The sequence below is a fragment of the Manihot esculenta genome, chromosome 2 (genome assembly GCF_001659605.2).
Source record: "Manihot esculenta cultivar AM560-2 chromosome 2, M.esculenta_v8, whole genome shotgun sequence".
Classification (NCBI taxonomy): Eukaryota; Viridiplantae; Streptophyta; class Magnoliopsida; order Malpighiales; family Euphorbiaceae; genus Manihot; species Manihot esculenta.
Window position 1 is genome coordinate 5,344,911 of NC_035162.2, and position 71,834 is coordinate 5,416,744.

Sequence of the window (71,834 nt, forward strand, 5' to 3'; positions counted from 1 at the left end):
GAATTATATGAGATGATATAGTTGGATAAAATTAATATTTGCATTCAACTATAATATAAAACTAAATATCTTGTTGTTTAAATTAACAACGAGTATTCTTATTACATATACTCTGTCCAAACTTTTATTTTGCACATAAATTTTAAAAGTAAGAACAAGGCTAATAAGCTTGGAAGCCCCGACCATAAAATCGGTTGAGAAGATGAAATCCTCAATGAGATAGGTGATCGGTCTCGAAAATAAGACCGCTGGCACCACAAAATCAGTTGAGGAGATAAAACCCCAAAGAGGTGGGTGACCGATCTCAAAGTAAGACCATCGGCACCATAAAACCAGTTAGAAAGATGAAGTTCTTAATAAGGTAGGTGACCAGTTTCGGAAATAAGATTGCCGACACTATAAAACCGGTTGAGGAGAGGAAGTCCTCAATGAGGTAGGTGACAGATCTCGAAAATAAGACCACTAGCACCACAAAACCGGTTGAGGAGATGAAGACCCCAAAAAGGGGGGTGACTAATCTCAGAATAAGACCGCCAGCACCACAAAACTGGTTGGGAAGATGAAACTCTTAATGAGGTAGATGACCAGTCTCGAAAATAAGATCGCCGACACCACAAAACCGATTAAGGAGATTAAGACTCCAGTGAGATAGGTGACCAGTCTCGGCAATAAGATTGCCAGCACCACAAAACTGGTTAGAAAAATGAATTCCTCAATGAGGTAAGTGACCAGTCTCGGAAATAAGACCGTCTATACCACAAAACCGGTTGAGGAGATAAAGATCCTAATAAGCTGGGTGACTGATCTCGGAATAAGACTGCCGATACCACAAAACCGGTTAGGAAGATGAAGCTCTCAATGAGGTAGATAGCCAGTCTCGAAAATAAGACTGCCGGCACTACAAAACTGGTTGAGGAGATGAAGCCCTCAATGAGGTAGGTGACTGATTTTCAAAAAAAAAGACCGCCAACACCACAAAACTAATTGAGGAGATGAAGACCCCAATGAGGTGGGTGACTGATCTCGGAATAAGACTGTCGGCACCACAAAGCCGGTTAGGAAGATGAAGCCCTCTATGAGATAGGTGACCGGTCTCAGAAATAATATTGCCGGCACCACAAAACCGATTAAGGAGATGAAGGTCTCAATGAGGTAGGTGACCGGTCTTGAAAATAAGACCACTGGCACCACAAAACCGATTGAGGAGATGAAGACCTCAATGAGGTGGGTGACCGGTCTCGGAATAAGACTGTCGACACGAAAAAATCGGTTGAAAAGATGAAGCCCTCAATGAGGTAGGTGACTGGTATCGGAAATAAGACTGTCGACACCATAAAACCGGTCGATGAGATGAAGACCCCAATGAGGTAGGTGACTGGTCTTGAAATTGGACCGCCAACACCATAAAATCAATTGGAAAAACAAAGACCTCAATAAGGTGGGTGACCAGTCTCGAAAATAAGACCAACGACATCACAAAACCGGTTGAAAAGACAGAGATAATACTAAAAGCCCACCCTAGCAAGGCTATAGGCTAAAAGAAATGAAATAGAGGCACAATGCCAACCTCAAGAAAAGACCTTGGCGTTTACAAGGTCCAAATAAAAATAAAGCTAAGGCATGGTGCCTACCTCACAAAAAAGCTCAGCTCATAGGCAAACAAGGCTAAAAAAATTGGTTCGACCTCACAAAAGAGCTCGACACCCTTAAAGTCTAAAAATAAATAAAGAAAGTCCAATTCCGACCTCACAAAAGAGTGCGGTTCATAAGGAAACAAGGCTAAACCTTGATTCCAACCTCACAAAAGAGCTTGAATGAATAATCAAGGCTAAAGAGCTCGGCAAAGAGCCAAAACGGTCGAAAGATGCTTAAGGGCAAATGGCTTGAAAATTCTTCAGGGCAAATAGCCCAGAAGATGACAAAGTAAAAGCGCTCGGATTACGAGTCAGGCTAAATAATCTGGAAAGACAAAAAACTAAACAACTCGGATGAAGATTTAGACTGAAAGCCCATAAAAGAACATAAAGCAAAAGTGCTCGGACTATGGTTCAGGGCTAGAAGAGTCCGAAATGCGATAAAAGCAATAAGAGATCGAACAAAAAAATCAAGGGTAAAAAACATAAAAAAGAGCTAAAATGTTCGTAAAAATAGTCAGGATTAAAAAGTCTAGAATGATATAGAAAACCAAAGAGTTCAGACAAATGTTCAGGGCTAGAGAGCCTAGCAAAGAGCCAAACTATTTGTAAAATCAATAAGTTGAAATGCTTAATAAAAGATCCAGGGCTTAAAGTCCGGAAGACGCTTTAAAGTAAAATGTTCAAAAGAAGACCCAAAAGGGCAGACCATTAAGGTCAAGTCGGAAAGGCAAGGCTAAAAGAGTAGAGCACCCAAGTCGGACATTCCAAAAGAAAAAACTACTAAGGTCAGGCTTTTCATAAAAAAAGACCACTAAGATCAGATCTCCCAAAGGGATAATTATCAAGATATAAAATTTGCGCTCTCAGTTCGGTCTATGTTAAATTGTCCAATTTCATTTATTGCATTTCCCTTTGAAATTCATATGCATCAACCAAACGAACAGGTGGCATTGAATTAGCAGGACGGGTTGCCTTCTACGATGGTCATGAATAACCATCGGAGAAGCAAAAGGGCAACTAATAACGTATAAAAAATAGGACCCCATGATCATGACAAGTATACACGTGAATCGAAAGTCTTTCCATCTGATCGGACTGGACACTAAGAAGTTCGATCTATTGAGTAAAAAGAATCAGACCAGCAACACTCTGTGTTTATCTAAACTCGGAATGGACAGGCCGACCTCCTAAAAAACCGGAGGAGACAAACAAACCGACCTCCTCAAAAGCCCATACTATAATAAGGTTTTGAACGCCGATATGTCCGACCTCAGTAATCGAAAGAAGATCATTTTTATGTAGGTCGGATGAATCCAACGCGACCTGATGAAGGCAGGATAAAGATGTCAATCTCCTATGAGCTGGTCGCCTCCTTGGTTAAATACATGAATCATAAGCGCGCATGTAGAGGGTACAAACTGGCTAGCTTTGCATTTATTATCTTATAACCCATCATTAATGTACTGTTTGACGCACCTGCACAAAAACAATCCTACCCTATCAGAAGGGAACATGGCACTAGAGGCATCAATTTTATTCAAAAGTATTTATATACCGGACTAACCATAAAAAAGGGATATCTCATTCTCTAAAAAGGGACCTATCTCTCTCTTGCTGTCACACAGGGAGAACCCAAAATCATCATTCTCTTTTCTGTTTTACTTCTCTTAACTCCATGAAATGTCGGAGAATTTTCACTGGGAACTTACCCGATTGTGATATTCAGTTATTTTCGCATATCCGCATCCCACATTGGTAAAGTACGGAAAATCAAAATTCTCTTTTTTATCTTTTCATGGAGCAATTTATAATCATTTTTCACCTTTAGTAGTTTTATCTCCTGCAACAATTCTCTATTCAATCTGGGTTCCTTCAGCTGCTGCCATTATCTGACTTTGTCCTGTGAGCTTAGAGATGTCACCCGTATGGTCAACTTAACTATGAAATCCTTGCTCCATTTATTTTTGTTCATGCCTATAGTTAATATTCATCAACCTATAATCTCACTCGTCCGTTGTAACAGTAAAAAAAAATGACATTTTCACCTTTTGGAGAAGGTGAAGGTTTTTCAAGAATCTCAAATAAGCAAAAACGATGCTAGGGATTTGTTTAGAATGAGCGACTAATTTATATAACAAAAAATGAGGATATTTTTTTAGTTTCTCTTACATAGGACGACCTTGATTAACAAAAACTAATTAAATTTAATATTTGTCATTCTTATTATATTAAAATTAAATTTAAGATAATTTTTCTTTAATATCTGTTAATTTTCTTTATAATTTTTCATTGACAAAAAATAATTAGAAATCTCTCATGATAAAACAGAATATATAATTAAGTATTCAATTTTTTTTGAAATTATTAATATTTTTTAAATGACTTGGTCTTTTTTTTTTGGAAAAATATCTTATATATATTACTCTATAAATTAACCATCAAAGACAATTCTTTCACAACTAATTAAGCAACTTGATGATTTAAACAATAATTAAAAGAATAAAACTATTCAAAGTTTAAATTAAATTTTATAATTTTTTATGATTTCATAATAAAATTTTAAATAACAGTATTTAAATTTCAATTAACTCATGATTTCATGTATTTTTAAAGAAGAAAATGCCCATAAAAATTTTAAATTTTATACTTTAATTGTATTCTTAATATTTTTTTCGATAACATACTTTATACTAACGATTTTTTTATAATAGCATTCTTCATTTCTTTTAAAAATTAACGCTCAAAATCAATTAAAACTTTCAGATTAACAAAAAAAAAAAAATCTAAATAGAATTATTCCAATCATTTGTATTTCTGTTACTTGTCCTGAATTGAATGTTGTAAGTTTAATTACAAGATGAAAAAATATTTTTTTTGTCTTTATATATATTTTTAGATTTAAGTATTAAACTAATTATAAGGGGTTTTTATGCTTAAAATAAATTTTTTATTAATTTTTAACAAAAATATAAACGGAGAGTATAATTATAAAAATATTATTAATATAGAACATTTTTATTAAAAAAAATTAAAGATACAATTATAAAAAAGAGCGTATAAATTTAAATTGTTATGGACATTATCTTTTTTAAAATTATTATAAATTTTTATAATATTAATAATTTTTTATTAATTTTTTAATAAAAATACTATATATTATTACACTCACAAATTTAATCTGGTGATAAGTGTATTAAAATAAATCTGAGAGGTATCGTGTTCTACTCCTCCATCCTAATTTCCAATTCAAAAAAAAAAATACTATATATTATCAATTTTTTTATAATTATACTCTCTGTTTATATTTATCTTTAAAATTAACGTTAAAAATCAATATATCTGAAATTCTCATATTAACAAATAAAACCCTAAATAGAGTTGTTCCACCATATGTATTTCTATTATTTGTTTTGAACTAAATGTTTTAGGATTAATTACAAGATAAAATATATTTTTTTTTACTTTATATTTATTTTTAAATTTAAATGTTACTCTTTTTTCTTTTTTGAAATAGGGGTTGGGAGAGTCGAATCTTAGACCTTTCAAGACTACAAGATGCACTTTCCACCAGGCTAAGTCTTGGAGTGCTTAAATATTACTCTAATTAAAATTTTTTTTATTAATTAATAAATTTTTTATGCTGAAAATAAAAATTTCATTAAAAAATATAAACAGATGATATAATTATAAAAATATTATTAATATAAGATACTTTTATTAAAAAAAATTAAAGGTACAACAGTAAAATGTGGATAGTGTAAAATTTTTATGGACATTATCTTTTTTTAAATTATTATGAAGATAATGAGATAAAATTTAAAAAAAAATGCCAAAATGAGAATATTTTAAAATTAAAGGGTCTTAAAATCAATTATATTGTTTTATTTGACTTCAATTATATTTAAATTTGAGATATCATAACTTAAAGATAACTCAAATATTATAAGTACTCCGAGGCTTAGTCTGGTGAAAAGTGCATCCTGATAGATCTGAGAGGTCTAAGATTCGACTCCCCCAACCCCTATTTCAAAAAAAAAACTCAAATATTATAAATTAAGTTGATTAATATCATACATTTATTCATGATTTTATTAAACTCAAACGTATAATTTATGAAAATTTAATTTAATAACATAATGGACGCAAAAATCAATAATCTTCCTCAAATGAACTTGTATGAAATTTAGTTGGGACTAAAAAGTAATAAATTTTTTAAAAAAACGAAAAATAAAGCATTTAAATGTGAAGATGAAGAAAAGTTAAAATCACACCATAAATTTATAAAGTTGGTACTCAAAAAATGATTTATTTCCACTTATCATTTTTCTTGAATTTATTATTTAAATATTTTTTAAAAGCAAAGCAATAATGATAAAGAGAAATATATTTTTTTAGTATCACAACATGTATCTCAATTTATTACAGCCTACTATAAAATAAGATATTTTTATTAAATATTTATTTTATTAAAAAAAGGAAAATACTCAATCATTTATCTTAAACAAATCATTTTAATAAAAAGACAAATTTTTATTTAAAGTATATTGACCAAAAAAATTATAAATTTTCACATTTTATATTATAAATTTAAAATTTAAATAATAAAATTAATTTTTTCACATTTATCTCAATTTTAACTATTAGCCTCAATCAATTTTAATAAAAAATTTTTTTAATAAATCCATCATCGATTATTATTTTTAAGATCTATTAGATAAAAAAAATTTTATTTTTTATTTTAAATATATAAAATTTTAAATCTTAAATTCTAAATATCAAAAAATATAAAAAATATTTTTTAAAATATATTTTTTATGAAAGAAATGGAGTTTTAAATATTTTTAAAAATCTTATTTTCCTCCTAAACCAAACAGCATTCCTCCTCAAAAACAGTGTCCTCCCTCTCCCGGTAACAATTGCCGGTGGCAATACACCGGAGGATTTGACTGTGCGTTATCCATGGAAGACAAGTATCTGCACTTATTCTTGGAAGAGACCTCGCTTTATAACAACATCGTGTTGGGCCATCTGCTTCCATCCAGCTGGTGGGTCTCACTTCCCCGCTTCTGCCAGGCGTGGCTACGCAACTATATTGCTGGAAGCCTTCTGTACTTGACTACTGGGTTCCTCTGCTCCTTTTATGTTTATTACCTGAAACGCAACGTCAATCTCCCTAAAGGTATATATGAAATAAGTTATTCGGATTGTTTAGCAGTTCAGTTGTTGAAGTTTGAAACCTTTTTTCTTTCTAAAATTTATTACCATATGAAATTTTATTGCTCCCATTTCTGAATTTACTTTTGTTTTTCCGTTTCAGTTTTCTTATTTACATGTTTATTTTTGGACCTGTGTTGAGAATTTTTAAGCTGATTGATATGATATGATATCTGCCTCCGCATCTTCCTTTGCTGCTTCTTCTTCTTATTTGACGTTTTTTCATATGAGCATAATTTAAAAAATTATTATCAAATCACACGGAATCTTAAAATAATTTCGAAATTTTAATTTTGAATTCTGTGTGTCAAGAATGTTGTTATCGAACACACTTATTTGATAAAATTTAAAAATATTTTCAAATTCTATGTTTTAAAGAGTTGTGTTTAAATAAGTTATACTGTATGAAATTGTGATGTGAATTCGTTCGACACCAATGATGGCGAACAATGGAGTTAAATACTAATATGGACATGTTCGGCACTCAAAACATGTTCACCACTTCAAAAAACATGCATGGCCACATGCATAGTCATGCATGTATGAGACTCATGACTGCATGCATGTGGGCCGAAGACTTTTCTTTCGCATGCAGATTTACGGACCTGCATGCACAGAAAATTAAAAAACTTAAACAATAAATAATATTAATATTTATCTTTTTATATATTATTATAATAAAAAAATTATTAATAATTTTAAATTAATTAAAAAATTTTGTACGATGAATTAAATAATTTCAGATTTTAATTTATTATATTTAAAAAAAATAAATTTTATTAACTTTTTAATTATATTTATTTTAAAAATATTAAATTTTATTAAATATTAAAAAAATATTCAAAAAAACTTAAACATAAAATATTATTATTAATACTCATCATTTTATATTTTATTATAATATAAAAAATAAAATATTTAAAATTATAAAATAATTTAATAAAATTATAATATGGTTGATTTTAAATTATTATATTTTTTCAAAAATAAATATTTATTTATTTTTAAGATATAAGTTTATATAAAAATAAATTTAAATTTTTTTTAATTTAATTGTTTAATTGATGGGGATTTTAATTTTTAAAAAACTTTATTTTTTAATATCTTATATACAAATATTAATTTATTAATTTTTTTACAAATTTAAGAATTAATTAATACATTTTTTAAAATTATAAAAATTACATACATTATTATTTCAAATTTCTTATGAGGACCAGTGAGAATTCTTTGCAACTTCTAACTTCTAAAAGAATTACTTCACAAGGATTATAATTTTTTTTAATTATTTTATAATTTTAAATATTTTATTTTTTATATTATAATAAAATATAAAATGATTTATATTATATAAAATATAAAATGATGAGTAATAATAATAATATTTTATGTTTAAGTTTTTTAAAATATTTTTTAAATATTTAATAAAATTTAATATTTTTAAAATAAATATAATTAAAAAGTTAATAAAATTTAAATTTTTTTAAAATATAATAAATTAAAATTCGAAATTATTTAATCCATCTTATAAATTTTTTTAATTAATTTAAAATTATTAATAATTTTTTTATATTATAATAATATATAAAGCGCCGGAGTATTAATATTATTTATTGATTAAGTTTTTTACGTTTCCTGTGCATACAGGTCCGTAAACCTGCATGCGAAAGCCGAAGACTATTCTTTTAATGCATTTTCCCTGCATGACTACATGCATGTAGTCATGAGTCTCATGCATGCATGTACAGAGTGCCGAACATGTCCACATGAATTTCAGGCTCTGTTGTTCGGCAACAATGGTGACGATGTTGTTCAGCTATGATTGCATGCCGAACAAAGGATTGTTAGGCATTCACGGTGCCTAACACACTAACACAACTTTTACAGAATTCGAAAATATTTTCAAATTGATTTGATAATAATTTTTTAAATTATGCACTCTTTCAATTTCCTTAGCTAGCATACTGGCATGAGCTATTGAATGTTTTGCAGATGCCGTTCCTACAACAAAAGTCATGCTGTTGCAAATATATGTGTCTATGAAGGCCATGCCATGGTACTGTGCACTCCCATCAGTTTCAGAGTACATGGTTGAAAAAGGGTGGACGAAATGTTTTGCGAGAGTTTCTGATGTTGGCTGGCTTGCTTACATCGCGTCTTTAATTGCGTATCTTGTTGTTGTGGAGTTTTTGGTTTACTGGGCGCACAGAGAAATGCACGATATAAAGCCTCTCTACAAGTATCTTCATGTAACTCATCACAAGTATAACAAGCGCAATATTCTTTCTCCCTTTGCAGGTAATTTCTAATTCAATTCAATTCTACTACCATTTTCATTTGCAAAAGGAGATTAATTGGTTTGTTTTAGGTATGGCATTTCAACCGCTCGATGGAGTAGTGCAAGCAGTCCCCCATGTTATAGCTTTGTTCATCGTTCCCACACATTTTAGGTCACATATAGCTCTCTTTTTCGCAGAGGCCATATGGACAGCAAATATTCATGATTGTATCCATGGCAAGGTATGGCCTATTATGGGTGCCGGCTATCACACAATCCATCATACAACAAATCGGCACAATTATGGCCATTACACCATATGGATGGATTGGATGCTAGGTACCCTTCGTGATCCTAAGGAAGATGCATTTCAGAAGGCCAGGTGATACACAGTTTAGCCTTCAAATAATTGTTGAGTGCTTTAATTTGTTGGTAGTGTTGGAAGAATAATTTGAAATGTTGGTCTCTCAGTTATGTGTGTTTAGTAAATTAAGCATGTCGTCTCAAATCAATTAAATAACTAAAAAGGGGTGAATTGATCACTTTTATCAATTTTTCATCTTTTATTTTAAATTTTAATGAAAAATTGAGTTTCTTGATTTTTAGTATGAATAGATATTTGTTTAAAACAAATAATTAAAATACTTTTTTGAAATCAAGTTTACAAAATTATCAAATATTGTTAACATTGTGTATGATAATATGAAATAAAAATAAAATTAGCAAACTAATTTCAATACATTCTCATCAACATCATTTCAACGTTAAAACATATATCTTGCATAAATATTAAATATTGAATATAAATAAATTAAGAATAAGAAAAATCAAACACTACCGGTTTATAATGGTTCAATTAACAACGATCTACATCCACTCAATTAAGAATCTTTCTTTAGTTTTCGCTCTAGTAAATTTCTTTTACACAATCAAAATAATCTTTACTATAACAACAAGTTTACCAAGTGTTTGTAGACCTTTACACATTTAATCACCTCTCAAACTTTCACCTAAACTTTAATGGGTGCGCTAAAAACCTCTATCAAGTGAAAATACACGCTTGATCAATCTTATATAGATTTTAATTCAGAAAGAAATACTCTCGACAACTCAAAATAATTACAATAGAATGCTGCTAAAGAGAGAGAAGATTTGACAATAAAAACTAGATTTTTCAATGAAAAGATAGAAGACAAGTTTTCAATATTCTAAAAAAATCAGTACTTTCATTAAGAATTTATAATGAGAATAGATTTCTTAAATAGGTGTTTGAAAATTTTTTCTTTTCAACTGTAATAATAGTTTAACTGTAACAAAATTTTGAAAAACTACAGGACGTAGATGTGCATGCTGAAATAGTAAACTTATAAATTGAAAGTAGTTAGTCAAAATAAATGTAAACATAGATATCTAAATTTATACTGCATCTAAACTTAGATATCTAATTTTAGTTTTTGAAAAATTTAAATAAGTTAATTTTAGTAAACTTCAAAATATTATTCTTTCAATTTTAAAAATAAAAATTCATTTTTCAAAAAACATTTAAATTGAATGAGAGTAAAATTTTTAAGATTTAATATTGGTATATCAAATCACTCACTCTATTATATCTAATACTAAAAATATACTTAACTTTTATTATATCTAATACTAAAAATATACTTAACTTTTATTGCTTTGATTTATCTTGTATTATTTAAGAGACTTTTTTTTTATTGCGATACTTTTCTAAATTCATCAATATCTGGATATCACACTTTTAACTTTTACGCATTAAAAATTAGTTAAATATATATATTTATTAAATTTTGATATTATTAAAACCAAACTCTACATGTGTGTAATCATGTGAATATATATCATTATAATATAAGTCATGAATTATTTATAAATAGATACATTAACTGTAGAATTGAAAAGTTATATAATCTATTATGTATATATAAAGGTCAATTATTATTTAATATCTAAATATTAGTAAATTCATTAATTAGTTTTTATAATTCTTAAAACCAATTAAAATGTTTCTCGTGATCCTTAAATACTATAGTTAGATAATACCCTTAAATGTCTCCAGCTTATTACTCCCTTTAGTCCCTCCTAATTTTTCGATCATCTCGATTATCGGCAACTTTTTATGGCTCCGCAAATCCTTCACCGAACTTAAGCACATCATTTGTTCCCTCCACGCCAAGTTCGGCCTTATTAGAGCATTTTTTCAAATCATGCAAAAATGAAAAAATATTTTAAAAAACATGCAGGATCCGAAAATATTTTCGGATCCTGTATGTCAACGCAGCGTGTTCGCCGGTCATATTGGCGAACACGCTTGTTCGACACCCATGGTGTCGAATAAGGGAGAGTTCGACACCATGAGTGTCGAACGATGCTTTGCTGAGCTTGTTCGCCACTATGAGTGGCGAACAAGCTCGTCCGGGCCACGGGAGCAGTGCAATCTGCTCCCGTGGCACGCCAGCTTGGCGGAAAGAATTGTTCGCCACTTAAAGTGGCGAACAATTCTGCTGCGTGGCATGTTCGCCATCCAAGGTGGCGAACATGCACTAGCCTCGTCAGGAATCCCTGACAAGGGTTGACTGGCGAACACTTTTTTCACATGCATGCAGTTGCATGCATGTGATACCACACGCTGGCGAACAAATTCTTGTAAAAATAAAATTTTTAAAATAAATATATATTTAAAAAATTTAAAAAAATTAATAAAATTTTATACTAAATTAAAATATATTTATTGATATTAATTAAAATATATTAATATTAAATTTATTTTGTATACTTAAAATTATATATTTTTTAATTATCAATCAATTAATAACTTATTTTTAATTTTATTATAAAATTAATTTTTAATAATATTATTGTTATAATATTTAAATTTAAATTATCTAATCTATTATATATTTTAAAATTAAAATATTTTATAAATTTAAATAGTGTATGAAAAGTGTTCGCCACTTCTAGTGGCGAACACTTTTTTCACATGCATGCAATTGCATGCATGTGAATTGCATGCATGTGATACCACAGGAATTTGTTCACATGAATTTGTTCGCTGGCGATGATGGCGAATAAATTCTTGTAAAAATAAAATTTTTAAAATAAATATATATTTAAAAAATTTAGAAAAATTAATAAAATTTTATACTAAATTAAAATATATTTATTGATATTAATTAAAATATATTAATAATAAATTTATTTTGTATACTTAAAATTATATATTTTTTAATCATCAATCAATTAATAACTTATTTCTAATTTTATTATAAAATTAATTTTTAATAATATTATTATTATAATATTTAAATTTAAATTATCTAATCTATTATTTAGTAAATTTATAAATTTTAAAATTAAAATATTTTATAAATTTAAATAGTGTATGAAAAAATTATTTATTATTAAAATATTATATATATAAATTTTTATTTTTAAAAAATTAAAATTTATTATACTGTTAAAAATAAAATTTAATATTTTTAAAATAAATATAAATTAAGAGATAATAAAATTTATATTTTTTAAAAATATTTAATATATTAATAATTTTTATTTTAAAATTATTTTAATAAAATAATTTTATTTTTTTATTTTGAAATAGTGCCGAATAGCGGATGCAGGGCCGTACCCTGCATGCACGCAGGGGCATGCATGTGGCCCTACATGCATGCTGGCGAAGAGCTGATGCAGGGCCGTACCCTGCATGCATGCAGGGGCATGCATGTGGCCCTTTACAGCCCGTGAGTCTAGTTCGACAGTGGTGGTGTCGAACTAGAACCCATCTTCGCCTATAAATTCTCCCACCATTCACCCCCCAATCGCCAATCATCTCTATCTCTTTATACATCACTTTTATTTTCGGTCTCTCTATAAATTATTCTACCAATTAAACCCCAATCAACAATCACTCCTACTAATTACTCTATTACTCTATACATCACTTCCATTTCAAGTTTCTCTATAAATTATTCCACCAATCACCCCCCAATCACAAATCACGCATACTAATCACTCTATCCCTCTATACATCATTTTCATTTCCGGTTTCTCTATAAATTATAAATTAGTCAAAATTTACATTTTATCTCACAAAAATTTTATTTCTACTCTTATTGATTCGAATACAAAAGAAGATACGCAGGTAAGTTTTAAATATTTTATATTCTACTTTTTTTTTTATGTATATAGTAAATGGTGGTAAAATTATTTATTATTAATTTTTTTTGCAGAGAAATGGCACTTCCTGCATACGCTAATATTCATTGGGATGGTAATGTTATAAATAATTGTAATGGTTACGATTATGATGGAGGTTTTTCAAAGATTATTTCATTGGGTAAACGGATAAGTTTTAATCAATTGGTCGGTAAAATTGCTCGTGCAATTGAATTATCCGAGAATAATGAATTTATAGAGACGATTAGTTTTAGAAAGCCTACAATTGTGGATGGATCCTTACAATTTGAATGTATGGAGATATGGGGTGAAGATGATGTGTCTAGTATGTTTAATTACTTGTATCAAATTGGTGGTATACCCGGTATAGAAATATATATTAAGATACTTCGTTGTGTTGATACTACAAATGAGGATGCTGATATTGGTCCATCTGGAACTGCTGTTGTATCAAATGATGAACCATGTGAAGAGTAAAATGTAGTTGATGATTATGGTTTATGTGATAGTCTTGCAGGGCCGTCATTTAATTTATCCGATACAGTAGAGAATGAGGACGAGGACGAGTACGAGGATGAGGACGACGATGATTCATGGATGTCTACTGAGGATGATGATGATGATGATGATAATGGACAGGAGGATATTGGGAGTGAGTCTCGATATTACAACACACAATTTCCTAATCCTGTTGTGCCTGTTGTTCATCCTCCGCCATATGCAGAAATAGACTTCGATTTGCTGAGGGTGGATCCTTATGATAAGCCAGAAGGTCGTTACTTTTGGGATCCTTCTAAAGAGTTTTCAGTTGGGATGATATTTTCTTCGAGAGATGCAGTGGCTGCGGCTGCAAAAGAATATCATCTAAGACATCACCATCAATTCTGTTATCATGAAACAAGGGAGAAGACGTATTCTATAAAGTGTAAAGACAAAGACAGTGGATGTGCATGGAGACTTCGAGCATCCAAGAAAGAAGGGGAGGATGTATGGAAAATTACGAGATATAATGGACCGCACACGTGTACAAATCCTCAGGTAACAAAAAACCATAGCCAATTGGATGAGAATTTCATTTGTTCATTCATATTTGCATTAATTGAACAGCAGCCCGATATAAAAATTGCTGCCCTACAAACTGAAGTGCGGGATAAATTTGGGTACGAGCCGTCTTATCAGAAAACATGAAAAGCTAAGCAGAAGGCAATTGCACGGCTTTATGGGGGTTGGGATGAATCATACGGTCGTTTGCGTAGATTCATGACTGCTCTTCATCATTTTAACCCAGAAACAGTATACATGATCGAAGATAATCCACATTGGATAAATGAGCGATTCAATCCGATGTGTCGTGTATTTGACCGTGTGTTCTGGGCTTTTAAGCAATCGATTGAGGGATTTAAACATTGCAGACCTGTTATCTCAATCGATGGGACATTCTTGTACGGAAAATATACCGAATGTATACTGTGTGCAACCGCACTTGATGGAAATAATCAATTATTTCCATTGGCTTTTGCCATTGTTGATAAGGAGGACGGTGACAATTGGTCATGGTTTATGGATTGCTTAAGGATCTTCGTGACCAATCGAGAAGATTTGTGCGTAATTTCAGATCGCCATGCTGGAATTCTGAAGGCGATGCAGAAAGATTGGTGGCAACCTCCATCTGGTCATCATCGTTACTGCATCAGACATGTTCTGAGTAATTATAATAAGACATTCAAAAATGCAGCAATAAAGGAAGCGTTGCGCAAGGCAGGTATGTGTCATGTTTTAATACAAAGTTTACTTAATATTTTAAATTTAATTTCACTTATGACTCGTGGTAATTTAACTTTTATAAACTTGTTATTGATATCAGCAAATGAAAATCAGAAGAGAAAATTTTATGATGCAATGAAAAATATTCGGGAGGTGCACCCAGAATCATACGATTGGGCAATTAAGATAAATTTAGAGAAATGGACGAGATCGCACGATGGTGGACAGAGGTATGGCGTCATGACAACGAACATGGCAGAATCGCTAAACGGCATGATGAAAGGATTTCGGGCGTTGCCAATAACGGCAATGGTCGAAAAAATATTTTTCCAGTGTGTCCATTACTTTGATACGCGGAGGACAACATTTTTGGATCAACAAAGCAGATGCTATGTTTTCAGTCAGTATTGTAGTGACACACTGCGTGCTAATGCAGCTCAACGAGTACGTGGGTGATGACCTCCGTTATCTGCCTGGCATTACTCCACCTGCACAATATATTGTACTATCAAATATTTCTTCACATATTACAATAACAAAGAAATTTAAAAATATTAATGTAATAACACATACCTGCTGCCTAGTGGAGCATCATGATGTGGTACTCGTACGGACAGTGTCGGCGAAACTGCTGTGATACGGTCCCATGCCCATATCTGGAGAATGAACAATGGACCTGCCATTTGCATAACTTCAGGATTTGTCGCCTTACATAACTGTCTGTACAGCCATGCCAAACATGCACCACCCCAGCTATAATTGCCGGCTTCCTCCAAGTCGGCTAGCAGAGGTAAAAACATAAGGTTCACACGTGAAGCTGATGTATCACTAAAAATAGATCCAATAACCCTCATGATGTATGCGCGTGCGAACCTCTGCACAACCTCCTCATCGGGGTCATCTGGAAGCTGACTGAACTCCTCAGCTAGCCATACCATCTTCAAGTAACAACCTCTTAGGGCACTATTAGGTGGAACGACACCTAATAGTGCCTCACACAACGATGGCCAATGGTGGCGTGAACGCCCTGTAACAGCTGCACCATCGACCGGCAACCCGGTTATTAACCCTACATCCTGAAGGGTAATGGTCATTTCCCCTTCGGGAAACATAAACGTATGGGTCTCTGGTCGCCACCGCTCCACCAGGGCACTAATTAGATGCCAATCCAATGCAAAATATCCTAACCGTATTACCCCATAAAATCCAGTTCGTCGCAGGTAAGGTATTATTCGATCCGGAATGTCGTCCAAATGTAAAATTGTTCCCGTCCTTCTGCAAGCAATTGCCCCAACTTCCATACTTCCTTGCCATATAGCCTCAGACCGATGATCAGCTTGTGCATATAGCAAGGATGGATCGTTTGGACCCGGTAAAATATAATTACGGCGGTCACGGCGATTGCGTCTTTCCTCCATACCTAATTATGTAAAATTATATACAATATTCAAACACCAATTATTCACTAAATAACACTACTTCATTTAACAATACAATAATATACATATTTAAAAAATATTATATCAAAAAATCAAAAAATAATTACTACTAATTCAAAGGTATTCTATCCAAATATCACAATAACTACTATATCCAATAAATGTTTTATAAAATTACATTATTTTATTTTTACAAAATTATTATATTTTATTATCATTTTAATTATAATTACATTTACAATATCACACCACAATAAAATATTAAACAGATACACATTAACAAATTTCATTATATTCATAATCACTAACAATATTTAAATATCATTTATTCACTAAATAACGGAACATAATTTAACACTACAATAATATACATATTATATAAAAAAAATCACAATAAATACTACTAATTCAAAAATATTTCATCCAAAAATCACAACAAATATTATATCACATCAAATATTCCATCCTAAAATAACAACAAATATTTTACCCAAAACTCACAACAAATATTCTATCATAAACTCACAACAAATTTAACACTATTAATCAAAACAATTAAATAAATATTTAATTAATTAATTAATTTAATAATTTTATTAAACATTTTAATTCAATATTTCAAAAACTGTTAAATTTTATTACATTTTTTTATATTTAATTAAAAAATTAAATTTCATTACATATTACAAATTATTTAAAAAAAACTTAAACATAAAATAAATAATAATATCAAAAAAATTAAAAACGAAATACACGGATGATTTGAAAACTATTATATTAACAATACTATTTATTCTGAAATATCTTATATTTTTTAATTTTAAATTTAATATATCTTACTATTTTAATTTATTATTTCATTTTCATATATAAAGTAAAAAAATATATATATATATTTTAAAATTAAAAAAAAATTTAGAAAAACCTGATCAACGGTGTGTTGAAGAAGATGTGGTGATCTATGCCAATGCGAAGAGCCGGAGGAGGAGAAGTGAAGAGCCAGAGGAGGAGAAGTGAAGAGCCGGAGAGGAAAATCAGTGCTGAAGAGGAAGAATGAAAGCTCAAAAGAAAGAGAGGGTGGGAGAGGAAGAATAAATGCCAACGTCTCCCCTATGCATGCAGGCCCACGTGGCTCTGCATGCAGAAGAAAAGTGTTCGCCACCGTAGTGGCGAACACTTTTCTTCTGGTCAAAAGATAATCCCTGACGCCCTGACGAAGCTTTGATATTTGAGCATGTTCGCCACCCAAGGTGGCGAACATGCCACGCAGCAGAATTGTTTGCCACTTTAAGTGGCGAATAATTCTTTCTGCCAAGCTGGCGTGCCACGGGAGCAGATTGCACTGCTCCCGTGGCCCGGACGAGCTTGTTCGCCACTCATAGTGGCGAACAAGCTCAGCAAAGCAGAGTTCGACATCCATGGTGTCGAACTCTCCCTTCTTCGACACCATGGGTGTCGAACAAGCGTGTTCGCCAGTATGACCGGCGAACACGCTCCGTTGACACACAGGATCCAAAAATATTTTCGGATCCTGCATGTTTTTGAAAATATTTCTCTATTTTTGCATGATTTGAAAAAATGCTCCTTATTATCACCCTCCACATCAGCCCTCGTCCTTCCAATCTTCGTTGTCGATCGCAACCTTGCCCACCAAGCCTTGATTCAAAATGGTGCAATTTTTATTGACCGGCCTTCGGCTCTTGCTTTCAGCAAAGTCGCCAGTAGCAACCAATATAACATTAACACTGCCTTTTATGGCCTTACATGGCGCCTATTTTGTCGAAATCTCACTTCAGAACTTCTTCATCCTTCAAGAGTGAAGTCCTGTTCTCACGCTCGAAAGTGGATGTTGCAAATCCTCGTTAACTGCTTTGAATCGTAGTCGAAATCTGAAAATCATGTTTGTGTTTTGGTTGGTATTCAATACGCCATGTTTGCTTGGTAGTTCTCATGTGTTTTGGCAATAAGCTTGATAAAAAATAAATTGAAGAAATTGAGAGAGTTGAGCGAGCTATACTTTTGAATAGTGGCATATTCAATTTACTCAATTTCTGGCCAAGATAGTCTACAATTGTGTTTCGCAAACGCTGATAACAGTTCTTGCAGCTCCGGAAGGATAAAAAAGACGTATTAATTCCATTAATTAGAGAAAGAATGAAGGTGAATGAAGAGAAATTAAGCAAATCCAACAACGAAAGTGATGACTATATCTTATCATATGTTGATACACTTTTAAATCTTCAACTCCCCCATGAGAAAAGGAAGCTCAATGGAAATGAAAATGTTACTTTTTATGCAACGAATTTCTTAACGCTTGCACAGACACTACCTTCACGGCCTTGCAATAGATCATGGTGAATCTGGTCAAGTACCCACAAATTCAAGAGAAGCTTTTCGTGGAAATCAAAGGGGTTGTTGGAGACGCAGCGAAAGAGACAAAGGAAGAAGATTGTAATAGATGGGGGCCCGGGCTTTTCCTAGCTGTTCAAGTGTATTAATTAAGAGCGGAGTGTGTTATATTTACCACCGAAATGTCCGTATTATATATCGGTATAATATAATTTTTATTTATTTTAATTTTAATTTTAATAGAAAAAGATTTTGAGGTGAGAATTATTTAAAAATTATTTAATTAAATGTCACTCGATATTTATATTAAGTAATTACATCAGATACAAAATATATTAATTTTAAATATGACAAATGATTAAAGAAAATTAAAATATTAAATAATTGTTAAAAAGTAACCATACAAGATTATAAATTCAGGACAATTTACCATAAATCATTATTTTTATAATTTAACGAACTCTTTTTAATATTATAGAGAAACATGAATAGAAAGAATTATAAAAGAAATTGAATTTATCTAAAAATACTTTGCCATTTCAAATAAAATACCATTTGTGAGACTTGTTTTTCTTTTTTTATCCAAGTGAGACTTGGTTAATTATTATTATTATTACTACAACAATAATAATATATTAAATAATAAAATAAATTTTCTTCTGTATTAAATTAAAATAACTTAAATGAATACAAAAATTAAAATAATGAATAAAAATGTTCTGTCTTTTCTGTGACACTGATATGACAAATGCAATGTGTAAAATATTTTTAAATATGTTTTGCTTAGCCATTTAGTATATTGTAGACATTTTTCTTATGCATGACGCGTCGTATAAAACTCTATCATATAATTCCATACTCAATAATATTGAAAATTAGGCCCATAAATTTCAAGATTTATGATTGAATTTAATTATTAAAAGGGAGAAATAATATAATGAATAAAAGAATATATGATTGAATTTAATAATAATAATATAATTTTTCATAAATTTTTAATTATTTTGTTCCACAAACCTTTTAAAATTATTAAATAAAACTATTCCTATGTTTTTGTGAATAAAGCCTTTTTTATTGGATAATATGCAAGTTTCTTTTTATTTGACAATTGCCACGTGCTAGCCAATAATATATAAATTCATAATTTTAAACTAACAAAATTAAAATTTCATTCAATATTTAGTACAAAGAATAATACTGAAATTTATAATTTTTTTCATTAAAAAAATGTATTAGTTTCTCAAAAATTGATTAATTTTTAATGTATTCTATGGGCTTCAGCCCATGATCCGTCCAGATCCCCTTTGACTAGCATGATACATTACGTCCATTTTCGAAAGTGAAGAAGCTACAGCAGTGGCAACCGGTAGCCAGTGCTAGTGGGCACCAAAAAGAAAAAAGGTTCACAAGCAGATTGCTCGCTTAGCAATCGGTACTCTATTTCTCTCTTTCCTATTCTTATACATGTGCATGTCAAGATGAATTTGCAGTGATTTTTGGGCATGTTTCAGTTGCAGCTGAAGTAAGATTTTTTTTTTTTTTTTTACCCTATTGATGAAACTGTGTGCATTATTCAGGGATGTTAACTTAGGGATTTTGCTCTGTTCACTGTGTAGTGCTTGTTAGGTGAGTTTTGCTTTGAGGTTGATGTGGTATTTAGTAGTTTCTTCTGCCAGAATTTCCCAATTCCTAATTGCATTGTCCATATGATGCAATATAGCTTAGACGTTCTAAACATCATGTACTTAAGTTCTGTCTTGTAGTTTGTAAATCTTTAAGAAATGTGGAAGTGATTAGGGTTTAGAGAGAGTGAGAGAACAGAAATATGGGGACTAAAAAAGTCTAGGTGCTGATGTCCTCCAAACAAAGCTATCGAGATGTGCTTGTATTGTATTATTATGGGGGTTCCAATTCGATATATATTTTTATGGGTAAAATATTATATTTATACAAATATATGCTAAATTTGATATTTAGCCTCCTTATTTTCTGGGTTTAGCTCTCTGTCATTGCATATATGTAAATTTTAGAATTCCCGAAAAAAAGATTAAGAAAAGGCTACGTAGGGACACTGTAAGAACAAAATTTACAAATATGGCTAGCCTAGATAAGGATCAAGAATGGGTTTAAAAGCTAGCATGAGTTATCATACTTAAATTATTATAATCTGAAATAAGCTGGTATGGGTGCTTGGACTGTTTCCATCTCGCCAGGATGGGTGTTGATGGCTACGTGAAAGGCAGGCTCATTCCTTTGCTATACCAAAACCAAATATATGGGATTTCTAATTTTCTATATATCAAAATTGTATGTCAGATCTGATTGTCTGAGATGCAAAGGATCTTATGTAAGTTGGAAGATAACAGTTATCTTTAAGCTCTTACAAGCACCAGATAAATCCCTGTTTCTTATCTCTAATTCTGAAGTTGCAGATTAATTACCACTTACTGTTTTGAATTGGGTGCTAATTCAACTTCAGCTAATGACGAGACCACCTCTTGATTGCTTTGTGACCACAGATGCGTTGCTCTGGAGTGCTCCATGGGTGTAGCAGTAGAAAATAACAAAGGTTTTGGTGGAATTTGCAAGGGCTGAAGCCTACCTTCCAACATCTCTAAGACACGTGTCATTGATGGTCTATCTGAAGGACTGGTTTGGATGCACCACAATCCCACAATGATCATCCTTCTGATGACTGTCTGTTCTTCCTCAACTTGTATATTCTCATCAAGCACAAAATTCTGCCCCAATTCGAGACGCTTATAAAGACAATCCGGAAAATACATTTCACTGTCCTGAGATGCTCCAAAATCAATATTGTTTTTTCCTCCAAACATTTCAAGAATCATCATTCCATAGCTATACACATCCGACTTGTATGAAACCCTGCCAAAGCTTGTCATGAATACTTCTGGAGCTATATATCCGGGAGTCCCTCTTGCACCCAGCATTGAAAGTATACTTTCCTTTTTGTTGCATAGCTTTGCAAGACCAAAATCTGAGATTTTTGGACAAAAATCTTCATCTAGAAGAACATTTTGAGGTTTTATATCAAAATGCACAATCCTGGTATTACAACCACGATGTAAGTATTCTAGACCACTAGCAATGCCAATTGCAATGTCATATAATATTTTCCATCCTAGCTCAGAAGATTGACCGCATATGAACTTATCTAGTGATCCATTGGGCATGTATTCATAGATCAAAGCTCTTTTAGTCCTTTCATAGCAGAACCCCAAAAGAGAAACTATGTTTACATGGGAAGTTCTACTAATACTTGCTACTTCGTTGATAAATTCTTCTCCATCGCCTGTAGATTTATTTAGGACTTTTACTGCGACAGAATGACCATCTGGCAACTCTCCTTTGTAGACACCTCCAAATCCCCCTTCCCCTAGCTTTTGCGTGAATGAGTTTGTCATTTTCTCTATATCTGAATATGAATATTGCTTTGGCTTTTGACTATGATAGTTCATAAAGAATGTCTCCATCTTTTCTTCTCGTTTTGCATTCTTCCATTGCAATGTCATTGTTTTGCCGCTGCAAATTCCTTGCCTTTTGAAACAACAGTAGCATCCTAAAGAAAAGGTGATTACAGAGGCAGCTGCTATTGCAAGCCCTGGAATGGCACAAAATATTGCTCAGATTTTATTTTTCTCTCAAAATTCAAGAAATTGTAAAATGTATTTTTACAAGAGCATAATTTTACCTATTCCAAGCCAAACTTTACTAGATTTGCCCCCTGCAATTATCATGAGATCCAAAAACATTAATCATGCATGAATAACCATGTCAAAGTAAATTTGCAAACTTTTTATTTGGTACTTCCAAATGTATACTTTTAGAATTTTTTTTTTTCAAAATATAAAAATGATACTCTTGAAATCAAGAATATTACAAGAATTTAGTTAATTAATAATACTTTCAGATTCAATGACTGAGATTGCTTACGGAGTTTTCATCTGGCATCTTAAGAAAAGTGTGGCTTACTGTCATAACATGTGAATTTTTTTTTATGCTATTTTTAATTAATAATAGTTTCTTTTCATTTAATTAGTGGTAAATCAAATTATTAATACTAATATATATTTTAGATGATCAAGTGAGAGAAATAAATTTGTAAAATTGTTTTTGTTTTATAATTACTTTCAATAATGAAAAAAAGATGAGGAAAGCAATGTAAAAAAATTATAATTTTATCATTCTTTTTAATAGATAATTTTATAAAAAATGATATATCAAGATAATTTGCTTAGAAAGAGAAATTTATTTATAAAATTCCCTGATTTCTAATTTATATTTATGAACTATTAGATTTATTAATAATTTTAATCTTTTTTAGATGAGAAATATATACGTTTGAATAGTAATAGTAATTACAAAATCAATGTTAGTCGATCTACATCGATTAATTGAAATAATGGATTGAATTATCCACTCAAAATGGAATGAACAATTTATACAAACCGTACAACAGAATAGATATAGTAATAATAAAGTACATAAAACTTCCATTTGTAATGTAAAATCTCTTTAATTTCTAATTAAATAATATAAAAGGTCATTTCACCTGTAATAACATATTTTTATATTATTTTGGTGATTGTGATACTTATATATATATATATATATATATATATATATTTATCGCTAGAATTAAATGGGTCAAATATCAAACAGTTTTTCTTGTTTTAGACATAATGAGAAAGGTCAAAAATAATTGGTACACCTTTGAGTAATGCCTAATGTGTTTCCATTAATTAGTTAATCAAAGGAATGGTTCTCGCTAACTTCCATTTCAATTCTGGGTGGGTGGGTGAAAGAGCACCATACCCAGGTCAAGGATACCATACCCGGAAACAAGTTTTAAGGTTAGATCTCAGTTCTGTATCACCTTGTCTGGAAGAATGGTTCTAGATGGGTTCATGAGCAGCGTTGTGTCCCCTTAGAAGGCATCTATATGCCAATAACTATACCTAAGCAGTCTATTATATATATATCAAGAAAAAGGAAAAAGAAAAGAAGACATACCTGATGATTCAGATGGATTATTTGTTTTAGATTCTCTACAACTAAACTGATCAGCAGGCTGATCAGTGCAATAACAAGCAAATGAATTAGTAGTTGTGTTGTAACCACATGTCCCACCGGAAAGTGTACACGTCTCGCAAACGGGATTGTTTGCTTCCCACTGTAATCCGAAACCTTTCTCCAGAGCTATAACCAAATTCTCCTCGGTTAGACTATTCTCTAAAGTCTCAACAGCTGATTGAGTTGCTGGAACGATAACACTATTGTTGCACGACTCCAATAAATTGGTTATTGTAGCATTACTGAAGTCAATGTTCCTTGTCGCGTAAAAACCTTTGCCATTGCTGCCATTTAAGTTACAAGTAAACTGATTGGAAATCCATGAAATGGTAGTTGGGGTAAAAGACGTGGAGCAACCATAGTATAGAGTTATATTCTGAATATCATCCGAAGCATAGCTGAAATGGACGAAGTCCAAAGTGGCGTTGATGAGGAGGTTAGGACAGATGTCTCCTATATAATCTTTTCTAGCAACCTTAAGATACTTTGCCTGGCTATCGATTTCAAGAACTTGGTAAGTTAAATTCTTGATGGTGATCTCGGCAGCTTGGTCAGTGCAAGTAAGCCAGAAGTTGGGGTTGCCACAATAATCGGGTCGGTTCGAACCCCAGAAAGGATAGCCAATGTTTGTAATATTTCCGCACCGAAATGTTGTGCTGCAGTTTTGATATTGCGCATCACTAGCAAGCACAGACGGAGGAGGGCAGAGGAAGACTATAGTAATGATGAAAATCAAAGACAATGTAAGGAAGAAAAGGGGCTTCATTTGCAGAGAAAGAGAGAAACAAGGAGAGAGAATTTGAAAGTAGTTTACATATTACGGAAGAGGGAGGAAAACTAGTTTAACATTTGACAAAATGACAATAAAAGGACATTGAAGAGTTTTACCAGTCAAATTAAGGAATGGTACTTGCCTAATTGTTGATTACGCGGTTGGGTGAAAGAACACTGTACCCTAGTCACACCCGATATCTCAAAGTTTTAACTTTAAAACTTTATTGTGAAGCACATGGAAAAGATAATTAGAAAAAAACTGACGATTCAGATTGATTTGTTGTAGATCCTCTGCAACTAAACTGCGCAGGCTGCATTAACTGGTTAATTATGATGCCATTTGTTAGTATCTACCATGATCAATAGATATTTGTGGTGAGGCTTCATGCACGAGATAACAAATAATGTCGAGAATTCAGTGGGAGATGGAAGTCGAAACTTGCTTTACTTTGATATTTCTAAAGGCATCTCTTATTAGACAGATTTGTGTCTCAATTTTCTCCGAGAGGACTTGGAAAGACAAGGAAATCAAATTTCAGTTTCAGTCGCTCAAATAGCTTGAAGCCCTTGGCATGCGAAAGACATGCTCCTATTAAGTTACAGGGAAATTTACATTTTAAAATTTTAGTATTACTATTATTAATAAATCAGTTTCTATATTTTTAAAAATTTATTAAAATATTCTTAATTTTTCTCTCTATCAACGAAATAATCTTTCTGTCATCTTTTTCGTTAAAAATAGACAAAAAATGAGTAAAGAAACTTTTAAAATCTAATTTTACCTTCAAATAAAACTCTTTATTTAATACTTGAATATTACTATTATTAACAAATTAGTTCCTACATTTTCAAAAATATATTAAAACATTTTTATTTTTTCTCATATCTATTAAAATGTATTTATCATTTCTTTTTATCAATGAAATAATTTATCTTCTTTTTAAAAAAGAAAAATAAAAAGAAAAAGACGATGACGATGAAGGAGAAAAAAATAAAAAAAAATGAAGAAGAAAATGATGATGATAAAGAAGAAAAAAAGACGAAAAAAAAATTTTTTTCCCTAAATAAAAATAAAAAGAAAAATCGAAGAAAAATCAAAGAAGAAGAAAAAAAAAATTCAGAAAACGGAGAAAAAGAAGGAGGTAATTTGTTTTTTTTATTATATTTTTAATAGCAGAAATAGACAGAATGACTATTTTATTAACGGAGAGAAAATATAAAAACATTTTAATAGGTTTCTACAAATGTAGAAACTGACTTGTTAATAATATCAATATTCAGAGATTAAATTATTAATTTTTCTAAATTATATTACACTTTGGGACCGCACAAAATTTTTCTAAATTATATTACACTTTGGGACAGCACACAAACCTTGAAGCCTTAGTTTAAACACCAGCAGGCATGAACTATTCCCATCCAGGTCACATGGTATGCTCCGTGTTTGCTAAACATGGTAAGCAGAAGAAGAAGAAAGAAGCTAAAACAATAATGTTTTTTAGGACATTATGGTGAAATTACAACATCTTCATCTTCAAACGAGAAGCTGCTTTTACAGGAGTTATAATACAACATTTAGCTTTAATTTGACTCGTGTTCTAAAGGTACATACAGATGTGGCATTTACGTTAAAAAAAAAAAAATACACTCGAGACTTGATAATTTTACGAAAACTTAACTTGACACGTGTTATGAAAGCAAGAGTCAAAAATAAATTACCTTCCAAGTGGGACCCATGCAAAAACTTTTATTGAAGAAGCTCTTGTATAAGCAATCACCAGACCAAGCCCTTTCTTCTCCTAAATCTATCAACACGGTCAGTACTCATCCGAGACTTTTCAGGTTTATCTGGCTTCTTGGACTTCTCGAGTCTACTATCTAAACTATTTCTAGATATTTGTGGAAGGTCAGCACCCAATTCAAAAGTATCTGATGTTCCACTCTCAGATGGTTTGTTCTGATTTTCCAACTCTCCTGTTGTTTTCTTAGAACCATTTGCTTCGGTTTTTGTTTTGCCTACTGTCGACACAAACTTCTTCAAATGTTTAATGAACTCTGGATAAAGCTCAAGATTGCAATGTCCACCCCCACTTATCCATAATGGTTCATACTTCTCCTTGCAGAGCTCCCAAAGCTGTTTCCCGTGGGAGCAATCAACAACTTCATCTGCTGTTCCCTGGAAGCAAGAAAAAGATCATACTAAAAATTTCATCTCTAATATCAGACAACTAATTCTCCCATCAGCAACATTTTCTAAATAATTAGAACAGATGATGGAAGCACAGCAGAGAACATAAACTTGCCAACAAAAAGAAAACAACAACAGCAATAACAAAGTCGATTATGATCTTACATTTGCGCCAACCATGCAACCCTGATTATTTTACTATTGAGACATTCTTTTTTGATTTGTAAATGTATAAGATAATAACCTGGCACATGAACGCATAAAATAATTCCACAACACATCATTCAAGAGCCAACTTACTCGGTGCATAAAATTATGTCCCAAAGCAGCCTAAACAAGGAGATAAATGAAGATAAGGAAGATAGTACTTACATGAATTACCAGAACAGGACAGTTCACCATTCCAATTTTGTCAATGTTCTGATAATAAGAGGTAAAATTAGTTATCAATTTATCATATGGAGAAATAAGCAGAAATATATAATAGAATTTAGGCTAAATAACTTATTTTCCATTGTTTGATTGTAATTTAAAAAAATAAGATTAATAAATATATATATATATAATAATATTAATAAGATTTTCAAAATCCGGAAAATAACTTATTCTTTTGAAAAAATAGTCATTTTTCTTAAAATGGCTTAATTTACCCTTTAACCAAGAAAATATTTTCCATTCACCAACTTTTCTGAGTATTCTAAACATTGAAAAATGTGAAAAATATTTTCCGTGAAATAAATGGATGCTTAATTTAATATCATAGACATTACCTTGTAAATGTCAAACCAGTATGTCCTCTTGACTGGGTATAGTACCCTCATTCCAGACAAAATTGGGCTATGTAGAACCACGCTTCTCAAGTTTGGTAACCTTGAAGCAAGATCAACTGTAGGTCCACTGCCAACAGATTGACCATACAGTATTAATTGTTCATCTCTAACCCCGTACTGTTCTCTGAGGCAATTATATGCAGCATCTATATCCGCATATGTATTACACTCAGTTGGCTGTTTTGGAAGAGCAGCATCAGATAATATCTTAATCAAATTTAACCATTTACTATGAAAAACCATGGAAATTCAGCTTTTGATTTCAAAGGAACACCGGAAGTTCTATTAGCAGCTCCAAAGTATACAGAGAAGTCCAATACAACACTTTTTATTTACATGTTACAGTTCAACATCAAAATTCCACCAAATGTGGCATAGGCAATTCATCATTTAGTATCAAGTCCAACAGAAGTGTCAAACACCACAAGCACATCTAAGCCTAAATGGTAAAACCAAATTTAGCAAGAAATTCAAGAAGAAGAAGCAAAAGATAGGAAAAGGAAATGAAAAACTGCCATATAGGTAATTGACCACTATAATTTGATATAAAAATAAATTGAAGTTCCATAAGGAAAAATATTGAAGGGATGTAGAATTCATTAATGAGGACCAATTACCACCAAGCTCTAGTAACATTAAATACGAAGTGAAAATTAGAATGATAACGCTGCAAAATCGAGACCAGTTGTTCCATAGTAATGCCTAAGAAAATTATTCCTTTCAGAATCCAGTTCAGATGAATAAATATCAATCTTCCTGAAACGTGTATACGTGTGCACATGCGTGCAAGTGTGTGCGTGAGAGAGAGTGAGAGAATCCTAATTAAGCATTTTCAGATTCCATTAATACTAAATGCCATGATGTGTAGTAATATTTGCATATGCTACATATATTACAAAGCATACCATCTCAATGATTCCATGTTAAAAGACAAAATAAAATGAACTAATTCTCTATGCTTCAAATTTTGATTAAAACCTCAGAATTGTGAGGGGCATAATGACACAAAGACATTCAAGTACGTGATACAAAGATGGATATTCAAATAGGCACATAAACTTGGTAAAGTCAAATTTTCAGTCAATCATTAGGACCTATGATGAGGAAATTCGGAATCTAACCTTTCCACTTGATTGTCCATAGCCAGAGTAATCATACCTGGATAAAACCATGCAAACAATAGAGGGAATTAGCCCAAATAAAAAACATTATAATGAAGTTCCAAGGGGGGAGGGGGTTGAAAAAACCATCACGAATATGGAACATTAGTATGTCTTTCAACAAAAAAGCATTTCTGTTTTTTGTCAGAGGAAATAAGTCTGTTATGTGCACCGCCAATTTGACTAGTCACTACGCAGTTATTATTTGCATAAGCAAGCCTCATTAATAGTTCTGCAATCTGAAAAGAGACAAGGGAGAAAGATCGGTTTAATGGAATCACATGTGAGATGGAGTTTATTGCTATCGTATCCACTCCATAGACTCTACACGCCAATCTTTTTAGGACAAAACAAATTGGAAATATTAGGGCAACCGGAACTTCTAATGGAACCCCTAAACACAAAAACTATGAGGTAAACTCAACATTCATTTGAAGAACCATTAGCCTTCACAATAAGGAAGAAAACAATCTTGACATTCTAATTAGATACTAAAACAGCCTTTTTCAACAGATTATACCCTGCGACAATAGATTCCCTTTTTTTTTTCTAATAGTCGATGAAGATTTTCATTATCATGCCATGGAAATGCACAACACAACATCCAAGATTAGAATGTCAAGTAACCACATCTCTCACATTGCTTACAGAAGGTGAGAATGCCTTTCTAGCAATCTTTCAAGGTGTTAAAAACTGTTAACCAGTATCAATTAAGCAGGTTTCTTGCTGGTTGATTAAGGATTTTAAGGGTAGGGTTTTGTTGGGAGTTAAATATGAAGGAAAAAGAAAGAAAAACAAGACAGGCCAACAGTAAAGATGCCACCAGATTCTATAAAACAGCGTTGTTTGTTTTATCGGAGATATTTAATGCTAATTGATGGTGGGAAGAAAAGTTAGGCTTTACTTATCGGTTTGGTTGAATGAACTGCAGAACTGTATTTCACTCCACATTGTCTGAAAATCGAAGATTAAAGTTTGGGATGTACTTCTAAAAGTCCTTGGCATCACACCTAAAGCTTTATCGGGCGCTGCACCTAGATTAGGATTCCATGATTCCATCACATAATATAAAAGCAGCTAAAAAGCTTCTGGAAATTCCTAAAGATCTATTTGCATCTATTGACACAGTTAAATTTCAAATCAATATAATAGGGAATCCTAACACTTGTAGGACGAAAATGATATCACATCCAATCTTTTTTTCCATAAGTAGATGTTGAAGAAAAATTCCCTAGAAGGAAATTATACATTTTTTAGGAAAATAGAAAAAAAGAAAGGACTTGGCTACCTGCATTGCCACAAAACAACCAACCACCAGACTCTTGCTCAATGGCAGAAAATTAGATATCCAATTCCCACCAAGCTGCTCATAAACTGCTTATTTTGTTTCTAGCCCTAGATAGAACCATTTTTACAACATTGTGCCTCTCGAATTCACTTTCCAATAATATTTGTAGTTAACATCCCCAAAACATCATATTATCCCACTAACCAAGGATTGTAACAGAAAATCCATCAAATTAAGTTCGCAGACGTCAAAAATCGAACTTTTTTCGTAACCACACAAGCAATTCTTGCACATTTGCAGGCAGATAGCCCCTCCAATAACTTAACGAACTCTTTCAGAACGATTAGTTCTGACACCGAAAAGTGCATCCAATCACCAAATTGAGCAAGTGAATTTGTAAAGTCTACTATGAACTAATCGAGAAAAACCACATTAAAATTAAAGAAAGAAAATAATACCCCATGAGATTAACGCGAAGCCGTTTACTCAATTCGACGAAGAGCTCAAACATCTGTCCCAAATCAGCTGCATTTCCATGTGAATATAACAGAGTTGATGATGCTCTCGGATGCTTTATATGAATGGCCACGATTTGGTTTCCTCGTCGAGTCCGGAGCTTCAGAACATCCACTGCATCATTCCTCGGGACCTCCGGAATGACAAATTTTTCGGGGCTGGACTCGTCTGCTACCACAGTGTATGAAGGAGGATTTGGCGGGAAGAAAGCGAACTTTGCAGCTATTGACGAGGTGACTCCGCCCATCTTGTAATCATCAGAAGCAGTGGATTCATAAATTACTGATGCCCACTCTCTCCTCTAAAGTTTCAGATCTTAGACAGAAACTAGAGAGAGAAAGTGATATGGTGATCAGAAAGAAGTGGTGCTACTGATGTTAGTATTAGTAGAGGTGGTGGTGGTGGTGGTAGCAGTGATGTTAGGGAGGAGAGGTGGAGTAAATGAACGGAAGTAGAAGGAGAAAAAGAAAAGTAGAGAAAGTGGAAAGCAAGAAGATAAAAGAGAAGGAAAAGAAAGGGCAAAAGGAGAAGAAACAAAAGAGATGGATGCTGGGGAGCGCGTTCCGGGTGAGAGGGCGGCGCGTGGAAGTGAATCCTGGAAGAACCGTGTCGAAATTGGGCGAGGTATTTCCTCTTTTTTGAACAATGAGCTTTCAGTTGTCGTTTTAGACTGGTTTTTGGCGAGAGAGAGAGACCGTTCAGTGGAGATTGTCGCCTGGCCTGAGGGCGATACCTTGCACAGCAAAACGACACTATAGTATGCCGTTATTAGTAGAGTATACATACAGAATTCATGGTGGTCGTGGTTGGATTAACTGAAACATTCCATTTAATTAATTGTTTTTAATTTTTCTAACGAGTAAATTTTATTTTCATTTTTAAAATTAATTGTATAAAAATTATTTATTTTAGTTATGAACTACAATATTAATTTATTAGTGATATTTATATATAATAATATATATTATATTTAAAATTTTTTATTCAATTTATTATGATACAAGTTAAATGGTATTTATATATAAAAAAATCTCATTTATGTTAATTTAACGCAAAATTAGTGTATAAAATGATAAATTAATTAAATTTTTATTAAATTTTAAAACTGGTATTTAAGATAGATGAATTTATCGTAATTCTATTCTACCTGTTCATATTTTAATTAAAAAATTCATTAGATAATTTTAGATGAATCTATCGTATCTCTCTTTATTTAATTATAATCAGTAATTTTATTTTTAAAAAATAATAAATTAATTATAGATATGATAATTATATAAAAATTAATTTTTTAATTATTTTGTGAGATTCAATACCGTTAATATATTAATAAAAAATTAATTATTTTATGTAGAGTATTTTTTTATATGAATAATATTTGTAGTGTATAATAATTGGAAGATGTAAGTAGGTATTTTTATTAACGTTGGTGGTCCTGTGGGGTATAGGTGAGAACATATGGGCCATACCCATATGGGAGTTTCGTTTAGTGGATCTGTGGAGCAAGACTCAACAGTTCCTTATCTTTTATTATTATTTAATTTAATATAAATCTATTAAATGCTAATTTTAAAATTAACTTACGAGAGTATGAAAGAAAGTGATAGCCACATTCTGATTCTGATGCAAGAAATCCTCAAGAGGACCAATCATTCATTTGTAAATAGATTTTAAGACTGCAAAAAAAGCAAAAGTTTGATCACTTCTTAAGGAGAAAGTTCAGTTCACACTGTGATAAACGGTTTAACTAATGTTGAAATAATTTTGAAATGTCAATTTAATTAAAAGCACAAATAGGACAGTTTTTCTTCTAATTATTCAGTTAACAAAAAATTATTATTATTTTTTTAGAAAGGTACATTACAATTTCAATGCATGGGACTTTATAATAAAAGCAGAAAAAGCTTGAAGTGGGGTATGGAATGGAAGTGGAAGGAAATGGATAAAAGAGGGTGGGTCCCGCCCAAGCACATAGATCATTCATCACCAACTTTTCCATAATTGAGTTTGGTTAATTGATTCATGGTATAGAGTTGTAAACTAGGTTATTTGATTCATGCTGTAGGTTTTTCAATATATTATTTTTGGCCTTGGACTTTAGTCTTTAGGGTTTCTTTAATTATTTTGATTGGGTCTTGAATAGCCATAGCCAATAATATGTTTTGTATTGGGTTTGGAGCTTTTCATGTGCAGAATGAATCCTTTTATTTACCCTTAGAAAAGTGAGAGCCTTTGTTTTTTTGGTCTTTACAAATCAGTAAAGCAAAGCTTCAACTGAAAAGCATTTCTTTCTCTATAGTTTCCATAAATTTTCGTTAAACTTCCACTGGAAAAGCTATCTTTCTCTTTTTCAACTTTTCTTTTTGGTAATCATCTCTTCAGGCTTCGCTAATTAGACAATAAAAATAGACCTAAAAAATAAAACAAAATTCATTTAATGCTTTCCTTATTATTAAAATAATTTTAAAAATAAATTAATATGAAATATATTCTGCAAAAAAGCTATATTAAGGTTAAAGTTCTAATTAAATTTTATTTCCACATCAACAATTTATTGGTGGGTTTTTTTTCTTTCCCCAAAGATCATAATTCATTGCAGAAAAAATGCATGACCCACTAATAAAGATAGAAGATCCCCCTACGAATTATAGACTAAAAAGAGACCTGTGCTAGACAGACCAAAGCCTGAAAGAAAAGATCTCCAGGGCTGCCCAATCCTGAAGAGAAGTAGAGAGCCCAGTGGCCCAAAATATCAAACATATGGTTATTTTGAAAAATAGTATCTTTTTCACTTTTGCAAAACATGGAATAGGTCAACAAACTAATAAAGTCCCACATTTTATATTTTCTATATATTTCAGTTTGTATAAACCCAACTTTGAGTGTGAAAGCCATGAATGAATTGCTCTCTCAAGCCAAAGCCCAACAAATTCCTCATCATTTTCCACTTTCTGATGATACTCTAGCAGAAACTATTATTCAACCACACTTCCTAAGTGAAGCAGTATTTGCAGGAGGTACTTACTTCTTCTGTCTTCATCTTTCTCATATTCTACCTTTTCTTCTGATATCTATAATTAAAACATGGCCGTCGCAGGTAGTTTCTGGTATCTTGAAGCTGCTTTTGGTCGTGTTTATGGAGTCGTCAAAACAGCTACAGGTTACTGTGGAGGAACCTGGAAAAAACCCACGTACAGTGAGGTAATTAAACGAAAAATAAATCCTGTTATTGTTATTGTTTTTATTACAGAAACTAAATTCTCTTTGGGATATAAATATAATCACACAGGTTTGTGAAGGTAGAACTGGCCATACTGAAGCTGTAAAAGTCATATTTGATAACACAAGAGTCTCATACAGATTCTTGTGTGATATCTTCTGGGACTCCCATGATCCTACCAACAAGGATTATCTTGTAATGTTCTCCTCTTCTTGGAACTGTGCACACTTTCTTTTTTGGTTTTTTTTGTTTCTCATCGAAGATTATGTATTATTTGGTGCAGAATTTTTGTTTAAGCACGCACTACAGATCTGCCATCTTTTACTGCAATGAGGAAGAGAGGAAGCAGGCACAGCAGTCGAAGATCAGACGGCAGATGAAGCTGAACAAGAGAATCGTTACGAAAATTGTACCATTGGAATCCATTTTTTACTTTGCAGAAAACCAACATCAGAAATACTATTTGCAGAAGAGATATAGGGTGTGTGAAAGCCTGAGTCTCAGAAGCACAGAGCAGTTCGTAGAGTCAAACATGGCCTGCAAACTCAACGGGTAATATTCTGAACTGAAACATAATTAAAAAAAATTACGAGAATATCTTTGATTTGAAGAATTTCAAACAAGCTGATATACAGTATTGGAACTGCTCTTTATTAATTGTTATTTTTTTAATTAAAATATTAGGAGCATGATGCAGTCTGTGCATAAAATGGCTAATTTCTATTGTGGTCAGACTAAGGATGACGCCAGTGGACGACATTTTCTTGGTTTCAATTCTCTAACAAACGGCTAAGCTGGCATCATATCATTTAAGATATATTTAGAAATTGATCACCAGGTCTCCAATTAATCCTACTGTAGGAAAAATTATTATTTGTTTTCCTGATGAATTTTCTTGTCAAGCGTCTTGGTTTTTTTTTTTTTTTTTTTTTTAAAATCAGATATAATAATTGAAAAGTAACTCATGGTACGACCTGATTGCGATTAAAAAAAAGGGCCACTTCTCTTGATGGTGAATGCATAATTAATTATATTTCCAAATTATTAGTGACCAACCAATCAAAGAGATGGTAAGTTTTCCTAGTCAAGAGAATAAGTTAATGAAAAAACAAATTATTTGACGGGCAATGGCTTTGCGTGGTTTTTGGTATTCAATTTTTTTTTCCAAAAATTTGCAGGATTCTTGGTTTGGATGGGGAAATGATTGTTGATAAACTGACAGCCTTTTTAGAAACTAATGAGCTTCCAAAGCAAACCAAGTCAGCCTGTGCAGAAATAGTTGAGGATCTGAGTAAAAATTGATGAAGAGGAAGAAGTTTACACGTCCAATCATATACTCATAATATAATTTGTTGGCAAAGTTTATTATGATTTTGTGAGACACAGTATAATTGTGGAATATAAGGTTAATAATATATAAATATATGCTTGTAACTTCTGTTGATCAACAGAGAGATTTATGTTTCTAATCTTAAAAATAGCTACATGTCGTGTACTTCAACCCTGTGATCAGTGTACAAGACCCTTGCATGTTGCTTTATTTTAGTTGTTTTGTCCAAGTCCCAGTCGGAGCTTTCCAGTTTGAATTCAAATTTGAAACCTTAGCTTAATTAAGTTGTGCACCTAACATGAAAATAATTCTTATTTGTCAATAATTTCAAATGATGGTATTTATGCAAGAAGGGATAGAACTAACCCTTCATGAATTTTTGGTTCCCGAAAAGAAAAGTTGGGATTTTGGGTTTGGGCTGACAGTTTGAGCAAGAAACGTGGAATGGAGTCTTCAACAGTTCTGGGCTTTGATTAAAAGGGTTTTTCTTTTGCATACCGACTTCAGGCCTTCGGGCCGGCTTATAGTTGGTCATCTGAAATTTAATCTGTATTATTATAAAATTATTATTTTAAATAAACTATTACTATCAATATATTTTTTTCCACATCGAAAATTTCGTTTTGCTGAGATTTGACCAAGTATAAACTTTCTATAATGCATTACACCCTAAGGTTCAACATAACATATAAATATTTTAACTACATATGTAAATTTTAGATTAGTAGATAATCGTTTTATGTTCATGTCGAGTAATTCCTTTTCCTTTGATTTTGTCCGATCAACGACCACAACGTGCAGACCTTCATTTCTCTCAGAACAAAAATGTTCTAAACATTTCAACAGACACAAGTCTATTAAAACATGTGTAAATCATTTAAGTGAATCCAGCCACTGTCATTTAATCCATATTCTTAGAAATTTATAAAAAAAAAAAAAAAAAAAAAAGGAAAATGCATAGTGATTTTGGCATGCTTGCCTGCATTATGAATTTATTTAAGTTATTTTCATTTATTATATAGATCACAAGCTGACATAATTAATAGCATATTCAGCAAATATAAAAACTGGCTAGTGGAATGTTCGTAGGCCAGGGCAGGTTAGCAATCTAATGACCTTTGAATGTAAAACAAGCAAAGGAGAAGCTTTTTTAAGCTCATGCTTCAAAGCAACAAATGATCGATCTAAGGGCCAAGTGGACTTTCAATTACCCTTAAATACAGGAGGCCAGTTGCCAAAAAGAGCAACATACTTCCGAGTTCAATCTTTTCTTTTATATATATATATTAATGACATAGCAACATTATTGTCTTGCATTCTCAAAATAAAAATAAAAATAAGAACACGAACAAAAGCAAAAATTTGTTTTCGAGACAGACGAAGAAAAAAAAAACATTAAATTAAAACATAACAGTGGATTCTTAAAAAATGTTTTACTTTTGTCATTATTATAAGTTTGAACTCCTAACAGACTCCCTTCTAATCATTATCAATTGTCGGTGTGTATATATACACACACACACACATTGTAAACTCACATCAACCCTCATGAGCTGATTGTTGGCATCTTAATGCGTTATTAGATTAGTATTATACTAAAAACAGTGTACATATGTGTCATAGTATCAAAGATCATGATTTGAATGCTATGCTGCTGTAATTATTTATTGTTAACCCAAAAATTAAATCAAATCCACTTAATTCTCTACAACCCCAAATTCAAAGACTATGATTACAAATTAACTTTGTGTGAAATGATGAACATCATTTAAACCCCCAAAATTGGGAAATGTGGGAGTGCATTAATAATGACACAAAATGTATGTATACCCTCATTAAGATTTCAGGGTATTACAATAATTTAGAAGATATACACAAGAGATACACAGCATCCTTTGCCAACCCCATAAAATCCTCAACACAATCATGGAACATCCTGAGCATCGACACATGGAAGCTGCATTCAGACAGATTTTTATTAAAAAATTATTACTTCCCTCGTATCTGTGTCTTCTGTTTGTCCTCATCATCTATAGCACCTTAAATGCTTCTACCCCACCCAAAATTATTATATAGTATTTGTACACATATCTGAATCAAATAAATCCCATAATTTCATATCCCTATATTTTTCTAACAAAATGTGTTGAATTTTTTTTTTTTAAATTACTTTTTTCTTTCTGCCGTTTTCTCCCTAGCTACGACTAAGCCATTTGCAATATTTTTGTGCATCATCTTTTTCGTCGCAATTAATACAACACCTAAATTCAACTTTTTAATTCAACAATTTTGATATCGTTAATCCACTTAATTCTATTACAATGCTTTCTATTATTCTACAACCAGTAAAAAGCCTAAATCTCTTAATTAATATGATCTAGCCATAGGATTTTCAACCTTCCCTTAACAACCGCTACTGCTCCAAGGAAATTTAGCCCCCACGCTAATGTGCGCACTATCGACACTGCACCGACTATATCTGGCCGTTACGCTTAGGAGTTAGATGCTTATGCTAGCAAAGACCCTTAACACCTAAACAATTATTCACTTGGAATTTATAGAAACTTTTTTACATAAATTAAATGAACACGAATAAAATATTAACACCGAAAAAAGAAAAAGAGAGAGAGAGAGAGACTACTAAATTCTAAAATGCTTGACGGAATTAACAAAAATGGAAAATTATTTTATCAATTTATCCATAAAATTTTTTGGCAGATATTTCACTACTTACTCGGGGATGGTTACAAGCATCGGTCGCCAAGCTCTTCTGAGTAGCCTATATCTAAACGTACCAGATAGCGGTCTTAGCGAACTACCTCCAGCGCGCCGAGCAGCCAAACCTCCATCTCCACCGCCACCGCTGCCACCACCGGAAACCGGTAATAACTCTACTGCATCATCCGGATTATCCTTCTCTTTATCTTCAAACGGCGGAGATGACACGAACAAGTCCTTCAATTTCCTCCTAACTCTCTTCTTCTCTGGAGGACCCTTCTGGAGTTCAGACTGGTCATCACCTCGGGGAATCCGGCGGCGTTGGTGTTCAGCAGAGCGGGAGAGAAGCATGCGGAGTGTCTTGCGGCGGCGGAGGTGGATGACGGGGCTAGTTGTGGGACTTTGCGTAGGGCTTCCGGTTACTGCACATTGAGTGGCGAGAAGCTTGAATTTGTGAAGAGTTGTCATTGAATCTGTGAATTCAGAGTGTGATTAGCAGAGGAAGTGAGATCTGAGAGAGATTAACGAAATGCCCATCTGATTCTGATTTGGAAATTGTAAATTTTGATTGGAAAATAAAAGGCAGCGACTGGGGAATAAAAGCGGGTTTGGAATATTGAAGGATGGGTCTCTGTGATGTTTTGTGTCTTTTCGGATGGGTCTTGGGAGTTCTTATTGGGTGGTTCACACGTGGCACAGTGTGGGGAATTTGTAACTTTTGCCGAATAAGCCCATCAAAGTATTGAAAATCAAATTTGTGTTTGCTTTAAGGATAATTATAAACAAAATTTGTTTAAGCTTTAGTACCGCTTTAATTAATAATAAAAATTTGCAATCCTTCTTATTAATAATATTTGCTTGTAGGCATTCAAAATGCTGCAAGTGTAGTAAAAAAATTATTTACATTACATTCAATTTCATATATGTTCCCACTTTTAAAGCCCTTGCCATCAATGGTCCAACCTCGTTAGAACAATTCCATATTAGAGATGTGTGCTGTTAGCCTTCTTAGTCAATGTCTATTTTGCATTGCCCTAGTCTCAAGAGGCGGCAGCGGCCATGCAGAAACTTCTTTCAACAGCTTACACCATGTTTGGCTAAGGAAAATAAATGGGAGGAAAACATAATTTTATTTTCTACTTACTTTTATTTGGATGAGCGGAAAACAAATAGGGAAAATATTGTAAAGTACAGAATCATATCAATCGACGGACAGGTATGAGAATGTAACAGAATCTTCCTGACATCAAGCTACAAATTCGATAAAATTAGTTAATCACATTTATATACAGATTCAAAAACTTGTGGGCTCAAAAAAGAAGAAAAAAAAAATATCATACACCTCCCAAATGCTGCATCCCAGACAAGCAAGAAGGACGGGTTCCCATGACTCAGGAATATTGGTGCCTTGTAGAGCTATTTATTGAGGAAAAGAGCAAATGTGGTTGAAGACTAGGCTGAAAGTTATATGAGCAATGCTCTGGATATCACAAAACTTGAATCCCATTTACCAGAATTACTTAAAAATACAGCGTCCTAGCCCGCCAGAACTCAGGTCACAGTGTTCTCATCATCTTCCCCTGTTACAAAACATACATAAAAGGCAAAAATTTTAGTATGTCTTCCACCTGTTTCAACTTTCAAGTGCAAATGACTTCTCTGCGTCTAAAAAATGTAAATTATCTTCAAAAACATGGAAGATATATAAAATCAAGCACTAGAAGGAAGTATTAGTAGTAGTAATAGAGCAGCTAACCCATTTGTCAGTCATCTCAATTGAGTCTGGAGAAAATGGAGGGACATGATTCAAAAGCCCAACATCATCCTCCTTAATATCAAGAACCTCTGATTTCTCTGATTCGTAAGTTTCTTTCTCAATTTTTTTGAGTGCCTCTAAGACTTCTCTCATAGTTGGCCTCATATCTCTCTCCTGTTGCAAGCATCGGAAAGCCAATTCTGCAACTGAAGTTGCCATCTTCCTCACTGCATAATCCTTTTTGAACCCAAGACACGGATCTACTAACTCATTTATTGCATGATTTTGGATTTTGTTGACTGCCATGTTGGCCAAATTAATGTCAAACTTCTGTCTATTGGTGTCCACTGCCGGTAATGATGATATCAGCTCGATCAGCACCACACCAAAGCTGTAAACGTCACTTTTGTCTGTGAGTTGATAGCACTGATAATACTCTGGATCGACATAGCCAGGTGTGCCTTGTGGAGCAGTTGAGATATGGCTTACATCATTAGGGAACAGCCGTGACAATCCGAAATCAGCCACTTTCACACGGAAGTTGTTGTCTAGCAGAATATTGTTGGTTTTGACATCACGGTGTATGACATCTGAAGCATGGAGATAAGCAAGAGCATCGGCTGTCTCTATGGCAATGCTCAACCGAACAGGCCAACTGAGCAAACCAGACTTGGACTGTTTTCCATGAAGATGATCAGCAACAGTTCCATTAGGTACATACTCATAAACAAGGATCAGCTCTTGGCTGCGTTTTGAAGTACATCCATAGAGTGCCACAAGGCTCTTGTGTCGTAAACGAGTTAGGATCTCAATTTCATTCATGAACTGCTCAGCACGCTTCATGTTGTTCTCAAAGAGGCGCTTGACAGCGACCACACGCCCATCCTTGAGAATACCTGATCAATAAAAAATTAGAACAGTTGAGAAAAAGGGAGACAATGCATTTTATGTAGCTAACTACATAGCACAAAATCATTTTCATCTTCTAACCGTAGTAAACAGTGCCAAAGCCCCCATCTCCTAGTTCCTTGGAAGGATCGAAATTGTCCGTGGCTTCCACAAGTTCCTCATAGCTGAATACCTGAGTTCCAAAGTAGGTACTTCCCTTTTCAAGGTCAGACTTTGAGGAGGGATAAGAAGGGGTGGTTTGAGAGAAATTAATTGTGGAAGCAGGGTGGCCTTTGCTTGCTGGAGCTGTAGGCAGGTCTCCACTCTGTGTTTGGGTAGCAATTCTTTTCCTGCGTTGTATGATGAGCAAGAACCAACACCCCAAACCAATGCCAACAGCTGCTGCACCTGCTATGCCAAGTCCTGGAAATAGAAGATAACAAAAGGATTGCTCAGATATTGTTTCTGCATTACTGGCATTCACGAGAAAGTAAATTGCATTGGCAGCTGTACATAATTATACCTACTCCAAGTCCAACTTTGCTAGATTTTCCCCCTGCAACGATTTAAAAAAAAAGAGAGAAAAATCAGTTAAGACATCAACAACCACATTGAAACAGATTTTCTATAAGGAACTAACTTGTCTGCAAACATGTTTAATGCAAATTAATCAGTGAAGATATCAGATTATAGACACAAGGGAAATTTTAGAATCAACAAGGAATTGAATAAAAAAACAAAGGTCTAATTTAAATCTCCCATTAATATATGTTGCAGTGGCTCATCTATAGCATATTTCAACCTCCAATATCTGGGTAAAATGGTATAGATAAACCTCAACTTTTCTTTTTCCCTAGTCACTAAATTATACAATTATCTTGTGTCCATCCCAAATGAACTTTTGGGGCAATTCTTTTGCGAAGCTCAAATGGGATGTGAAGTTAGCAACATCCCATGAACCTGATTCTCTGTCCTAACAAGATCGGAGCTGTCAGGAGCAGAGTGAACATATGACCTAAGAAGATGAAGCCTAGATAATTCAAAGAAGAGTTACTAGTGAAGATTAAGAGGGAAGCAGACAACTGCTTCAAAAATTATGGAGCCAACTAGGAAATTAAGGAGACAATACCTTGCAACTTTAAGTTCAGTGAAAAGCTTCCTACCGAAAAAAAGTTCAGTGAAAAGCCAATTGGTTTCATTTTTTTACCTGGGCAAAGCCGATCACCGCAAATGCAAAGGAAATTTTCCGAGCTTGAATCAAACCCACAAAACCCACCCTTGAGATAACACTTATCACAATCACCAGCATAAGGATTGCTATAACTCACATTAAACCCCTTCCTCAGAACCTCCCCAAGTAAGGATCTATTTCCCTGAATAACATGGACTAAACTATCAAGAATTGGCACCGTCATAGTAACACTGCAATCAAATATGCTCAAAACGGGATCACTAGGAACTGGACCTATCAAGTAATACGCGTCTTTCTTGCCGTTCATTTCACAAGTGAATAAGTTATCAGGCTTAATTGGCATGACAGAATCGTTGCACCCGTAAAACAGAGAAAGGATTTGATTGTCAGAGCCAAGACTGAAGTGGGTGTGATTGAAAGTTGTGTTAGCTGATTGCTGAGTACATGTAGAGTTGTAGAGGTCTGACCGCGACAGGATCATAGTACGGGTGATTTGGTCGAGTTGGATGACTCTGTAACTCAGCGAGTTAACGGTTAAAAGAGTGATGGAATCGTCTGTACAAGCAAGTTGGAAGCCAGGCAAGCCGCAAGAGGCAGGACGTGGGCCGCCAGAGAAAGGGAAGTAGACGTCTTTGATATTTCCACAATAGAAGGACTGCTCACAGCTGGAAAGAGTATCATTGGATGGTAACGACGTCGCAAAATCGGCGTAGACAATGAAGACGATGATAATGAAGGTGAGGGTGGTGGTGATGAGGTGGTGCATTGGTGGTGGAGAAGGAGAAGAAACGAGAGTTGGTGTGAAGAGGCAAAAATATGATAGTGGACAGATGGTGGGGTGGTTAGAGGCTTGAGCTTGGACTGGTAACAACTGCCTTTGGTTGACTTGGACCTCAGGTTCTCATAGATGGAGGGTGTTGGCTGGAAATTGGCGAACCCATGTAACAACACTGGTGGCTTTGGGTCCATATGGCTCTACTTTAGTCCATTGATCCTTTTGTTTTCCCTGCTTATTTGGGTTTGGTTATTTAAATAATGCATGGGGAAGGGTAGGGTACAAGGTCATCATCAATTTCTTCAACCTAGAAGGAATAAAAATTTAGGGATTTTTTTTTTAATATCATGAGTTGGCATATACAAGTGTCCATGGCCCGGGGATTGTTGAAATTTGTTGTGTTTGGATACCCAATATATAGACTTTTCCACACCCACTGTAACCTACTCAATAAAATTTATACAACTCAATACCTCATATGATAAAATTTCCACTGCGTTAGCATTCCATATAATATTTCTCTCTTTTTTTAAAAAAAAAAAATCTGATAAAAGTTGAGATAGAGGAACTGTCTTTTATTTTTATATATCACAAGATAAATACTTAACCATTAAATTTAAATAAAATGCCAGACTGACAAAAAATAAATCTATTATTTATGCAAGTAATAGGAAGGAAAGAGTCTTTAAGTGACATGAAAGTAAAAGCTTTGCTATGTGCTGTGTTCATTGAAATGGTCGTTTGCTGTGCTAATGTATCAAATTTATAAGCTAGAGTTCATGTCATGTTCAGCCCAACAGCTGAAGTATGTATTGGTTGATATTTTTCATGGAAGCGAAAGCAAAATATTTTTTCAGTAAAAAAAATTAAACAAGTTATAAGAAAAATATTTTTTTCTTTTCAAAATATAAAATCTCTATTAAATTCTAAAAATTTTATCAATACCATTAAATTTTTTTAATAACGTTCCGTGGGAAATGAATTTTTTCAAAAGACAATAAAATTGATTAGGTCAAAAAACAATATATTCAAATAAAGCATGCTATTACTGAATCATCAGCAATTTTTGAAAATAGTGCTATTTATATTAATTTAGAAAACACATCATTATCATTTATGTCTTCTGATAAAAAAGTTAAGTTAATATAATTAAATTATCCGAAAAGAAAAGTTAGAAGGCAATACCTAACCAGACAAACTAATTTTGTATTCCCACTCTGATTATTAAATTTGTGAAGATATAACCACTACATACAAGAACAAATTACTAGTTAAGGAGAATAAAATGTTGGAGGATTCTATTAAAAAAACTTCTACAAAAAAAGAAAATGGGCAATTTTTTTAATAAATAGTCTAATTAATAAAGGAATAGCATACACTTCTAACATTTTTTTACTGCATATTTATATATATACACCACATTAGAATTTAAACTTGTTGTTAAACTAAAATCACTGGTCAATGAGACACTGTTTTAAATTAAAACCCAAGAAGGAAAATTTTCAGCTACAAAATTCTAAGTTACGATTGTTCCTGATGATCAAAAGGATGCCAAATTCTGTTTGTTTATTCAAACAGAATTTCTTTTCCTCGCTAGAATTGAATGGGTCAAATGCCAAACAGTTTTTATCTGACTTGACAGAATGAAAAAGGTCCAAAATAATTGGTACACCTTTGAATAATGCCTAATGTCTTGCCATGTCTGACAAGTAATTATAATTAATTATTTAATCAAACGAATGGTTCAAGCTAACTTTCATTGCAATTCTGGGTGGGTGGATGAAAGAGCACCATACCCAGGTCAAGGATGCCACGCTTACCCGGCAACCAGTTCAAGGTTAGAACCTAGTAGGGAAGAATGGTTCTAGATGGGTTCATGAGCAGCCGCTTTATCCACTTAAAAGGAAAAAGAAAAGAAGACATACCTGATGATTCAGATGGATTATTTGTTGTAGATTCTCTACAACTAAACTGATCAGCAGGCTGATCAGTGCAATAACAAGCAAATGAATTAGTAGTTGTGTTGTAACCACATGTCCCACCGGAAAGTGTACACGTCTCGCAAACGGGATTGTTTGCTTCCCACTGTAATCCGAAACCTTTCTCCAGAGCTATAACCAAATTCTCCTCGGTTATATTATTCTCTAAAGTCTCAACAGCTGATTGAGTTGCTGGAACGATAACACTATTGTTGCACGACCCCAATAAATTGATTATTGTAGAATTACTCAAGTCAATGTTCCTTGTCGAGTAAAAACCTTTGCTACTGCTGCCATTTAAGTCACAAGTAAACTGAGTGGAAATCCATGGAATGGTAGTTGGGGTAAAAGACGTGGAGCAACCATAGTATAAAGTTATATTCCGAATATCATCCGAAGCATAGCTGAAATGGACGAAGTCCAAAGTGGTGTTGATGAGGAGGTTAGGACAGATGTCTCCTATATAATCTTTTCTAGCAACCTTAAGATACTTTGCCTGGCTATCGATTTCAAGAACTTGGTAAGTTAAATTCTTGATGGTGATCTCGGCAGCTTGCTCAGTGCAATTAAGCAAGAAGTTGGGGTTGCCACAATAATCGGGTCGGTTCGAACCCCAGAAAGGATAGCCAATGTTTGTAATATTTCCGCACCGAAATGTTGTGCTGCAGTTTTGATATTGCGCATCACTAGCAAGCACAGACGGAGGAGGGCAGAGGAAGACTATAGTAATGATGAAAATCAAAGACAAGGTAAGGAAGAAATGGGGTTTCATTTGCAGAGAAAGAGGGAGAGTGACGAGAGAAAAAGGAGAGAGCATTTGGAGGTAGCTTACATATAACGGAAGAGGAAGGATAACTAATTTGACAAAATAACAATAATATAATGGCAGAAGGGCTGCAAATTCACATGTAAAATAATGAAGTCGGCTGCATTTGACCAAGCTAATTAAGGTTGTGAAATTAGTCAAGGAACCTTCTATTGGAAAGACTGAAATGGCGGTCAAAACCAATTCAGTTGATACACAAATTGGAAATAATAGTTGTGCTGGTGACTAGTCACCTTATTTGTAACCTTTTGTCGTAGGAATAATCAAAAGTTAGCTACAGAACTCGACCGCTACGCGGAAGCTATGGCGCATTGAGCTTCTTGAAGTCAATAGAAAAAACACACACATTTTAGAAAATTAATAAAGTGATAAATTAAAATTAAAATTAATAAAGTGATAAATTAATAAAGCGAACAATCAAAGCCTTCAAACTTATGAGACATATTTATATATATATATATTTTTTATTTCAAATTATAAATCACTCTATTTTTTAATATATTAATTTATTCATTAACTTTTTAATATATTCCGCTTATATGAAATGAAAAATAAAATTTATTAATTTTAAAAATTAGTGATATGTAATTAAAAAAGATTATAAAATTATTAAATATATATAAATAATAAATAAATAAATTTATTTTTGTGGGATTGGAAGGAGTAATATGTTTACGACTCCTACCCAAGGCAATTAACAAAAACCTCTACGTTATCAGAACTCATACACTATATGTTCTACCCGTGCAAGTAATAACTTTTATTTGTTGTCAAAAGCTTTGGCAGGTAGAAGGTAACATAAAAAAATGATATAATTAATATTCAAGTTAAGAATTATTATATGTAATATAATTTTATATTAATATTATTATCAGTTTAATGCTAATATTATATGGGTAAGTACCCATCCAAATTTCAAGTTCCGAAGGTATTTGACGAATTGCCTGCCTCTGTCTATATAAGCATGACAAATATTTTAGTTAAAAAAATAATAATAAACGAGCACTAAAATGAAGTTGTGTAGGGTTGAAGTAATTCATAAACCGTCACATTGGCAAACCTTGAGTTAGAAGGGAAAAGTAGGCCTTTTCATGGTGCGAAAGTGACAAGTATTTGCAAAACCTAATGCCAAATTGATCACTAGTACTTGTAGAGGAAAGGTATCCCATTGCAGTCAGGTGTTGATCAGCTTGTAGCAAATGAATGAGACATTGGCTTTAGCTACAAGGCACATAACAGGCCTGGAAGAACTTGACGTCGCAGTGGGTCGATCATTGTAAAAAAAAAAACAAATTCATTTGTAGTCCTAATGAATCCATAAACTCCAACCAGAATGAATGTAATTTATTGTTCTCTAAGGTCCCACCCTTTCTTTCCGGAATGCAACTTTTATAAGGAGTCCATGTTCTATCTGCTAGCTAGTTTAAACATGTTATTTGACCTTTGCTATAGGTGTTAATTAATGAGTTGAAGGGTATTGGCAGTGGATAATTTTCCTAGTCAACAACAAGGAAAACGCTTGGCTTTGCCCAAGTTAGCACCAAACCAGAAACAAGTTTTTCTCTGGTGTGCTACACATTTGACAAAACGAGCTACCAAAATTTCTTATGACTAGTTGGTGTGATAGCGACCTCATTGAAAACAATTTAACAACTATCATTTAGCAATGGAGGGGTGACCGTTGCTTCTGCCTAAATATAAATATGCGTCATTAATTTGGTCTAGTTCCGCAGTCTGAATCTCCGCAATAGTCTCAATAAAATAAAAGCAAATAAAGAAAACTATAAATAAACTGGTGAAGTGTGAACATCAATCAAGCAGCCATTTTTTGAGTTGTATTATACATACCTGGAGTGGCAAGAACGCCGTCCGGTGAAGAAGGGCATGTTTTTGTCGCTATAAGTTGATCGGGGCAATAGCAAGTTGTTTCATTAGATAGCAAGTAACCACAAACTCCCTGGGATCTGATGCAATTGGAGCATGCAGTGTCATCCACTTTCCATTTCACCTGGAATCCTTGTTTTAAGCTTTCTTCCAAAATTGACAAATTGATCACTGCAGATGTCAATACCATTTCAGAAACCGGCACAACGATGCTGCGATAACATAATCCAGGCCCAACGGCATCCGTTACGGCATAACCGTTTTGAGACCCTGTCCCTGTCCCAGTTACGAGGCAAGTGAATAGTGCTGGGACTCCTAAAAGAGCAGGAATCGTGCAACCATAAATAATTGTCAGATTCTTGTAACCAGGAGCATACTCTAAAAGCTGAGGATCAAGCGTGGTGTTCATGAACTGTGGTTTACAGATTCCATCTGTGTAATCCTGTCTTGCTATCCTCAGACTTTGACCATTCTCGTCGATTTCGAGAACACGGTACACTACACCATTGATCTGTATTGTGGGGTTATCATTCTCACACTTAAGCTCCAAGCCAGGATTTCCACAGAAATCTGGTCTTTCATTTCCCCAGAAAGGAAAATCAGCGGTGATATTTCCGCACACGAACTGAGCAGTACTGCAGGAAGCGTAGAACTCAGAGTTGCTCAAACACCAGGGTATTGAAAGGGAAAAGAAGAGCAGGGAAACTGAAAACAAAAGAGAAGGAGAGAATGGGAAAGGTGAAGAATTCATTTCAGGCCTGAAATGGAGATAACAGAGATGAGTGAGCTAAAGTCTGGTTGCTTCAACTTTCAGGATATATAGAAAGAGCACAGTATTTTATTGGGCATTAAAACGTACGTTGATAAAGATTGATAGAAAATATATTTGAAGCTTGAGATCACCGAATGCTTCGTTGACTACAAATACCTGTAACCATATTTTTTCGCCAAACTTTAACCCTTGAAGGAAATGGAGAACTTAAAGATAAAAGGAAAAGAACTTAAATTTTCTAATTTTTTTTTATTTGAACAACAAATAAAAATAAAAATAAAAAGAAAAGAGAAAAATGAGGGGAAAGAGAGAAATGGAAGAAAATTGAGATAGTTATATATTATTCATATTACAATTACTTACAAACATAAGAACAAAATTACAACTCACAACAATTAAATAATTATATTATGAGAGAAATTTTATTTCTCCATTAATTATAGCAAAGTATTCAAACAGTAGAAAATAAATTTAATTTCTCTTATATCCCAAAAAATTCTACACTTTTAATTTATTGTAATTATACTATATATATATATATGGGAAAATTTTAATTAATATAAAAATATAATATATATATATATATATATATATATATATTTCCGATTCAATATAAGCTAAATGGTGTGTGCATGTCCAATTATAAAATTTTATGACAGAAAATAATCCATTCACTTTTATTATAAAAATATAATTAAAAATGATCAAAATAACTTTTTAATACACTTTTCTTTTCATTTAAAATAATTAATAAATTAAGCTAACTATATATATATTCTTCTTAATCTTTATTCATAGTCGATGTGGGAATTCTTTCCCACCAAGCTATGCTGGGCTTTATATAAAAATAGCACAAACGATTGTCTTTCTCCAAAAAAGGTTCCCTCAACTCTCTCGAAAACGAGCTGATCGAGTAATCTCAGGAGAAATTATGCCCAAAACCAATGTAAACCTAGCACTTTAGAATTTGCATGTTTTATAGAATTTATGAAAACGATTGCCTAGAAGGTCCTCCACATCCTATGGTGTTGGTTAAATTAAATGTTCATAGTTAAATAAGCACTAAATATTTATAAACTAATTTTAAATATTCTCTAATTTTTTAGCTATAAGAAATAATAAAATAGCTTGTACATTAAAAAAACATTATGAAGGTTTTTTTCTTTTTTGGGATTGAAAAAGTTTGTGGGGTTAATTGTTCAACCTTTACTCAATCGTTATATAATTGTTTTCCTTCTTAATTAATAAAAACAGCATTTTCTATCAAAACGATTCTTAAATAAATTACTCTTGCTCCTATTATTAATTAGGGGTTGATTCTTTTATTATTGAACATGATAATCATGCTTCTATAATTTTAACTATTAATTATTTATTAAGATTTATTTTTGGTATTTAATCTACACTTAAATTAATAATTATAATTTTAAAAGAGTTCAACTGCTCATAAAATAGAATGTGAAGATAATATGTATATATGAGTAGGTGGATAAGCTATCCTAAAAAAATATTCTTAATTGATTTACGTGGATCCTATCCCATATCGATAAATTAAAAATTAAATAATTTAATTAATTATTTTGAGCCATGTAATTAACAAGCTTTCATAATTATAAACACTGATGTCTTGCTCATATTGAGCACAGGAGAAGGAAGCAGGGACGAGAAGATGTTTTACACATCATCATCCATATCATGTGAAAAGAAATGGAATCCCAGGGGACTCCTGTGACCTGTGATGTGATGAATATCTGAAAAGGGACACATCAAGAAGCAATCTCACTGACAAAGCCATTTAGCTTTCTTTCCAGGACTTCAGAGCAAATCTGGCCCATCATATGGTAGAAAGACAAGAGATCTGATAATTTCTCAACCGACATTTTTCCCATCGCATTTTTTGCTTGTTTTTCACTTTCCTCATTCAACTTTAATCTCTCAATGTAGGATCCACCATTCCTCACTGTTGCTCCTATCTGCTTTAGCCTGTTCTCTTGTTGGAAGCTGAAGGCTGTGTTGGACTGCAATGATCAATTAATAAATTAAGGGACACGTTTTATTATATACGCATAGAGAGAGAGAGAACTTCATCGAATTAATTTATATACCTCCAGAAACTCTGCTCCAGCTTTCAGCTCTGATTCTTTTGACGGGTGCAGCTCTTGTCCAGTAGCGTACATATTTCTTGCAAGTGAGAAACTCCGCAGAATAACTTTTCTTTTATTCTCCATTTCTTGATTTAACTTTATAGGCTTTGGCACTGATGCACTGCTGTTAAGCTTCTTCTGATAGGCAATTACCGCCTTCACAAATTCCTGCATATATATATATATTCATGTTACCCCCAAAACCATTGTCGACTAATTAATATTACATTAATTTATTAAATCATGTCATATATACAAAAACATCGAATTGGATACCTGATAAGCCTTTGGGCATCCTGGATAATCAAATTGATCAGTGTCAGGCTGCCTCATGCGCTCCGGATGAAATTGGAGTCCCATTATGAACTTACCCTCTTCAGGATTATAGGCATCTGGATCATAAAACCCTTCAATCAATCCATCAGGTGCATATGCCATAGGCACAAATCTCTTGGCCAACCTCTTGACGCCTTGGTGGTGGTAACTATTAACGGAAATCTCCATTTTACCCTCTTCCAGAGAATCCTTGAACCAGTGGTGCAGAGGGCTGCTCTCAACTACCTTAACCACGTGTCTGTGCCCATCGTAATTATCATAATCAATGTGCTTCACTCGTTGGGACTCCAAGCACTTGTTTGATATCTCCTTTTCTATATCCACATAAAGGGTACCCCCGCATGCAACATTTAGGACCTGTGAACCCCTGCAAATTCCCAAGTAAGGGATGTTTCGTTCCAGGCAAAGTTTAGCAAGCCTTAATTCGATTGAATCCTTCTCTTTGTCAATAGCTGTATCGCTTGCGTGCAGCCTCCTGATTTCTTCCAACTCTTCTGGTGAAAGATCAGTTGATTCAGCTTCATACAGAGATGGATCAATATCTTCTCCTTCACAAAGAAGAACACCATGGATCGGCTCGAAACTGTCCAGCAACATATGCACCCCATTAACACGCGGCACGATGACTGGTACGGCACCATAGCCTACTATAAGATCAAGATGATATTCACCTGAAAGTTTATACAGAGAATTCATAATGGTTATTTACTGTACGTTTAAATACAGAAAAGGGAGATTTCAAAATGGAAAATCAACCTACCCACAAAATCTACGAACTTGTTCTTGCGAACGCTACGTCTAGAGACGATAAGGACACGAGGGAGGATGACAGAGAGATCGGAAGCCATGAAAGTGAAGAAAGTAAAAGATGGATCTATGGAGGATGGAGAATTACTTGAGTAGAGATGGATCCAAGCCTAATGAGTTATTTTGCATTAATCTTTTCTGTCGCTATTTATACGCTACAAATAGAGGAAGATAAAGCTCACAAGCTGTCTATGCTCTAGAAAGAGGGGGGGGTGAGACACGTGCATAAAGTCCAGTCCTGGCGCCGCGTAGATTTCATATTTCCAATAACTAGGGTTTAGTAGACACGATTAAACATTTCATAAAAGGCTTTTCTTTTTCTTTTTTAGGAGAAATTTCATAAAAATTAGTTAGTGGTTTTAATACATACCTATCATCTCCTAATCATAACCCCAAAAAAAGAAAGTATTGGTAGCTATATGATCACATCAGCATGCATATTTATCTTATTCAGTATGAGTTAGTTTCCCTTCTAATTTTAGATTTACTAATTTTTAATTTAATTAATTTCTAATTTATTAATTATATTTTTTAATTAATTATATATATATATATAATTTATAGTAGTATTATAGAGAGAGAGTACTCAATTTGAAATGTTAGCTTTAAAATAACAACGTATGCGCTTACGATAAGCCACACCGGTGGGTGATTAGATCAAGCAATTAAGGAGAGGATGTTATATTGACAGTGAAAAATTAGGGTAATATTCATAGGAATTTTGGCGGCGTGCTATTACACATTTATCGTATGATTAGAGTGAGAGATGACAGGGAAAAAAAAAAAAGTAAAATTGGATTACAGCTAAATAATAGCTTGGAAATTAAGTAATAAAAAGAGATTAGTGAGCAAAGTGTTAATCTCGTGGAGGCATATCTAAGACGGGTCAATGCTGAGGAGGAGATGACTTGGGAATGCTTTAATTTGGATCACTAATGACGTGGCTCAGTTAGCCAGTGCTCTACTTGGTGGCGCAGTTGTCCACTTTTTCCAGACTATTCCGGTGAGCCCAGCTAGGATTACAAATGGAATCATTTCTCTGTTTTATAAATAATGAATGCACTGCCATTAGCCGACACAATTGAACTACCTGCTTTTAAAATTATGAATAAATTATTTCATCCATTTTTGGGTAGTACTCGAATTCAAAAAAAAGAAACAGGATATGGTTTCCCTATGAATCTTTGAAAGAAAATTAATTAATACAGAAAAATAAATGATGATTTGAGGAATGAAATCATCCAACGCTCAAAAAAGTTAATAAATATTAAAATACTAATAAAATTAATAATTTTATTTGTAATTTTACTAATTATTCTTATTTTATTTTTAATTAAATATGCAAATTTTGAGTTTATTAAATTGATTTTTTATTGAATTATGAAATAAAAATATTAAATAAATAAATTTAGTTTATCCATTAATGAGTTGAGCACAAACAATAGCCTTTTATATAGAGAATAACCAAACAAACAAATAATTTCAACTATAAAATCAATCTTATTAAAATTTAATTGGCAGTGAAAAGTTACATGAGTGATTGACATTTAACGATGGATTTTTATAAAAATAAAAATTAAAAAAATTAATCAAATAAATAAATAATAGAATGCAACACTATAGTGGTGACTTTTTAAACCAATTAATTATTTTATATTTGACTCTTATTAATAAATTATTATAAAATGGTAAACTTTATATTTCATATTTTGACTTTCAAATGTGATAATGATTACGTGTTTTTTTTTACATGATTTAAAATTACTTTAATATAAAATATTAAAATTTTATTTTAATTATAATAAAATTAAAATATAATAAAATAAAATTTAAAATCATCGATGAATCGAATAAACGGAAAATTAAAATTTTAATATTTATAAAAATTAAATTTAATTAATTTTAATTAAAAATTTAATTAAATCAGTTAAGCTGATTTGATTCAATTTAGTTTGATTCAATTTAATCGATTTTAATTTTAATTTTTTTTATTTTTTATACTTTATTTTTAATATTTTAAAATTTAATTAAAATATTTTTAATTTTAATATAATTTAATATTTTCATATTATTAAAAATAATATATTATTATTATTAATCGGTTCACTTTAATTTTTTTATTTAAAATTAAATTAAATTAAAATAAATAAAAAAATTAAATTAAAAATTTTAATTAATTTAATTTGATTGATTTTTTTAATTTAATGCTCACCCAAAATAAGATAGGATTTATGTGTTTCCTATTATACACAAAAAAATAAAATGTTTCAATAAAAAAAAACATTTTTTTTCACGGTGGAATTTATGTTAAGCTTCGTGTATTATTTAATTTCGTGTTGGGAAGTTGGAATGAAATTATGAATGTGGAGGTCCAATGAATAAAGACTAGTGGGTTGAGCAATTTCGAGAGTTGACTTTAGGGGTTGCTGAATGCTGAAGCTTATTCTGGGGAGGTGAGCTCTGACGAGTCACATGACTCCTCAACACTCCGAGAGTTGTTTAATTGTTTCACTTCAAAAGTAGATGCATCCCATGCAGCAGAAAGCAGAGCATTCATAATTCACCTACGTGGACTCTTCTCAATGCAACGTGTCTCTCCATTTCCCATGTGTCATCCAGCTTGGCCAGATTTGTAATTTAAATTTGTAATAGCTTTTAAATAATTTTTATTCACTTTATTTCTCATATATTTAAAAAAAATAAATAATTATTTATTTTTTAATTATATTTATTTTTATTAAATATTAAAAAATATTTTAAATGTTTACTTAAAAAATAAATAATTATTATTTACTTTATTTTTTATATTATAATAATATAAAAATTAACTACTATAATTTTATTTTATTTTTAAAATAATTTTTAATATTTAATAAAATTTAATATTATATTATTTTTAAATATATATTATATTATATTATGAATTATAAATAAATTATATTTTAATTTTTAATTTTTAATATAATTAATGTATTGATTCTTATATTTTAAAATCAAATATTTAAATTTTTATATAATTAATTTATCCAAATTAAATATATTTACACCCATAATTTCATAAAAATAAATATTTTAAATATTAAAAATATGCTTATGAATACTAATTATTTTTAATATATATAAATAATTTTATATTATATAAATTATATTTTGATCACTAAATTTTAACGTGATTAATAAATTATTTTTTATATTTTAAAAATTAAATTTAAATATTAATTGATGGTATTTAAAAATAGCTGAAATTATAAATATTTTTTTAAAATTTTAAAATTATAAATATTAAGGTATTTTAATAAATAAAAATTAAAAAATAAAAAAATTAAAAATTAGTTAAATGATATATTATAAATAACAGTTAACAGGAATTTAAATATTTTAAAATAAAAAGTATATTATTTTAAAAAAAATCAAATGCACTCTACATCATATTAAATTAGAAAATAAAAAAAATATAAAATTAAAATATTTAAATTATAATAAATAATATATTAATTATAAAAAAAATTTAAATATTTATTTTAAAACATACGAGGACCCTAATACATACGAGGACCAATTAGGACTGAGCAGTATTTAGTTTAAACTGAAAAAATTAAACGAACCGAATTAATTTTAAATTTTGGTTCGATTTTTTATTTAATTCAGTTCGGTTAGGGTTTTAATTTTAAAAATTTCAATTATTTCAGTTTGATTCAGTTTTGATCAAAAAAGAATCGAAAAAAACCGAACCGAACCGATTAGTGATAATAATATATTATTTTCAATAATATAGAGAAATTAAATTATATTGAAAGTAAAATATTTTAATTAAATTTTAAAATATTAAAAATAAAGTGTAAAAAATAAAAAATTATTAAAAATCGAAACTGATCAAATCGAATCGAATCAGACCGGTTCAGTTTGATTCGATTCCTGATCAAAATCGGTTCGATTCGATTTTTATAAATATTAAAATTTCAATTTTCGGTTTATTCAGTTCGGTTTGATTTTAAATCAAACCGATCGAATGATCACCCCTAGGCCAATGAATTAATTATATTAAAATTTAATGATTTTAGAATAGTTTATATATTTAAAAATTAATAAAAATATTTTAATATTTTTAATGATAAAAATAAATATATTGATTTTTAATTTAAACAAAATAATTATAAAAAAAAATTAAATATTTAATTTTAAAAATATAAAAATTAATCTATTAATTATATTAAAAATTAAAAATTAAAAAATAATTTATTCTATAAATTATATTAATTATATCGTTTATTATTACTTACGATGAAAAATGAATTCTCTAATTTATTTATTACTTTTTAAAATAACTTTAACGCTTTACGATTATTAATAATACAAAAACTTTATTTGTTATTATGACTATTTTTAATCAAATTTAGAATAATAAATATTGGATAAGTTACAGCTAATTTTTCACGATGACAATGTTATTATAGAAAATACATATGAAATAAAATATAAAAAATAATTGGGTTGTAGTGTGTTGGTAAGTCAGTTGTAATTAGTTACGGACAGTTATGTTTCCCGCCACTTTTCCTTCTGTCTTTCTTCTCATGTATGTAAGCCTTCTGTGCAGAGAGAAATGAATCAGATAATTCAGTTTCCCAAATTCCCTTTGTTTCTCATTATATGAATAAAATATTCTCAATATTTTTATGATATTATTATAAAAAATAATAAATAAATTGATTACTATAATTTTATTTAATTTTTTTTATTTTTAAAATAATTTTTGATATTTAATAAAATTTAATATATTTAAAAGGAATGTATTTTAAAAAAATAATAAAAAATTATATTTTTTAATATATATATATATAATTAAAATAAATAAAAATTATGAAATGAAAAAAAGTAATAAAAATAGTGGGAGACATGCAAATATAATAATGTATGATTAGCACTCCGAGATTTAACCTGGTGGAAAGTGTATCTTTGTAATATTGAGAGGTCTCAAGTTCAAAAATAATGCATGATTAGAAGAGCATGTTTTGCAGTTTTAGACGTGGGAGAGTGAGGCCCAATACATTGGATTTATTCATCTACATTGAGCTGAGCCCAACTATCTTTCTGCACGACAACGAAACGCACCGTTCTGTTAATCGAAACCCCACAATCACACGCTCCGTCATGTGCTTAAGAAAAAAAAAAAAGAGTTTGGGACTTTTTGTTTTTAATTTATGAATATTATAATAGTGATGATTTGGTAGGTGAAATCCATGAATTGACTAATGAAATTAGAGTCTGTAGATTGAATATTAATACTTTTCATAATGTCTATTTCAGACATAAACATGCATTAATTTATGGTTGTATTAGTTTATCATCATGTCTTAATTATAATATATCTCTGGTTGTTGTCTCTAATTTCATTTCATATTAGCAATTGCTGAATTTAAAAATTCTATGTGGGAAAAACTCTGTATTTTTTAGATTGTTGTAACAAAATAATTTTTTTTAAATGCATAGTAAAGTATTTAAAAAGATCATACAAATTAATTATAAAAATAAAAAGAGCTAAAAAAAAATTAAAAGTCAACTCTAAATAAGTACTTATACAATTTACAAACTCAATTCACTCTATATTAAAAAAAACAAGAATATGAAACCACAAACTTAAATCCGAACCAATTACACCCATTGAAAAATCTAGTTGATGTACCATCCGAAATACTAAGAATCTTAATCTAGAGAAATGAATCGGCGATATTGATAAATTTTACATTATTCTGATCACAAAACAGCAAATAAAAAGCAGTTAAAAAGACATAAATTTAAGTTATACGAAAGATCGTGGTTTAATAAAGTAGTTAAAAAAAAACTAGTGAGGAGAGACGCAACAAACTCAAATTAATACTGGTCAATCATTAGACGCGAGAATGCAGTCTTGAAATGATATATCATATAATAAGAAATTCTTTAAAATTAACCATGCTTATTCTCATCTTAAATTTAATAGTCTTTTCACCAATAAAAAATACTTGCAAAATAAAAAAAATTAAATGATATAGTGATGATTTTTATCTATTTCGAGATGGCGAAAGAAATTGAATCTATATTTTATAGAAAATAGAAAAAGTAATAAAAGAAAAAAATCAAACCAGATGATACAAGACGATAAAAAAAAAAAAGAAGAAAATCTAAACTAGAAAAGCCTTTTCCCTTTCGGAGTACCGCTTCAATTTTCCCGATTCTCTTTCACTTTTTCTCTCCCTTTATCAAAATAAACTTAATGTGAAGTCTTGGAAATAAAGACAAGTCTTGCAAATAGTTAATCATTTATGTCAAAATTGATGGGCCAGCAACAGTTATTCAGTTCTACATGTTTGATCAAAGTCATGACCCATTAATTGACTGCAAAAGTTATATTTTTTACCATTTACTACGTTAAAAAAAAAAAAAAAAGCTGTCAAATTTTACCGCCATGCTTTTTCTAGAAGGAGAATTCTTAGAATTGTTCCTATCCCATGGAAAGGCTCCTATATATATATAATTACTGCTTCAGGGTTAATAAAAAAAAAAGGAATCCTCCTTCTAGAAATCAAGAACTAGACCCTTAGACAAGTGCCAGTCTAATAATTTAAGGACTAATGTATAAAAACAATATTAATGAAGGATTAAAGAAAGAAGAAAAGGGAACCCATTACACATAAACACAACTCTACTGAAATCAATTCACATAATTAGCTTAGATTATTAAATTGCATCTGTAATTTCCCTTCCAATTTTATTTTTCATACAAATACATAATATATCATGACTTTGCAGACTGACAGAGAAATCTAGTTTATAGAACTAAGGGAGCTTCATTGAAAATTAGTTTAGGAGCAATTGGGGAGGCGAATCCCGCAGGCATTAACAACCTTCCTTGCACCAGGTGAATTTACGTACTGTTTCAGGTTTGGGTGCTTTAGGTACCCACACATGCACGGCTTCTGCTCCCTCAACTTGCTGCAGCAAGTGCTTGAGGGAGCTGTCGACGATGAGATTGCCGGCAGGCATGAGCTCAGCTGCACTGGGTTGCAAGCCACTGCACTTGACAAGCGCACTTCACCTAAAAGCATCAAAACCGCCACCGCCAAGACCAACCATAGGGATGAACCAGAAACTTTCTTCATCTTTAAGAATCAACTTACAATGAAAGTCGAAATGCGCGAGAAGAAAATGGTGCGTTCGACCAACAACGAGTCAGAGAATTTAACGACGGTTAGGAAGAAAATGGTGCGTCCCGAACGCTGACGTGTTAACTCAGCAATTCAAATTGTTTCATGTCACACATAGGTGGGTTATAAGAATTAAAAAGGTTTATATTGACCGGTATTATTAAATAACTACTCATTTGCTCGCATTGTAAGTAAAAAATTTTATATTACTGTTATATTATATTATATGATATTATTTTATAAAATAATATTTTTATATATAAATTTTTTTTTAATTAAAAAAAATATATTTTTTAAAATTTCAAATTCAAAATAATAATAAGCACAAATTCATATATTATATATTAAACTCAATTGTAATAAAAAATTAAAAATTTTAATTCTAGTTATTATATATTATTAATATTCGATGATAAATTTTATTTAAAAAATTATATTTTAAAAAAATAAAATTTATTAAACTCTAATAATAGTAAATGACCGCAACCGTAGTAATATTGGCGGTGGATGAAAGGGTGATAGTTGAAGATGAGAATTATATGTTTTATCGTAATACCCTTTATTTATAATAATTTTTTAACTATAAAAATTTAGTATATCAAGATGAATATTATTTTTATATTTTATAATAGTAGGAATGACTTTATAACAATAATAATATAAATATATTTTATTATTAATAAAAAATAAAATAATTTTTAAAAATTAAAATGATGATATATATTTTAAAATAAAAATTAAAGTTTAGAGAAGTAGAACTTTAACGAGTGCTATTTATTTTTATATTTATGATTAATTACATTTATATATAATAATAAATAAGATAAGTATTTATTTATTTTTAAAAATATATAAGAATAAATAATTGATTTTTTTATACAAAATTTTTAATTTCAGACACACTTAATATAAATATATAAATTTAAATTTATCATTTGATATAAATATATAAATTTAAGTATGTTACAGTTATAAATTTTGTTGTCCCTTGAGACAATCCAAGAGGGGGTGAATTGGGTTTATAAAAAATTTAATGGCAAAGACAAGAAATTAGAAGAGAATAAGAAAGAGAAAAATCAACACAAAGATTTATAGAGGTTCAGCTATCCAAGCCTACGTCCTCTCCTCAAGGTCCACTTGAGAGTTCAACTCCACTATCAAATCTTCTTTGGGTGAAGATCAAAACCCTTATAATCTTAGAGCAAGCCTCTGCTCTTTACAAATCCTTTTTTTTTACTCAAGAGCAATTCTTTGCTCAAAGCCACACTCACAACAACAGAATCTCTCAATCAACCTTTACTCACTCAGAAAAGCCAATCAATTACAACTCAAAACAAGCTTTCAAGAAATCAATACTTTGGCTCAAGGTTTTGAGAGAGAGAGAATAAAAAATGCTGTAATCTCAATAAATATTTGCTTAGATGGTTGTTGTAACCTCACAACAACAAAAACAAGTTGTATTTATAGTTCATTCATAAATATGGCCGTTGGGGGTGCATTAAATGCAAATAGAGCCGTTTATGTTCAGAAAAAACCGTTACATCGCGTTCAGAAAAACTCAGGTTCGGCGGCCTAAGCTTAGAGTTCGGCGGCCGAACCATTTGGGGTGAAGAAACTATTCCTTTAAAACTGAACTTTCGGCGGCCTAAACTCAATGTTCGGCGGCCGAACATGGTGGACTTTCGTTTCTGTTCCTCACTTTCGGAAGCCAAACTTTAGGCTTCGGAGGCAGACCCAAAACACACTTTCGGCGGCCGAAGGTTAAAAGTTCGGCGGCCGAAAGTGTGGGACTTTCGTCTCTGTCCCTCACTTTCGGAAGCCGAAGGTTACACTTAGGGGGCTGGTTGAAAACCCACTTTTGGCGGCCGAAAGTCAATGTTCGGCGGCCGAACATATGGGACTTTCGTTTCTGTCCCTGACTTTCGGAAGCCGAAAGTTGTGTTTAGGGGGCACAAAATCCCTTCTTTAAAACTTTGAAAAATCATAACTTAGGCTATAAAAATTCATTTTTCAATCCGTTTGAATATTTGTAACCTATATTTTTAGATCTTTCATTCTGATGAAAAAATATTTTCAAAATCACTTCTTTTGAAAAATTTCATTTTGGTCCCTGAAAGTCAAGTACTTCAAAAAAGTGGCCATATCTAAAAGAACTTTTAGAAATGAAAGAACCCTTGAGCCATCACACTTAATTACTTGAAATTCACAATGAATAAAATGACAAGCATAATAAATAAAAATACTTTTTGATCCCTTTCTTGTAGTATGCTTCCAAAATTGGCACTTTTCACTTTTGTGACCGAAGCAATATCATTTGTTTCAATAAGGGACCTGCAAGCTCAATACAAACACTCTTGGAAATAATTAGTAGCACACCAATTGTTTATTAATCATCAAAACAAGGATTAGGACATTTAGGTCCAACAATCTCCCCCTTTTTGATGATGACAAACAATTGGTAAATATTAGGATAATAATCATAAGTGTAGTGTGTGCATTTTAAAAAAAAAATCTCCCCCTTAATGTGCTCCCCCTGTTAAAAATACTTTATGCCATATTTAAAAAGTGAAAAGGCACATAAGGGAGGTTTTGACTCAATGCAATGCTATGAGATGTAATGGATCCTATATGAATGAATGAGTCCCAACAAAAATGCATCTCAAATGAATACACACAATATCCACAAACCAAGAGAGAAAAATATTTAATCCAAACGAGTTAAATAAAAATAGCCAATATCCATAAAAATTATCAAAAGTATACATAAGTAATACCATCTCTCCCCCTTTTAACATCATAAAAAAAAATACCACAATATCAGAAGGGAAAGAACAACAGCAACTAGATAAACAACAAAAAAATATCACTGAGGCGGCTGAGGAGGTGGCACTCCAGATGACTGCTGAATGAAGTGCAAAATCTGTCTCTGCTGCTCGATCATGGTCTGCTGCTGGTCTGTAAGGCGTGCTAACTGCTGCTCCATCTGAGTCTGGCGATCAGACATCTGAGTCTGGCGATCAGACATCTGAGCAACCTGCAACTCCAGACGACCCATGGCATCATACAGATCAGATGCAGTCCGAGAAGATGTACCCTGCTCGGTGGACCGCCCGGTACTAGCATCGCCTCGGGGAGCTCGTTCTGTCTCAAGATCAGCAGGAGAAGCATCATCTGACTCCTCATCAGAACCATCATGTGCCTGTGCTGCTGCATGTGCTGCTCTGTGAGCTGCAAAATCTCTCCTAGAATTATAAAATTCATTGCCTCTTCTAACCAGACCCATATGGTGGAGGGTAGCCTCAGTGTAGGGGATGTACTCACTAGACAATGGTAAGGCAGACTCTGTGCCTGGGTCAACCCCTAGGGCTCGGAGAAGAAGAGTAAGATGACGACCAAAAGGAAGACAGCCCCTACTCAGCCTGAGGGAGTCAGCTATAGTGTGAATCATGATATGGGGAAGGTTAAGAACACGACCCTCTAGCAGGCAGGACACTACAAACATGTCAGAGTAGGTGAGAGCAGTCCTATGACTCGCTCTAGGGAGAACCTCATATGTGACAATATGGTGAACAACTTTAGGGAGAGTGTTGAGGTCACAGGCCATAAACCTAGAGGGCGCCTCACGGTCTGCGTCTCCTGAAACAACCCTAGTCTGGTGAAGGGAAGAGACCTCACCAGTGATCCACTTATGAGTGGTGGATACAACAGCCCCAGAGTTGGGGATACCTAGGTGACGAGCAATGATGTCGGGAGTGAGGTAAACCCTCTGACCATTGACAAAACTGACTAGGTGAGGGGGAGTGTGACGGGTGAAGGTGTGTAGGTTTGCATAGAACTCCCTAACAATCCTAGGATGGGTGTCTGATGGAGTGATAAGAAGGTGCTCCCAACCCTGAACAATGAATGGCTGTAAAAAAACCATGAGAACGAAAGAGCTGAACACTGTTAGCATGAATGGTTCTCCCAGGATGAACAAACCTGAGAGAAAAAGGCTGAAAAGCAGGATCATGCTCTCTAACAACAGGGAACTCAAAGGGTGGAGAATCAGGAGGGTCTGGGGAGGGAGACCTAGGAGGCTGCCTACTAGACTGACCTCTAAAGTATGGGGTGTCTACGGGCTGTGGTTTTTCTACCCATGTTACCCAAACAACAACTACAGAGGCAAATGAAAAAAAAGAAAAAGAAAAAAAAAAAAAGCAACATTGCCACAAAAACTCAGCCCATAAACACACAAAAGCCAACCAATAAGTATCACAGTCTTATATTTAAAACTTGATATATAAAAAACTCAGCTAACAAGATAACACAGCTAATCACAACAACCCAGCTAATCAGTTACTGCACCAAGGCCATATTCAGAGCCAAGCCCATGTTCAAAACCTAGAGAAAAATTCTGATGCTCCATCATTTGCAAAAACATAAACAAGTATCTAAGACAAAACCAACCAACAAATCCAGCTAACAGTATGTACATTTTAACAGAGTAATAAAAAAAATCAGGCAGTTTTATAAATATACAGCTATCAATAAAATAACCCAGCTATCAAGTTAACATAGATCAATAAAACAAAAAAAAATAACCAACAGATTTTATATATATATATATATATATATCAATAAAACTTCAACAAAACACAACTCTAGATATCAGATCAACAGAAAATAATAAGCAAAAATAAAGAAAAATAGAGAGAGAAAACAGAACTTACCCAAAAGAGAAGAGTTCGAAAATGGGTTAATTTTGGAGAAAAGAAGGTGTTTTAGTGAGTTTAGGAGAAGAAAATGAGAGAAAAAAAAGGAGATTTTTGGGCAAAAATGGCTTGGATCAGGCGATTTTCGAAGAGGAAGATGAAGAGAGATTCGGGAGAGGGAGAAAGCTTCGGGGGAGAGAGAGAGTCGCGCGAGGAAGACGATGAGCTGTCGCGGGGGTTTTTAAGGAACGCGCAGTTTCGGCGGCCGAACTAATCTTCGGCGGCCGAATCTGGGCAAGTTTAGGAGGCCGAACTTAATCTTCGGCGGCCGAACTTGACAATGTTCGGCGGCCGAACAAAATGTTAGGCGGCCGAAAAAGAAAAAGAAAAAAGACAGAAAAATTCCCGCTTTTCATATTGCCCTTGAAATTGAAGGTTAGGGGGCCGAAAGTGCCTCCGAACCTGGAATTTTTGGGCTTCCCCTCCCCCCCTTTTTTTTTTTTTTTTTAAAATATCAAACAATTTTGACATGCAAAAAAAAAAAATATACACTCAACAACCACCATCTAGCATTCCCAATTCCCTTTTAATGAAGTTAAATCTTTCTTCATTTAAAGGTTTAGTGAAAATATCAGCTAGTTGGTTGTTTGTATCCACAAACTCAAGAACAACATCACCATTTAACACATGATCACGAATGAAATGATGTCTAATGTCAATATGCTTAGTTCTAGAATGTTGAATGGGGTTCTTGGTTAGATTGATTGCACTTGTATTATCACATTTAATAGGAATGTGATCAAGAGATACTTCAAAATCTCTTAATTGTTGTTTAATCCAAAGGACTTGACTACAACAAAGACCCGCCGCCACATATTCGGCTTCGGCGGTTGATAGTGCAACCGAATTTTGTTTCTTGCTACACCAAGAAATAAGAGATTGTCCTAGAAGTTGACAAGTACCCGAGGTACTCTTCCTATCAAGAATGCTTCCGGCAAAGTCGGCATCCGAGTAGGAATATAAACTAAAGGATGAACTTCTAGGATACCATAACCCCAAATACAATGTGCCATGTAAATATCTAAGAATGCGTTTAACGGCATGCAAATGAGACTCTTTAGGACATGATTGAAAACGTGCACATAAACATACGGAAAACATGATATCCGGTCTAGATGCGGTGAGATATAAAAGGCTTCCGATCATACCTCTATAGAGCTTTTCATCAATAGGCTTACCCTTTTCATCCTTGTCAAGCTTGGTGTTTGTGCTCATTGGAGTTCTACTTGGCTTGCTACTCTCCATTCCAAACCTTTTGATTAGCTCCTTTGTGTATTTGGCTTGGTTGATGAAGATGCCATCCTTAGCTTGTTTGATTTGAAGCCCAAGGAAGAATTTGAGTTCTCCCATCATGCTCATCTCAAACTCACTTTTCATAACTTTTGAAAACTCTTCACACAAACACACATTAGTAGCACCAAATATAATATCATCAACATATATTTGCACTACAAGGATGTCATTTCCATGATTTTTGACAAAAAGAGTTGTATCCACTTTGCCTTTTGAAAAACCATTTTGCAAAAGAAAATTACTTAGTCTTTCATACCAAGCTCTAGGAGCTTGTTTTAAACCATATAAAGCTTTAGACAATTTAAAAACATGATTTAGAAAGGCATGATTTTCAAACCCCGGAGGTTGCTCAACATAAACCTCCTCCTCAATAAAACCATTTAAAAAGGCACTTTTCACATCCATTTGAAAGAGATTAAAATTCATGTATGATGCATATGCAAGCAAGATTCTAATGGCTTCTAATCTAGCTACGGGGGCAAAAGTTTCATCATAGTCTATGCCCTCCTCTTGGTTATAGCCTTTAGCTACCAACCTAGCTTTGTTTCTAATGATATTGCCATCTTCATCAAGCTTATTTCTAAACACCCATTTGGTGCCTATGGTGGGGTGATGTTTTGGTCTAGACACTAAGGTCCAAACCTTGTTCCTTTCAAATTGGTTGAGTTCTTCTTGCATAGCAAGAACCCAACTCTCATCACCAATAGCCTCATCTATAGATTTAGGCTCTATATGAGATATGAATGCAATATTATTACATACATGTCTAAGAGAGGATCTAGTAGTTACCCCTTGTGATGTATCACCAATTATTTGATCCTTGGGGTGATCCTTCTTGTAGGCCCAATCCTTTGGCAAGTCATGTTGGACTCCTTGACTTTGTGTAATTTGCATTTGTTGCTCTTGAAGTCCAACTTCATCTTCCTTTGCCTCTATTGAAACCTCCTTGGGTTGATTTTGATCTCCATGAGATTGAGGATCTTCAATGGTCAACTCATCAAGGTTACCTACAAGATCATCATCACAAGATACCTCCTTTCTAGGAGCAAAGGGATTAGATTCATAAAAAACAACATGCATTGACTCTTCAACTATCAAGGTTCTTTTATTGAATACTCTATATGATTTACTAGATATAGAGTATCCTAAGAAGATACCTTCATCGGTTTTGGAGTCAAATTTGCCTAAATTATCCTTATTGTTTAATATGAAGCATTTACAACCAAAAACTCTAAAATGACTAACTCTAGGTTTCCTTCCATTCCAAAGCTCATAAGGAGTTTTATTTAGGAGAGGTCTAATTAAAACTCTATTTGAAACATAACAAGCCGTATTTATGGCTTCCGCCCAAAAATAAGTAGGTAAATTATACTCTCTTAACATAGTCCTCCCCATATCTAAAAGAGTTCTATTTTTTCTTTCAACAACACCATTTTGTTGGGGAGTCCTAGGAGATGAAAAATTATGAGTGATCCCTAACTTATTACAAAAAGTTTCAAATTTTTTATTTTCAAATTCTCTACCATGATCACTCCTTATAGAAGAAATTTGAAAACCCTTTTCATTTTGAACTTTCTTTGTAAAACTTTTAAAAGCATCAAAACAATCATCCTTATGAGCAAGGAACACAACCCAAATATACCTAGAGTAGTCATCAACTATAACAAACCCATAATGCATGCCACCAAGACTAGCTACTCTAGTTGGACCAAATAAATCCATATGCAAGAGTTGCAAAGGTCTAGAAGAGATTACCTTATTAATAGCTTTAAATGAACTCTTAACTTGCTTACCCATTTGACATGCATCACATACTTTGTCCTTTTCATATTTGATCTTTGGAAGACCATCAACTAGCTCGTCTTTGCTCAAATTTTTGAGGAGATCCATGCTAGCATGAGAAAGCCTTCTATGCCAAATCCAAGAGTTATCACTAATAGATACAAAGCACTTCATATCTTGGTTAGTCATAGCTTGTAAGTCAATAAGATAAATATTTTCAACTCTTTCACCAACAAATAATATTTTGTTATCCGACATTCTAGAAACAAAACATGATTTTGGTTCAAAGATAACTCTACAACCTTTATCACATAATTGACTTACACTTAACAAATTATGCTTCAAACCATCAACTAATAGAACTTTATCAAGAATATGAGAGTTTTCCTTACCGACTTTACCTATACCAACAATTTTACCTTTTCCATTGTCTCCAAAGGTTACTTGTCCACTTCCGTCTTTCTTTTCAAGAGAGATGAAGTGATTTGAGTTTCCGGTCATGTGCCTTGAACATCTACTATCTAGATACCATTTGCTTTCAATTTTTGAGGATTTCAAGCACACCTAAAAGAAAGAATTCAAACACTTTTAGGTACCCAAATGTACTTGGGTCCTTGGGGGTTAGTCATTCCACTATCCAATTTCCATATGCTACCATATCCAAGATGCACTTTTCTAATAGAGCACTTATAGTTGGTATGACCAAACTTGCCACAGTAGTGACAGTGACCATTGAACCTTCTTACTCTAGGTCCATAGGTGAGTGAGTATGTTTGAGTTCTCATGTGGCCATTTCTCCTTTGCTTATTAAAAGCATGTGAGCAAGAGATATGATTGGAGTGGTGATTTTGTGAACTATAAGTGTGTGTTCTATAATGATCATTTCTCTTATATACAACTTGCCTAGGTGTGTGTCTTATATGAGTGTTGTAACTAGTGGATTGGTGTACATGTGCATTCCTTGTAGGTGCATTCCTCATAGACAAATCACTACTAGAATCTTTAGGCATATTTCCATTTGAGCTAGAAACCTTAGGTTCATGTTGTAACGACCCGGAAACCGGACCGCTACCGGCGCTAGGATTCAGGTCGGCTTAAGGCCGCCAGAACCCGTAGCAAGCCAAACATACATCCTGTGAACCTGTTTAATCCCATACATGATCAACAACATACATAAAAATTAAAACTTTTCTTTCCAAGCCTAACCTGTGCATACATAACATATCATAAACCCCTCATTGGAGTCCTCATCAAATACTCCAATGGGTAACATAACATATGATAGGCTTAGATAACATAAACATCATAAAAACATTTTTGGATCATATACACAAGGGATTAAAACAAACTCTAGTCAAGCACATTCTAAACTTTCATTACATTACATAACTGTAATACCCGGCTAGAATCCGGCATCGGAATTCCTGTCGTCCGGTGGAATCTGGAGTGTCGGAATTCTAGAGGAGGGTAGGATTTATGTTTTACTACGTGTTATGATGTGTGTTAATGTGTTAAAGTCAAATGGACTTAAGTTTTGAGCTGAAATGACCCAAGGCAGATGAGCCAAGTTCGGCCGCCGAAGGTAAGTTCGGCCGCCGAAAGTGCTCCAGGTTCGGCTTCCAAAGTGCAAGTTCGGCCCCCGAATGTTGCATGGGTTTGCATGCGATTGGGTAGCCGAAGCTGAGGTGGCCAGCCAGCTGAGTCATGTATTTTGACAGATGTTGGCCTCAGATTCTTGGCCTGCACGTCTCTCATGACTCATCTGTATTAGCAGCTCATGCACTAGTTAGCTTGTGTTCACAAGAGTTTGAAAGTGTTGAAGCAAAAAGCTAAGTTTATGAGAGTTTGAGAGTTTGAGGAGAGTTGGTCCGTTTTCCTTAGTTCAGAGTGTTTATCTTCTTGTTACAGGAGGTAAGTAATGCTCTTGAACCTGTTTATGTGTTTTCTGAAGGTTTTATGGAAGTTAAGGGAGAGCGATGCATGTGTAAGTGAGAAGTAGTGGTTTTGTTGATTTATGCATGTATACATGTTTCTGTGTTATGTTTGATTTGTTGTTTGGGGTTGTTCGATAGTTGTTGGACCCCTGTGAACATATACTTGCGTATATGTGTGTGGAATAGTTGAAGTATGCATGTTTGGAGATGTTGAAAAGAAGGAGGAGCTTGGTTTGCCGTCGGGCTGAGTTCTGGATGAACTCAGGTTCGGCAGCCGAAGGTTCATTCGGCCGCCGAACCTCTTGCATGGTGGCTTTGGCTGCCACAGCTTGCCCCTGAGTGTTTTTGCATGTTCGGCTCTGTTTGGGGACTTCGGCCGCCGAAGGTGCCGCCGAAGGTTAGAGACTTTCGTCTCTGGAATGTGTTTTGGTCCCCGAAACTTGCCCCCGAAAGGGTTCGGCCGCCGAAGCTTGAGATTCGGCCGCCGAAGGTGCTTGAGTTTCGTCTCTGGAAAGGACTTTTGGCCGCCGAACCTGCCGCCGAAAGTGTTCTGTCCAGCTTTCTTTTGCATGCTTTGCATGAGGTTTAGAGTGAGTTTCAGGGGATGCTTGGGGAGTGTCATAGAGGTATTCAGAAGCTTGTTTGGTCCCTCATTTGCGTTCATCTGTATAGGTACAGATCAGAGGAACCAGAGAGAGCAGCAGTGAGTACTGCTCCAGAGTTTTCAGAGCCTGCTCAGTCAGTCAGTCCAGTTAGCCAGAGGTGAGTGGAACTAAACTTAACTCTTTTAATTGACTAATGGAATGTTTTAGCATATCTCATGCATCATGATTATGCCATAGGTTGATTGCATTAGTATCCACGAATATGTTGCATTGCATAGTTAGTTGTTGATGTGGGTAAATGCTGAATGATCCAATAGTCACAGACAGAAAGTCCAGGAGCCTTTGACTACGCCCTGGCAGGTATAGTAAAGACCAGGAGCCTTTGACTACGCCCTGGCAGGTATATAGTAAAGTCCAGGAGCCTTTGACTACGCCCTGGCAATGGTAAGTACAGAGGTGTTATATACACATATACATATATGACAGGAAGACCAGGTGCTCGATTCTACGCCCTGGCACAGAGTTACTGGGACTATGTGGTGACAGGTTTACTCTTGATGTGATTTGTCTGTGTTATGACGCATTCCATGAGATCATGTTTTACTGAGATGTTTTACTGTTCTACTCACTGGGCTATAGAGCTCATCCCACTCCCTTAACCCCAGTTTTGCAGGTTCAGTGTTCAGTGTACAGGGACAGTTCAGCAGCGTACAGAAAGAGTAAAAGAGCTTGTAATAGTATAGCGTGGACATGTAACTTTTAAAGAGATGTTATAGTTGTGTATAACGTTAGAGTTGTGCTTGCCTTAGTTGTGTTGTGTTGTAAAGCTTTTATTACAGACATGATCTGGATATGTATATATGTTTTTCTGTATGTGAAAAACCAGGCTTAACAGGTATGAGTTAACCCATCTAGAGCAAGCTCTAGTCAGGGGTACAGAGTACAGAGTACAGAGTACAGAGTACAGAGTACAGAGTATAGAGTACAGAGATAGTGCATGCACAGGTTAAGCCTTGGTTCAGCAAAGAGTTTTTATTTTCACAGAAAATGTATGATCATGTATGAGTTTTACAGGTACACAGAGAGTATAGCAGGCTTGCTACGGGTTCTGGCGGCCTTAAGCCGACCTGAATCCTAGCGCCGGTGACGGTCCATTTTGGGGTCGTTACAATAACATACTTTTACATTACAAATAAACCATGTCCACTACTATACTATTACATAGACTTCTCTTACTCTTGCTGACTTCTCTATCTACACTGCACCTGCAAGACTGGGGTTAGGGGAGAGGGGTGAGCTATAAAGCCCAGCGAGCAGAAAGATAAAAAACATGTGATTTAGTTTCACCATTTTTATGTTTATTATTATTTATTTTATTATTCTTATCATATTTATTTAACCTTTTCTTTTTCTTATTCATGCTTTCATGAAATGCAACACATCACAGCTAATCACATAAAGGATGGTATTTTCACCATTAGTCCTCAACATCTCCAAATGCCAGGGGCGTAGAATGGGCCTCACTGGTCTTTCTCTTACATAACATAACATTCTAAAGTGCCAGGGGCGTAGAATGGGCCTCGCTGGTCTTTCTCTTACATAGTGCCAGGGGCGTAGAATGGGCCTCGCTGGTCTTCCATTACATATCATCATAACATAACATCAGAGGACTATGGATCACCCAACAACCATCCACATCAACATCAAATTATGCAATGCAACATATTCGTGAATTTCTAATGCAAACATCCTGGAATATTTCATGGCATTAATGATGCATGAGTATGCTTTCAGATTCATTCATTTGTTCATTTATTCAATTACTATACTTAGAAACTTAGGGAGTTATCCCACTCACCTGGTGACTGAAACTTTAACAACGGACTCTGAACGACTATCTCACAACCGGGGGTCTCGGTTCCTCGGGTCCGAACCTACACAGGTGGACTCAAATGAGGCACCAAACAACAAGAACATAACTCTAAACATACCCCCAAAAACCTCCTAAAAACACCTCAAAACATCCCTAGAAAACATGCAAGAAAAGGCTGGGAAGGGCACTTTCGGCGGCACCTTCGGCGGCCGGAAGTCCTTCCAGAGCCGAAAGTCAGGCAGGTTCGGCGGCACCTTCGGCGGCCGAAACTCCCAGACAGAGACGAAACTCATGCATGTTCGGCGGCACCTTCGGCGGCCGAAAGTCTCGGACAGAGCCGAAACTCCAACTTTCGGGGGCAAGCTTCGGCAGCCTAAAGCTGCCTCCCAAGCCATGTTCGGCGGCCGAAACTCCCTTCGGCTGCCGAACCTGGTTTCTGCCAAAGGGCAGAAACTTGGCTCCCTTAAGCATTTTTGCCTCCAAACTCACCAATCATGCATAAACTTGTTCTGAAACATGCATAAACACCATACATCACACCTAGGGGTCTCAAACTATCAAATACCCCAACTACAACACTTCAAACACACACAAACAACATACATTGTTCATCAAAACATCAAAACCCATAAACTCATCAACAAGCCTAAACATGCATCTCTACCCATAAAACAACTTAAAACTTACTTAAAACATATAAGGAGCTTAAGATCGGCTCTTACCTCTTGAAGATCGAGAGGGAGACGACCTAAACTTGGAGATCCACGAAAATGAGCTCCTGGGTTCCCAAAGCTCCAAAACTTGTTTCAAAAGTTCAAAACCTTCAATGCAAGCTTAAAACTCAAGAAAAATGGTGGGGATTTGAAGGAAGAACACTAGATCTGGAAGAGGGCGGTCAGAAGCTAGCTGTGGCCGAAAATGGGAGAAAGCTCGCCCATTTCGGCTAAGTGCCCTTTTTATAGTGGCTGGCCAGGCCACGTTCGGGGGCCGAAAGTGCCTCCGCATGCATGCCATGTTCGGCGGCCGAACATGAGGTTCGGCAGCCGAATCTGGACTTCCCTCG

General features: G+C 33.2%; 7 protein-coding genes and 1 pseudogene across 12 annotated transcripts; 3 read left to right on the forward strand and 5 right to left on the reverse strand.

Annotated features, from left to right (window-relative positions):
* Positions 1 to 6,491: 6,491 nt before the first annotated feature.
* LOC110604160 (delta(7)-sterol-C5(6)-desaturase) lies at positions 6,492 to 9,659 on the forward strand (the record flags this gene model as incomplete). The annotated part of the gene is made up of 3 exons (XM_021742281.2): positions 6,492 to 6,816; positions 8,844 to 9,149; positions 9,220 to 9,659. Coding segments are annotated over 3 exons (927 nt in total), but the record flags the coding sequence as incomplete, so codon positions are not given.
* A 317-nt stretch (positions 9,660 to 9,976) lies between these two features.
* LOC110604188 lies at positions 9,977 to 19,025 on the forward strand (annotated as a pseudogene).
* Positions 19,026 to 20,445: 1,420 nt separating this feature from the next.
* LOC110609763 (LEAF RUST 10 DISEASE-RESISTANCE LOCUS RECEPTOR-LIKE PROTEIN KINASE-like 2.1) lies at positions 20,446 to 24,899 on the reverse strand. Its single transcript, XM_043952768.1, has 2 exons — positions 23,910 to 24,899; positions 20,446 to 22,497 (listed from the first exon to the last, which is right to left on the reverse strand). The coding sequence occupies exons 1-2, from the start codon at positions 24,733 to 24,735 to the stop codon at positions 21,320 to 21,322; spliced, it is 2,004 nt and encodes a 667-aa protein (XP_043808703.1). The 5' UTR covers positions 24,736 to 24,899; the 3' UTR covers positions 20,446 to 21,319.
* Positions 24,900 to 26,224: 1,325 nt separating this feature from the next.
* LOC110609765 (alpha/beta hydrolase domain-containing protein 17B) lies at positions 26,225 to 31,465 on the reverse strand. 2 transcript variants are annotated; one of them, XM_021749559.2, is made up of 5 exons: positions 30,668 to 31,458; positions 28,883 to 28,919; positions 27,702 to 27,938; positions 27,304 to 27,351; positions 26,225 to 26,919 (listed from the first exon to the last, which is right to left on the reverse strand). In XM_021749559.2, the coding sequence occupies exons 1-5, from the start codon at positions 30,970 to 30,972 to the stop codon at positions 26,518 to 26,520; spliced, it is 1,029 nt and encodes a 342-aa protein (XP_021605251.1). In that variant the 5' UTR covers positions 30,973 to 31,458; the 3' UTR covers positions 26,225 to 26,517. The 2 variants fall into 2 exon arrangements, with proteins under 2 accessions (XP_021605251.1, XP_043810028.1); XM_043954093.1 differs by having other exon boundaries at positions 26,835 to 26,909; positions 30,668 to 31,465.
* Positions 31,466 to 33,579: 2,114 nt separating this feature from the next.
* On the forward strand, positions 33,580 to 35,444 carry LOC110609766 (peptide methionine sulfoxide reductase). Its single transcript, XM_021749560.2, has 5 exons — positions 33,580 to 33,742; positions 33,823 to 33,926; positions 34,015 to 34,140; positions 34,229 to 34,497; positions 35,124 to 35,444. The coding sequence occupies exons 1-5, from the start codon at positions 33,619 to 33,621 to the stop codon at positions 35,245 to 35,247; spliced, it is 747 nt and encodes a 248-aa protein (XP_021605252.1). The 5' UTR covers positions 33,580 to 33,618; the 3' UTR covers positions 35,248 to 35,444.
* Positions 35,445 to 36,976: 1,532 nt separating this feature from the next.
* On the reverse strand, positions 36,977 to 48,158 carry LOC110609762 (LEAF RUST 10 DISEASE-RESISTANCE LOCUS RECEPTOR-LIKE PROTEIN KINASE-like 1.3). 5 transcript variants are annotated; one of them, XR_006349978.1, is made up of 6 exons: positions 44,530 to 45,625; positions 41,161 to 41,193; positions 40,740 to 41,060; positions 39,750 to 40,645; positions 38,010 to 39,573; positions 36,977 to 37,232 (listed from the first exon to the last, which is right to left on the reverse strand). XR_006349978.1 is itself a non-coding variant. In XM_021749553.2 (5 exons), exons 1-5 carry the CDS (start codon positions 45,398 to 45,400, stop codon positions 39,550 to 39,552), a joined length of 2,145 nt encoding a protein of 714 aa, XP_021605245.1. In that variant the 5' UTR covers positions 45,401 to 45,625; the 3' UTR covers positions 37,941 to 39,549. The 5 variants fall into 5 exon arrangements, 4 of the variants coding, with proteins under 4 accessions (XP_021605245.1, XP_021605244.1, XP_021605246.1 ...); XM_021749553.2 differs by lacking the exon at positions 36,977 to 37,232 and having other exon boundaries at positions 37,941 to 39,573; XM_021749552.2 differs by lacking the exons at positions 36,977 to 37,232; positions 38,010 to 39,573 and having other exon boundaries at positions 39,592 to 40,645; positions 44,530 to 45,648.
* Positions 38,006 to 38,461, reverse strand: LOC110609767. The gene has a single exon (XM_043951516.1). The coding sequence runs from the start codon at positions 38,459 to 38,461 to the stop codon at positions 38,006 to 38,008; it is 456 nt and encodes a 151-aa protein (XP_043807451.1).
* A 1,497-nt stretch (positions 48,159 to 49,655) lies between the features above and the next one.
* LOC110609764 (putative glutamine amidotransferase GAT1_2.1) lies at positions 49,656 to 51,485 on the reverse strand. The gene is made up of 4 exons (XM_021749558.2): positions 51,306 to 51,485; positions 50,486 to 51,216; positions 50,171 to 50,377; positions 49,656 to 50,083 (listed from the first exon to the last, which is right to left on the reverse strand). Exons 1-4 carry the CDS (start codon positions 51,391 to 51,393, stop codon positions 49,832 to 49,834), a joined length of 1,278 nt encoding a protein of 425 aa, XP_021605250.1. The 5' UTR covers positions 51,394 to 51,485; the 3' UTR covers positions 49,656 to 49,831.
* Between the last annotated feature and the right edge of the window lie 20,349 nt (positions 51,486 to 71,834).

Coding starts and splice junctions, on each gene's coding strand:
- LOC110609763 (XM_043952768.1), bottom strand. CDS start 24,735: ATGAAGCCCCTTTTCTTCCTTACATTGTCTTTGATTTTCATCATTACT. Junction 22,498..23,909: donor TAATCCATCTGAATCATCAG/GTATGTCTTCTT, acceptor GTGCCATTCCAG/GGCTTGCAATAGCAGCTGCC.
- LOC110609765 (XM_021749559.2), bottom strand. CDS start 30,972: ATGGGCGGAGTCACCTCGTCAATAGCTGCAAAGTTCGCTTTCTTCCCG. Junction 27,939..28,882: donor ATGGACAATCAAGTGGAAAG/GTTAGATTCCGA, acceptor CTTCCAAAACAG/CCAACTGAGTGTAATACATA. Junction 26,920..27,303: donor GTCCTGTTCTGGTAATTCAT/GTAAGTACTATC, acceptor TCTTGCTTCCAG/GGAACAGCAGATGAAGTTGT.
- LOC110609766 (XM_021749560.2), top strand. CDS start 33,619: ATGAATGAATTGCTCTCTCAAGCCAAAGCCCAACAAATTCCTCATCAT. Junction 33,743..33,822: donor TGAAGCAGTATTTGCAGGAG/GTACTTACTTCT, acceptor TGGCCGTCGCAG/GTAGTTTCTGGTATCTTGAA. Junction 33,927..34,014: donor AAAAACCCACGTACAGTGAG/GTAATTAAACGA, acceptor ATAATCACACAG/GTTTGTGAAGGTAGAACTGG.
- LOC110609767 (XM_043951516.1), bottom strand. CDS start 38,461: ATGACAACTCTTCACAAATTCAAGCTTCTCGCCACTCAATGTGCAGTA.
- LOC110609762 (XM_021749552.2), bottom strand. CDS start 45,400: ATGCTCTCTCCTTTTTCTCTCGTCACTCTCCCTCTTTCTCTGCAAATG. Junction 41,061..41,160: donor CAAAGTTGGACTTGGAGTAG/GTATAATTATGT, acceptor TTCTATTTCCAG/GACTTGGCATAGCAGGTGCA. Junction 40,646..40,739: donor CTTTGGCACTGTTTACTACG/GTTAGAAGATGA, acceptor TTTATTGATCAG/GTATTCTCAAGGATGGGCGT.
- LOC110609764 (XM_021749558.2), bottom strand. CDS start 51,393: ATGGCTTCCGATCTCTCTGTCATCCTCCCTCGTGTCCTTATCGTCTCT. Junction 51,217..51,305: donor CAAGTTCGTAGATTTTGTGG/GTAGGTTGATTT, acceptor ATAAACTTTCAG/GTGAATATCATCTTGATCTT. Junction 50,378..50,485: donor GATGCCCAAAGGCTTATCAG/GTATCCAATTCG, acceptor ATATATATGCAG/GAATTTGTGAAGGCGGTAAT.